Source organism: Balearica regulorum, chromosome 3 (assembly GCF_011004875.1).
Source record: "Balearica regulorum gibbericeps isolate bBalReg1 chromosome 3, bBalReg1.pri, whole genome shotgun sequence".
NCBI classification, from domain to species: Eukaryota; Metazoa; Chordata; class Aves; order Gruiformes; family Gruidae; genus Balearica; species Balearica regulorum.
The window spans coordinates 26,435,421-26,491,483 of NC_046186.1; the positions used below are offsets into that span (position 1 = coordinate 26,435,421).

Sequence of the window (56,063 nt, forward strand, 5' to 3'; positions counted from 1 at the left end):
ATTTCCCTGGTCTAGGTTTCTTGTTTTAAGAGCCTGCAAGTGAGAAGGCAGACAGCTATGTGAGTAGTTCTGTTTTTACTGAGCCCATCACCAAGCTATCTGCGCTTGTTGCAATGCACTGATTAAACAGAATTGGAGGGGGCTCAGAAATGATCACTTGAGGGCAAGGGGAGCTATAAAGAAATAGCAAAGATGCTCCCACTCTGGAGAGAGCTATTATTCCCATTTTATAGACAGGATAGCTGAGGCAGAAAGTCCCTCTCGGACATGCTAAGCTTTGTTCCTGGCATTCATCATCTCAGAGCCATTCGGGCTGCTCTGCATTCAGCGAGTCAGTAATCCCAGCAGGAGGTTTAATCCATCACACAGACGAGTATTTCTACAGCCAGGCAAGGGAACAGCATTTAGTAACAGCCGAAGATTTCTGTAAGGAATCTGTTACCAAATCTCTGGTACGCTCAATTTCTCTGAATATCTGCAGCTGTCCTTCCACCACAACGGCTCCTCCTTAGCCTGACACAGGATGGGGCAATGCATTATATCTGTACAAACCCACCAGAATTCAGGCAGAGATCATCAAAAGTGTTTTAATGATTAAACCATGTCAAACATTAACAACGTAGGTATATTCAGATGAGCCAAGGGTTTATTTCTAGCACATTTAGACAGCCTATTTTGAACATTATAGCTGCTGTACTGAGCTATGTAAAGACTCTGCAAACCAGTACCTAGAAATGAAGACACGCGCACAAGCTTTGATAATGTAAACATAACAACAGACACTGTCTCCTTCAAAACAAGGAATGAAAACCCACAAGGCTAGTAGGAGAACTTAATAATTCCCTAAGAAATGTGCAAAAATTTTTAAAAAGATTTAATTTAAAAAAAAAAAAAAAAGAAAAAAGAGAAACATGTTAAAACTGGCATTTATATAAATATCAAAAAACAGTTAAACTTGAGCAATGACCAGCAGAATGTCTTGCACTATTCATTTTTTCAGAGCTTAATGAATAAAATATTCATAAGCCAAACTCCACCACAACAGATACCAGAATACCAGCAATAGATACTGGCTTTGCAACTGACTCCTCGTATGTGCAAGGCAAGATTTTACAAGAAGGAGTAGCTTTAACAAGCACTCAAACCAAATCCTCAGATAACAAGCCAAAACATTACCAGTGATACACACAACTCACATTACAGAAACAGACATTTCCAGCACATTTCAGTAACACTTAAAAAACATTAGGTATGACTTAGACTGTTTAATTTTGCTTGTTTGGGAAAAAAACACGTTTGTGTTAGGCACATTTTAAAAATGAACATATGCTACAATAAGAACAGTACAGATACCAACTTAAATACAGACAGTTCTATCAGAAAAGCATCTTTCTGTCTTCGTTTTTAAATACGCTTTTGGATACATCACAGACTTAAACAGTAGCTCTTAAAATGTGGATATGGCTATGGTAATAACACTTGAAATTCTGCCAGTTTCCATATTAAAAACCATTCTTCATTTAGCATTTAAGAATTCTCAGAAATAAGGAAAACAAAAAAAAAAAAGAAAAAAAAAGAGAAAAGAAAAGATGGGTCCACCCTGTATATACTCTAAACCTTAGAGACAATATTTAAGTCTTACTGGACTGTGTAAGCGCCAATTAATTTTACATTAGTGACATACTTCAAATAAAAAAATAAGATCTATTAAAAAGGTAAAATAACTTTTCCATCTGGTTTGTGACTGTTTAGTCAGTTAAAGCCAAATATACAAAACTAAACGCGCCATTTCCAATTTCACTGTATCGCGTAAGAGATACGTAACAACATGTATCACATACAGAACAGTAAAATGATCAATGGATTCTTCTAAATGACTTTTTAATAAAAAGTCAGTTGACTGAAAAGTTGAATCATACCCTAATTTTTAAACCAGTAATAAGCTTTGGGCCCTGCTTTTTAATTTAAGGCATGTGTGTTTATCTACTGAAACCAGCATCGTACAAATTACCTCTACAATCACATGCATGATCTACAGTAAAAAAAATGGAGGTTTAGATTACAGTGTTTTCAAATTGTGAATCATAATTCAGCACCTATCATATTGACTAGTAAGGCAACAGCAGTGTCGGATACTACGATAATACTCCCTTCCACAGTCTATAGCGGGGTCAGTGACAGCCCAGAATTATTTTTAAACTTTAACCTACTTTTATGTTCTTTATACAGTTTCTAGGGTGTTTGCACTGGTTAAGTCCTACATAAATCACACTATTCTAGGCAGGAATAGTTACAGTAGCCGTTAGAGTATTAGTGCACAACTCTTATTGTGCTTACAATCAGATGATTTTGTTGTTGGGGTTATCAAAATGGTTTTTCAGTTTGGTCTTCAATCCTTCCTTTGTTTCCTTTGTTTCACATTGTTCTCAAGGGAAGAAAAGCTGTTTGTGTACCCGTTCACAGTGGCCGTAGAGCCGTTCTGATACTCTTTCCTCCTCGAGGATGCCTTCTTGTTGTAAGTCTAGAATACATGGAAAGACACATGGTTTTGCTTAAATAGATATAAATAACCGCTTCCTCACGGTAAACTCAAGAAACTCAAAAGTAAACTTGCAACCATCATTTTTAAAGACTTTGTGATGGTGGCAGGGTCTAACAAGCTCTACCATTTTTTGCATATGAAGCTATACTACGCCTTTCATTCATCACAGCAAGAGAATTAGTTCACTGGAAAAGAAAAAGGCTTGGTAGTATGATGGCAGCATTGGTAGTGTTCCGTTAACAGTAAATTAGAAACAAGGGAAGTGATTTTATGAGCAGACTGTGACAGAAGAATATACTTAAAATGACAAGTGAGGAAGGAGGTTTGATGCTCTGCAGGTCACTATCTCAAACGCAGGCAGAGAAGTGGGTAAACAAGAACAGTGAGAGAAGTTCAGAGACAAATGTGAAAGCAATTGGCACTGACCAATATGGGAAGCAAAAACTAACAGGATGAGAGGGGCTTGGGACCCCCCCCCCAAAAAAAATTACAATGAAAACATATACATGAATTAGTCTTTGTCAAAGGGGCTTAGTCGCCTGACAAAGGTGTGTTTCCCAAAATATGTGTGTGTGAAAAAAAGTTAAATGGTTAAAAGCTAAAATATGAGTAAAATTGATGAAGAAAGTCAAGTAATATTTGGAATATACTATCATGTTTAATTAGCACATTCATATGCAGCAAGCGATATGAACCACGGGACTGATTTAAAAAAGTTCCAGAAGATCACAGATAGGGAAGCCTGCTATATTTTCCCCCATGAATCACTCTTACCAGACCCAAAATGCTCAAATCTTTCAAGAGACGTTTAAAATATATAACAGAGTTTGCTTGTTTGGGGGCAGTAGGCTGTGTTGATTTTCTGAAGCTGCATACATCTTTTCACAGAGCCTGATTATGAACTACTCAGAATAACACGTCTGGATCTGTTCAGACATGAAATCAATTTTGTAGAAACACAATTCAAAACGCTAATTTTCCATATGGAAATACAAACAAATGCCTGCAAACGTAAGCCAAAATCAGATTTTGTATGTTGGGAGTTTGGGAAGGTTCCCTGGATATAAAACAAACATCTCCCCTTCTAAGAGCGGTAACGAACAATTCCTTTGGGTGCTTCACAGGTTCACAGGCTGCTGTTTTATTTCAGACTGGAAAGCTGTGTCTTACAATACAGCTCTTCCTCTCCCTTATCTGCAGTTAAAATTGCATTATTAAAATGCCTTTTGTGCCACTCAGCTTACTGAAATTAATAATTGTCCTGAATTACGGATACAAAACATCAGAAGATTCGAAACTGGAGGGCAGACCAACAAGTATAGTACTTCAAGAACGTATGCACTTTACTGGAAGATAGCAAAAGGATATTTCAAGCCTATCTTTCTGTAAACAGCTTTCCAATGAGATACAGCCAGCAGAATGCTACAAAGAGTCGATGAATATTACTTTTACCTGAATATAGAAATTTGTGAAGAGGATAATCAAAGAAATCATATAAGAAATCTGGAAATACAGCCACCCCTGAGGAAATGCACATGGCCAAACAACACCACAGCCGGTCTGGAAGATTGTCAGGACAAACTGAGTCTGGGGAGAGAGAAAAAAACAGAAATGGAGCACATTAATGCAAGGATGAAAAAAGCCATTAGTGACCAAAATCTCATTAGTTATTTCCAAAACAAATCAAAAATATGTAATAGCATGTGTTTGACAAGTTTATTTTCTCTGTCTTACTAAGTGTAAACCTGAGTTAACAGACAGTCAGGCCGTGGTGTTCTGTTGTTTCAGTGGTTTTAGTTGAAGAATATTGTTCCACTCCATTAGAGTAACTTACCTTGAATTGATTTACAAATATACTAAGAAACAAAGACCACCTTCTTCCTAGTGTGTGAGCTCATTGGGGTTTGACTCTACCATCCTCACAGAGTAGATTTGCATCTCACTGCTTCAGTTGCAAAAGGTTTGGGGTCCCTGGGTCTACAGTCAGATCCCGTGATCCTCTCCCACTGCCTGACATATGGCTCCAGCGTAAGAATTTTTGGGGTAAAGGCTGCAGGGAAGCTGAGGAGGCAGGGAGGAGGACTGGCGTTTAATTATCTTCAATTATCTCTTTTTGAAAAACAGAGTTTGGGCTTAAGTGCTGCAAAGGGCCTTAGGCAAAATTCATCCTTACATGAAGGCTACCAGATTAGGGAATGTTTATTTTAAAAGGGAAAGACTGTTGTGTTCTGCTCTGCTATTTTGCTGCCCTAACAGCTATGCAGGCAGGGAAGTGAAAGCAGCTATGACAATAGCCAGGGGAGCAACTGAAGCACCGAGACACTTGCACTCTGTAGGACTCAAACAACTAGGATGAAGAATACACCCTAAATCTGGAGGGAAAAAAACCCAACACACAAAGCAAACCTCCCCCAAGCAATGATATCCACTGCTACAATACTTAGCCATCCTCAGGAAGGAAGAGCGCTAAAAAAATAAAAGATTTTGAGAATCAACACTCCGAATTGCTGGCAGCAAATGCTATTAATCATCACCAGCAAAGGTTATTAAACCAATTCACAGCTCTGAGAGGGTGCTAAGGGAAGGTGTGGGGAAAAGATAACAAAAAAGTCTATCTCTAGGCTTCAGTTTCCCCACCTACAAAATGGGGAAGACAGAACACCCATGCATGTTTCCTTGTGGTGTTCTGACATGTTATACACATTGAAACCTGGTTCTCATGCAATATCACTACAGCATGTGCCATATTGCTTAATTTTGTTGCTCTTTTCACCTCCAACACAGAGCATTCGGGCTTCATCACTGTACACACAGGAAACAATACAAATGGATGCAAAGAGTCCAACACAGAGTTACAAGAGAAAAAAATCTGGCCATTTGAAGTGCAGAAGGAGACCAGAAATATTGAACAGTTTTTAATAAGCCAGTTGCAACTGCATGTAAAAGTGAGACAGAAAAGCCATTGTCCCACAGGACTAGAATGAAGGGTCTTGTTAGCTGTGGACTACGTTGCACTTGGTTTCTGGTCTGTCATCTCAACATCAGCCTGAGCAACCAAGCACAGAGAAGAACATGTTAGCTCAAGCAGGCTTCGAAGACAAGTTTCTCCCTCCTCCCTGGCTACTGAGCCCCAGAAAACCTAGTGCTGCGATTCCCAGATGTATCTGGCCACACAACATGGGGTGGTGGAGGAAGATCCCACTGATCTCAGCACTGATTTGTGTATGCCATCAGTCCCCAGCTCCCCATTGTCCCGAAAACAGAGCAAACGGAGGTGCAGAGGCTGGTTTTCTAAGGTGATTCAGGCACTTAAAACATGTAGAAGGTACTAGCCTTTGTTCTCCCTTCTTCTACTCCCTGCCAAAACTTTCTAACCTGGTAAAGACAAGAGGACCCCATCACTAATACAAGAGCCTGCTGAAGCACTGAAGAGCTAATCACTCACCAGCTGCCCCTGAGTGATGTACTTCTTCCACCACAGATAAGGACGCATTGCTGGAACAGCAGACAATCCGTAGTAGGAGTACATGAGGACGTGGATAAAGCTGTTCAGTGTGGCACCAAAGTAAGCTAAAAAAAGGGCAAAGGAAAAAGAAAAAAGAAAGTACACTGCATTACCAGGAACATGCTGTTTCATGGAAACTACAAAAATATCAAGTTCAAAATGTTACTATTTAACATACGATTTTTCTTAGAAGAAAGGCAAGAGATTTATATTTTTCCCCCTGATTTTTTTCCTGCTCACCCAATGGACTGGCTGAGTTGCTTTGCAGCTGTGCAGTTCTTACCAGCCTTCTGGTTTTGTTTCCTCGATTCTTTCTCACATCTACATTCTGGCTTCTCAAGGGAACGGAGGAAGCTGATAAAAACAGCTTCCCAACAATCGATCGCTTCACCCATCTAATTTTAGGCTTATTTCACTTCCTTCCAGGCAGGAGACTATTTTGTTGTTTATAACCAAAAGCAACCAAAGCAAGATTCTGAAGATACCTATCTTCAGAAATTGCAACTTAGCCGTTTTATTTGTCCTTGCTTACAGCACCTTTTGCCATTAAAGAAACTTTTAGCGTAACACCAAGCTGCATAGTACTGTGATGACCAAGCAGAACATAAAGCTTAGAAAGGAAGAAGAAAAACACATCACTAGAAATAGCACTAAAGTATTTTCAAGACCACACAAACACAAGATAGACTCCAAGTATCTGCACTTTTGACTGTTGTATAAACAGGGATCGACTTCCCTGGAGGAGAACGTGGCTCCAGATGCACACTTTTTATAAGTTCAGCATTACTCACTGTTGTGCTGACAACACGAAACAAATACGAGTTTCTATGTTGTTTGGCTCAGAAAGCAGACTCCTGAGCAACCCAGCCTCTCGGTCTGCACTGCCGGTAGTTCACATCCACTGGATTCGGAAAGGTTTCTCTTGGATGAGTGTTCAACAAAGCCAGTATCTATAAGCAGCACATCTGAACCACAACTAAGCCACGCTAATGCAGTTAGGAAACTAGATGCCAGCTAACAGCAATGAAATTAAAGAATCAAAGCAAGATAGCCAGAGCTTAGCAGGATTTAGACAAGAGAGACACGGAAATCTTCTACTTAAGATGTATTTGGTCAAGTTCACTAGCGCTCAGGGGACAAGATTTTAATTGAAATAATTTGTTATGGCTACTGGTATAATGAGATTAAATTAAGAAAGTAACATCTCAAGTGAACTTGACAGATACAAGGACAAGAGTCACTATTAGCCATCTTGCAGCCAAAACAAGCTTCTGGGCCTGACTTAGAAAAGGGTATTGTTTCATTAGAGGATCTGCAACCACCGCAAAAAAGAGAAAACAAGGTTGATGGGTATTAGACCTGGACTACTGCAGCTGATAAATGTCACACTGCCACGCAAATTCTGCAAACTACGTCGGCATGCCTCTTCTAGAGGCTCTGCAGGTGGCTTAATGACTGCAACTATCTGCAATAGTTGCAATTCAGCGAAGCAGCTTAATATGGGACAGAACAAATCCTGCAGCTGAAGGTACCAGAGATGTTTGGTTTGACCAAAAGAAAACCAAAACGAGGGCCTTGTTGCAAGCATTCCCCACCAAAACCCAGGACTTACAGTGACCACAAGGCACCCAGTTCATAACAAACCACCAAATGTTCAGCATCGTTGCATGGTGGTAGACATGCAGAACAGTGATCTGATGATTATTTTTCCGCAAAATGAAAAAGAAGGTATCCATGAACTCAATGAGTTTGGAGAAATAGTACCACCAGAGGACACGTATGATCTAGAAAGGAGGAAACAAGTTTTAGAAGCACTGCACATTTTGGGGGCTTTCAACTCTTTTTCTATCTAAGTAATTAAAATCCAGATTCTGTCCTGCACTACTTGGATTGAAGACACTGCTGAGATCTTCCGTAATGCTTCAGCTTCAGGTCTCTTCACAGGAGATCTAGGTACAAACCCATTGTTACAGCTGAAAACAGGATGACAAAGACTGTTTTATGAGGCTGTTGCTGTGCACCTTGGGTGTCCTGGAAAAAACAAGAAAATATTTAACAAGAGTTGGTCCCACAGTACTCTCTGTAAAGGAGAGGTCTGAACAGTGACCATAAGAAACCATCACCACATCTCAGAAAGAGAAGGGGAGTCACAACACACAGTGGGTGGATACAGTCTGAAGACCAAGTCCTTGTTTTTTGACCTGGGAACACTTGGAAAATTTACAGATAATCACTCACCAAAATACCAACCATGAATATATTGTAGATTAACTATTATGTTTGACAATGCATTGTCCTTTGTATTGTGAAAGGAGGGGGAAAAAAGTACATAGTTTGAACAAAATCCGCATAATCAATAGTGTTCTGCTCTCCACTTACGCACAAGAGGACAATTTGAAACATTATTAGCTATAAGTCTCGATTGCATTACCTTCATATCAGCTTCTCCTCCACTGTGAGTATCCTGACAGAAGAAATTGTATCCTCCTTCCCATACTCCCGTCACCAGCTGAGAAGATCAAAGAATAAAGTGTCATCTGGGGAGGAGGCTGCACCCCGCGGCACACGCAAACCTCGACACCGGCTCTGGTGTCAAGGGATTCATGGGCACCCAAGTGGGGCATTAGGTTGAAATCAAGCTCCAAGCAGTGACTGAATCATAGAGGAGGGTGAATTAACAAATTCTTCCAGTCAGGGTATACCAGAATAAAAATAAGAGGTAGCATCTCATCCCCACTTGTCCCCCATAGCGTGTGTGTGTTTTGCACAGTCATATTCCAGACAGATTCTTAAGAAACGTCTTTCCCTCTTGGCTGATGATCTCATTGTTGGAGAAAGCGAACAACTAACGTAAAGTAGATATATTTTTGATTATTTTTGGAATGAAAAAGTTATAAAGAAATTTTTTACGCAGAGATCGGACTACAATTTTTTCAACTGCATGACAGAGTAAATCTTCATCTTTGCTGTCCTTAATAGCTAAAACCTGATGTTTTACTGTATTGTGCTTCTTCAAGATCTTTTAAAGCAATTCACGCATCCTGAGTACATTACATCCTTCCCAGCACAAGTGACTTCCCCCACAGGATACGCTGTTGCCTGCCCAACTTCCTGGCATAACAAATAATACCTCAAACGTGACGGAATTACTTTCAAGAGTTAATGACCAGTTATTAGTCATGAGAGGATGATGGGGAGCCCGTTGCCTGAAAAGGCTGGCTGAAACCTCCGGAGAACCAAGGGCCAAGCTGGATGTTTACATCCCACCCTTCCACGGGTGGGAGATGGAGGGGCAGGTTGGGGGTGGGATGGGAGGGGCGAGCGGGTGCAAGGACAGGAGCAAGCCCTCCTTTAATATCACAACAGAAGGGATCACTGGATGTTGTTTATAAAGATGTTTTTCCTCTTGGGAATAGCATGAGGAGACGAGTAACAAATTTAGACGATTCCCAAGTGAAAAAAAGAATTGCTAGGTATCCACCCCCCCCCCCAAAAAAAAAACATTTTAAAGGCTGAGACAGATATCCTGCACAAGCAAGTTGTCTGGTTTTGGCTTCATCTATGCTCGTGCAGAATAAAAAAAAGCTTTGCAAAGCCACAGTGGAAAATTCTTTGTACCATAAGTCAGTTAAAATGATCACTTCATTAAAGGACTGCAATAACCGGTACGATTAAATGCTGCTCAGAACTGTGAATGGGAAGCTAATTCTAAACGGTACAATAAAGATTATCACTTAAATGGTCTACCTTTCCCTCATGTTATTTCTTTCATGCCTCATTTTCCCCTAAATTAGCTTTTAAAATACCCAGTCAGCCTAAGTAATTATTTTTGACCTTCTGAGATAGAATTATTACCACTATTTAGGGGGAAAAAAAAATAAGACATCTAGTTATATCATAACATATAGACCCGGAATTATCTCGTGTATTAGAGATAAATCACTACCACCCTGCCACAGTGAGAGCAGGGCAGCCATGCACATCAGCGGCAGATCCCAAGCAATTTTTCTGTCCAAGCAGGAAAGGGAATGCAGCCCTGGGAGGACTCCTCTCCCGGCCGTAAGGCAGGCACAGCTCTGCACAGCACACCAGTTTAAAAGCGGTACTCTGCTAAAGGACCAGCTGCGTCCTGGAGCAAGCCCTGCACCAAACCGCTCTTAGGGCACTGAGGGAAAGCCTGTGCGGCTTCACGAGTGCCCGCCCGTCCCTGAGACAGAAGACCACATTGTGCTGTGATCACGTTGTTAAGTGCTTACAGATGTTTTCATACAGTTCTCATACTTCAAGGAAGTGTTAGGAATAGAGGGATAATCACAATGTTTATATTGTAATTAATCCAAATAGCATCCATCACTAACGCTGCGGTCCATAAACTTCTCCCAAGTAAAAGCAAGCATAGTGAAACCCAAAGAGCTTTCCCTCCAAGCGATACAGGTCCAATACCTAAAGCGTAACACAACCAAAGGTGTCTGGATGGATCCCACCACTCCGGAGGGCAAAGGCTATAGGCAGGTTCAGCTAAACCCAAGTATTCCCTTGTTTCCAGAAGAGCATATAATAATACGCTAGGAGCTGTAATACTCTCATAGCCACAGGGGCTTAAATGATAGAAGCAAAGCAACATTTGTAGGAAGTGGTAACATCTTTTATCATATAAATAGTTAGCAATGTTACAAAAGTAATTTAATTCCTCCCTTTCCAGAAGGAACTAAATGGTGAAAAACTGCTACTGCTGCCCACAAACTGCTGCTGCTGCCCACAAACCTTGCGTGGTGCAACATACAACACGAAGATAATCCTCTTCCGAGTTAGCCAGCTGCTCCTTTGCCTGACACTGCTATTTCTTGCACCCACAATACTTTCAGCACATGCTGGAAGACTTCAGAAAACAAAAGCAATGGGCCACTCTGAGACCCGACCATGAACGGTTCCCAAGTGGCTCTGTTACGCACGGGGCTGGGCGTACAGCACCGGGGAGCCGCTTACGTGCCACCTAGAAAGCAATAAACAGAAGTGCCATAAATTGGTAGTGCATTTAAGTCATTGCTCATGTTCATTGTGGTCTGCTTCGAGGATGGCCAGAGTTTCTAACCCCTCCTTACAGCTACTGCACAGCAGGTCTCAACTTGCCCAGCAACGGGCTGGTGGCTCCTCAGCCATCCCAGGCTGGAGACAACCTTTCCCTGCCCTAGGAAGTCCTTCATCTTCAGGCTGGCAGGAGCCCAGGCTTGCTAATGGCATTGCTGATGTACAACCACAGGCATATCTTCTCTCGAGAAATTAACCTGTCCAGAAAAGGCTGACTATAATCATTTTCACCAGAGTATGTGATTTTTAAATGACACAAAAAGAGACAGCTCCTTCATAAGCCAATTAAAATGGTGCTCAAAGTTAATGTTAAGTCCCTCAGCTCAAGGGAAAACCCTGCAGCTCAAAGTTGCTTTTGTGCTCAAGCAACTTGTACTTCCTTCCCCTGCATGAAAATTTTCTTTTTTTATATTGCTTTCATTTTGAAATTCCATTGCTGAATTCTTTAAAATGCTGTGGCATGTGGGTTTTTTTTATCAACTCTGCTACCAAAATAACCCAGCACACTAACAGCAGTCTGACTGGGCTGTAGGAGAGGTGTTACTGGGGAGGATTTTGTTTTCTTGTGATAAAACCAAAGCCTGAGACTTGCTGGAGAGGGGCAGATAAGGGACCCAGCTCTGCATCACGCTGTCAAGGTGTGATGGGTTCACGAGCTTCCAAACAGAGCTACCTTAGAAGGAAAAGAAGCAGATGTTCACATGTCTGACCAAAGAAAGCAAATGCCTGCAGAGACAGGAAATTTTATCTTTACACGAACGCCGCCACCTCAGGACAGAGATAAAGGCTTCGGGACCTGTAGAGAAGAAAGGGGAGAGGGCAGCGAGCTGCCACCTGCGGCTCACGTGCCACAGCACCGCTTCTCCGAGTCCCCTCCTTCCTACCACAGGGTGTGGCTGTGGGGTGCACTTCCCACAGCATCTACAACACCTCCCCCATCGGGAAAGTCTGAGGCTTTTCTCAGGCAGATTCAGCAGGGAATTATTTTTTCAGATGAAATAAAGACAGTAAAGAGATTGCTTAAGAAAGCGAGCCTTCATCACTGACCAGTTTTCTCAAATGTAAGTCCGGGTGTCCAGATCACTTGGCTAGTTTTTCAAACAAACACCCCCAAAATAAAACAGGTCTGCGTGCTGAATAACTGGGTACCCGGCACTCTCCTTGCTTTGCCAAATCACCCAGCTGGGACTCGAGTAGAAGGCACAGGCCCTGCCCACAGCGTGGCAAGACAACGCGGCTCGTGGTCGTGGTGCAGAGCAGCAGCACGGGGAGCGGTGCCGCCTCCGCTGCTCTAACCACTGCTTCAGCTCTTCCAGACACAGCCATGCCAGCCAGCGGGCCACTAACCCGCATGCTACAGCCCCTCTGCCAGCCGCCCGGCCACGCACCTCCTGCACTGCGCAGGAGGCCGCCCCCCGCTGCCCCTGCGCAAGTCAGGAGTGCTATTTCCCCTCAAACTCCAACCTCTGCAGATTTATACAGAGGAAAACATCGTCGTTTGCCCCTAATGGGGCATTGTGGGCATTAATGAGCATCTCCTCTTCCTGAAGTATGGGAGCGACAGGTCAGCCTGGAGAAACCTCTCCCACTCCCCGAGGTCTGCCTTGCCTTTTGTGTCATCCGGGACAAGCGTAGTCCACTACTCTGTTCTGCTAGTATCAGAACCCAGCCCGGCTATTAAATGCCCAAATCAATAATTTATAGCAGGTACACTCAAAAACTACCGTCTTAGGAATTCCAAATAAGAGGTATAAGATTTCCAGTGATTTTAAAATAAGGTTAGATTATATTACATCAGTAGACCACATGGTGCAAGTACACAATAACTAGAATTATACAAATCCTACAATGCAAAAAGTTTTCCCCCACGTTATTGCATACATTCAGATGTAAAGGTCAGAAAACCAAGTAGGTCATCTTTCTCATCCTAGTTGGGAGGATGCCTCACTTTAATATCTTGTTTTGGTCATATAATATTGAAACTGAGCTGTGATGTAATGAATCATGACCTGAACCACCTCAGCTACAACTCAGGAAAAACTCCAAAGCAGTGCTTCAGGTGTATCATACACAAACTATTAAAGAAGCTTATTTTCAGACAGGCTACTAAACGAGTTTGTAAGCGGTGATGACTTTCCTCAAACTAGGACTGAAAAAAAAGTTTAATCCAGCTGAAACTCAAAGTGACAACAAGGAAGAGAACAGAGAGTTACATCCCTTTTTGTAACGCTGCTCTTCACCACTTTATCTTAAAACTGAGTACATGTACTATAAAGTGCTACTGACATATGGATAACCCTTCAAAGCCAGATTTCCACAACTGACATGATCCAAGCAAGGGTATCGCCTGCATTGCACTGCCACAGGTAATTGCGGAGGCACTACAGCTAGAGAACGTACCTGGAGGTGCAGGAAGCTGATTTTTTCCCTATCACCTGGCCCTTCAGCTCTCTCCCTGCAAACATCAAGCAGCGCAGTGTTATGTCAGCACGGCTCTCTGCTTGGCGGCATTTTTATGGGATCAGTCCCCTGTTGCAGAACATCGCTTGCCCTCACGTCTAGCTTGCAAGTGCTGTCAAACACATTTCGTTGCAACCATCATGAGTTTAATAGTCTTCATAACGCTGTAGCTTCGTGTATTCCCATTTATAAAGGGAAGATAAATTTAAAACAATATCAATGAACACTTCCATATAGATGACGTTATATTAAGAGCAATATTCACTTTGATGTAAAGCGTTTCATTATGTAGGAAGGAGGAACCTTAATAGTCACGGTATTTTAGTTGTCTCATTCCTTCACAATACGAAAGCTATTCAGCTGGTTACAAGTATGAGGATGTCTTCAGCATACAACAAACAGTCCTTTCTTGGTAACCAGTTCATTGTTAGCAAGAAAAAGGCATTTGTAAGATCAACAGTTCAGATCTTTTCTATTGTTTAAATTTATCAGCAGGTTTTGTAACATGGCAGAATGTTACAGTAATTTTCATTTGGAAACTATGAGTATTATCCCAAGTATTCAAGGATAAAAGATTGGCTATCCTGAGAGTTTTATCCACACTGCACAAAATAATGCAGATGATGTACATGAAGTCCACAGCAACACTACTTTTAGACAAATTAAATAGATCAACACACAAATTTTTCTGGATTGTAACATCCTGACAGGGAGGTTAGAAATGTAAGCACATCAAGAAGACAAGTTGTTCCAAGTACATACTGAATCCAAAACTGCTCCCCCCGAAGAATTAAGTATCAAAGTACTTAACAACCCAACTCAGTAATTTTTGACTAGACAATTCACTACACAAGACAACTTTAAATTTTAATCACTTCCTTTCTAAACACTCACCTTGTAAAACACTATAGAATTAACTACAAACTTAAAGGAGAACTACAGCCTGCATATGCTTCTAAGCAAATGCCAAGGGGAAAAAAAAAAGAAAGAAAAAAAAAAAAAAGAGATTAGTAGTTTTAGCTATAGCTTGTAATGACATGTTGAAAATGAAATCTCTCCATACAGAAAGGAGAAATGCTTTTGGTTAAAAGCAAGCCAGAGTATTCTGTACATTAAAGCCACACACTCAATCATTTTCTGACCACATTCTTATTTACGCTGCCATAGTTCTTCATTTTCACTTTAATAAAAAACATACAACTTTGAGTAAAAGCAGCTAAAGTGCTCTCTGGGAAGTGGAAAACTTTATACTGTCTAAATCTTTGTTTTGTTAGGAAAGAAAATAAGTCCACAGAAAGTCCAATTCAGTTTGAAATATATTTGTATGTTCAGATTTTAACTTCCAAGAAACAGATGAATCACAATGGCGTTGATGTAATTGTCTCAGCAAAACTAAGAGGACACAAAGCTTTTGCAAGCTCACAGAAATAGATACGAAGAGTGCGTGCATGATTAAACACATTTAAAGAAAACACGTTTTGCACTCCGAATCAAGCCGTAGTTTTGCTATGGAGTACTTTGTACAATCCACCAGCACAATCATGTTGAGCATGACTTCTAGGCAAGGAGGAGATTGATGCTGAAAGATCAGGCCTTCGCTTGCACTGAGACAAGCGTTTGAAACATTGCTAACCAAGGTCAGCACAGATGTTTAAGCCAAGGTTTGTTTCACACCATCCTTAGAAGTAACATTACAACTACGGTTTTCTCCCCTGAGAAGTGACATTGAAGAATGGTCGTAACATTTCTGCAGATGTTTCCCCCGGTTTAGGAGGACTGTCCTCAGAAATAATTTTCAACATAAGGCAATATAATTAAAAGACACTGCAAAGTAACCCCAACCCAACCACTTTTCTCCTACCTCATAAAACATATACAGAGAAAGCAGTGTAAGTCCAAGGTTGTAGACCACTAGAATACCCCTGCATGAGAATGGTTGCTTATTCCGCATGTACTTTGGTCCTAGCCATACGATTAGTAAGTACAAGACTGAGAAGATAAAGGTAGGTGTATAGTTCTCCAGAAGAAGCCATCCTTTTACTCTGGGGTCTGAAACAACAAACAAAAACATAGAAACACTAAGATTTTGTAGGGGGAGAAGTTCAATACATCCAGAAAAAGCTTTACTCAGAGTGTTTCTAGCGCTGGAATTACCAGAGAAAGACGAAGGAAGAGCAGCAAGCCCTTTCATTAAGGGCCACATTGCTCATTACAAAAAAAACTTTCACAAATGACAAGATTTCAGTCATACCGTTGTTAAACAGTCCTCTTCCTAAGGCAAAAATAGTCCTAAATTATTACCACTATTATTTTTAAATACTCATTACAATTAAGAATCGTCTTCCATCCTGAATACCACAGATGAGTTTAAATTTAAAGAAAAGTTTCAATGGCCCTCTCCCCATTATTGTCTCAAACCAACGTTTCCCAGTAGTACACGTCTTATTTTCCCACAGAGCCAGCAAAGCTAAGAGTAAAGCAAATACCTTTGTGGTTATCAGTGGATGATCCTGGTAATTATTTTCTAATCAATACTAACCCAATTAGACTTAGGTATGTCCTACTCAAGAGGATTAGATTTTGGAGTCCTTGTATGAGCAATGAAACACAAAGCAGTCAGTCCAGTCTGACTAACCAGTCCGGTTGGCAACATGTCAACTGCTCAAGAAAAGCACATAAACCATCCCGAACGAGAGGATTTCAGGGGAACACTTGGGACAAGCGCATGATCCTTTTGAACCACAACTGGGTTCCGTACCCAGCAACAGCACGGTATTTCGCTCTTCTCACCGAAGTCCTGCCCAAAGGACTGAAACCAAGTTTACCAAACCATGAAAGAACAATTCAAGTATTGCTGGCATTCGCAGCCCTGACTTAGTTTTAAAGGAGTCAAATCTGGATCCTGAATGTACGAAATGAGGCCTTAAAGTGTAGGTTGGGAAGTAGTTCAGAAGGCTGGAGAATCGTTTGGATTTGCCAGCTTTATGATTCATTATTTTTAAGACATGGCAAATATAGACCATATGCCAGCACATGCAGTAAGTTATATCAGAACATCCAGACTAATTAAACGGGCTTAGGATGAAGAGAGGGGGCAACAAGGGCACCAAGCTACTAAAAGCAAACAGAAGACAGGCTTTGAAGGATCAGAGGCTTGTTCTACCTCCTGTGGACTTTGTCCTACGAATGAGTGGCACCACCACCACCGGAGTTTCACTGGGACAAATAAAGAGTTAGGAAAGACACTACAGAAGCAATCAGGGGAAGAAAGCACATGCCACTGGGCAGCATTGCTGTGCACACTCCGTACGGACGTTTAATCCCCCCTGGTCAGGACTAGGTGGAAAAGGGCAATCTCCAACTTTGCTGGAAGCCCTCGCCATGAGGCCACCGCCTGTCCCGGTCCTTCTGCCTCTCCCTTCCTTGTGCTGACCAGGATTGCTGTTCTCCACCTGTAGACTTTTTTCTGGTGAAAAACCTACCAAAACTGTTGTTTCTTTAAAAAGAATGGTTTCAAAGAAGCAATGCTTTCCAAAAAATACAGATTTTTCCACTGAAAAAATTCTGTAGAAGCTCTAGTTGAGGTCAACAGTATTTATATTTCATCAAATGCAAATTAAAAAAAAGATTTTTTTAAAAATAAAAGCTATTATTAAATTCTAAAAAAAAATATGCAGCAAAGATCTGAGTGAGATAAGTTGTTCGCTAACAACAGAAGCTTAACTGATAGTAAGAAGACTAGCGCCCATGATTGTCATAGGCTCTAGTCATTAGGTGCTCTTCAGGTCAAAAGATCAGAAGCATTAAACTGACTTTTTTTTTTGTTACAGAATCACACATTTTGATGCTTTGCAGATACTAAAGAAAACAGTCACCTGTCAAAGTCAGGATGCTAATGGGAAGTTGTTTCTTATGCTCCAATATCTGCACTTTAATATCAGTTTTATTTACGTATTTATTTTTTAACAAATCTTACCTCTGGGTCCAAGCCAAATATCAAGGTAGCTATTGATTGTTTTATCCAGAAGTTCCATTCTACAACCTATGGAAATGGAAAGAAGAGGAGGAAGTTAGTTCTTCAGCTCATGGAAATAGTTTTATCACCTTAATACCAGCTGTTAGGGTTAACAAAGAAAATACTAATATGCAAAAATTGCAGCAGACGTACTGGAAATTACCAGCATATATAAAACACATAAAGCTTATTCTAGTCTCAGAGAGCCACTGGTGAAAGAGCAGTATTTCCCACTGAAGTATTTAATCATGGATCTAGAGACACATAGGCTTAAAATAACGGGTTCAGATTAACCTGAAGTTCTTTTTAATTCTGTATTTTCTAAGTGCAAATACAGGATGACATCTTGCAAGATCCCTCTGCAAGGAGGAGGAGGAGGAGGAGGACTGGATCTTGAAAAAAGCCAGCAACATTGAAATTCTCAAATAAATACAATTTCAACAAAGAGCCTTGAATGGCTGGCAAGGCTAGCTGGGGAGGAGGAGGGGAAGGAAAAAAGTGAAAACTGGCTCTGCTATGGCTTTTGCAGATAGGTGACTGATTACAGCTCTGATTAACAGCCCATAAAACCAGGAGATCAACAGTCACCGAATGACAGAGAGGGCTGCAGAGGCAAGGGAGGAAAACATTGCCATTTGTGGCATGAGCATCTCCAGTTCCAAAAACTGCTTACTACTAAGATGTTACCAGATAAAACTCATCCAACATCAGTACAGGAGAGCGATTCAAATGCCATCTGTCAGCTCCTCACACAGGCAGTATTTATGGGTAGCGCCTGGCATATATATTGTGGTACATAGGCCGCTGTACCTCCCGAAGGTTAAAACAGGAAAGAAGTAGCAACACTTTCTGTGAGCAGAGACAACTGTACATAAATCCGTCCTCAAGAGAAGAGGAAGTAATTTTCTTCTTGATGAAAAAACCAACCAAGCAAAGCAAAAAACCCCCTCCCTTCCAATTTCCCCTTTTTTTATCCAGAACTGTACTGAACTTTCACTAAAATAATTTTATACATTTATAGTAGGATAGTTTTCACTTCTTGATGTGTTGTGTCCACCTCCCCAAAGCAGTAATATTAACAGCAATTTTTAGTTACAGGAAAATAATGCAAGCAACACATAAGCTGTCAACATACCCACAGCTCAAACCAAAAGTCCATCTCTATTTTTTTTGGTTGTAGCTAAAGAAACATCTCTCTTCCACCTGTGAAAATCCAGCCTCTATAGGATTTCTGGTTTATGTAAGTAAAACGAACAGTAGGTCCTCTGGTTTTAATCAGCTGGAACTGACACCTCCATTTCTTTTGAGTCCAGCAAGAAAAGCCAAGTAGGATGCAAACAACATCCTTTCCCCAGTCCAAAGCGGGACCGGGAGCTGCCTGGCCCACAGTGGGGGCTTTGACTTCCTATGAGACTGAGAAAATACAACGGGCTTGGATATGGACATTTACATCGCATGGTCTTCTACCCTTCCGCCCTCATCCCATCCACCGCAGGGCTCCAGGCAGGAGGCTGATGCGCTCGCCGAGGATTTCTGGCGGCACCTCCAAACCATCGTTTGCTGTGAGGCTCTCGAGGACACGAGGACTTTATCCTCCATGTGCATCAAGTCTTTCCACCACTTTGGACTACACAAAGGCACAGAAGCTTCCCTGGAATCTGGTCACCAGGCACAAACAAAAGAGCTTGATTAAAATAAACAGGAGTTTTTTGCAGTCCTGATTCATACCGGTTTTATTTTCTGACTGAAGAAGCCCAGCCCAGATAAGTACACACTTCACAAGAAGGTGCATTTTTGGGATTACATCCAGCTACGACACACAAACTGCAAGTGCTTGCATGAATGGCCACAGCACTGGCATGCTGGTATCCTAGGAATAAGGAAATTTAACCGAGAAGTCTATGCTGTGCTACCAGAAGCATGAACATCAGGTAGACCGTGAGAAATGAGTATATAATTTTCAAGGAGAAGAAATAAAATTATCCAGAGTAAGCTTCCCCCCCCCACACCTCTTTTTTTTTAATCTGTCAGCTATTAAATATTGCCAGGAAAAGCACTCCCCAGGGGATAATTCATTTTGTTGCTTGAAATCCCCACTTACTAAATTAGTCTGTCACTCCTTTGATCCAGTAGCGACTGATTTAGTTATGCAGCACTGCATCATCCGATAACCCAGCATCTGTGTCTGACTTCAACTCCCCTCTTTGCAGAGGAAGACTTCAGATGGCAGAGTTTGTTTCAAAAAGAAAGGTTTGTTATACAAAAATATACCAAAAAGATCTTGATTCAGAACTGATTTGCTATATACTCTTGTTTGCTGGACACTGTGAAAATGCAGATATGTAAATGAAACAACTAAGGAAGCAGAAACAAACTATGCCTAGCTAGAGCAAAGACAGCAAGAAATGAAATTCCATGTTCAACCCTGCCATAAAACTGGAAGACAAACTCATTCCCCAAGAGGAAGAGGTTTTCTGCAGAGGTCTCAGCTTTTCTGGGCTGCTACCCCAAAGCAGCTTTACGTGCTGCTACCCCAAAGCAGCTTTTTGTGCCAGCATTATCAGACAGCAGATTGTAAAAGCCAGAGCAAAGGAAGAACTACTCCTGGTGTCGATTTCCAGAATTTGCAGAAAAAGAAATTGTTTCAAAAGGAACTCATTTGTGTAACAGAAAAACAGAGGGAAACAATCTGCTTTTGTTCCAGAGGGGGTCATGCGAAAATGCATCAAGTCTCCTGCCAGCAGCCACACAACATTAAACACTGCTTCAACAGCAGCAACTACAAGGGTTCTTTTTTAATTAGAATAGTTTCCCAATTCAGAGGAACATCAACTTCCAGAAAAATTAAACCAGTTGCCATTTGAAACACTGTAACCTGCATGCTTCCTAACACTGACAGTAAGCAAATTCCACAGCTGACCGCACACCCGAGCGGATCACTAGCAACGCTCCTTTGCCTGGAAGTCACCCCACAGCAAGGCATGCTGTTCGGTACCTATGATCAGAAAAAAAAAATAAAATGATGCAATTATGCCACATGCTGCTTTCTAAAACAGGTATATCTCTATATACTATTTTTTCCTAGCCTGCCTTTCTACAATGGACAGGAAAGAAACCATCCTCTCTGCTCCCGAATTCTACCAGGGCAGTAAGGCCCCTGAACACCAGAGCAAGCGGGATCAGAGTCTGGAAGTGCTCAGGCTCACAACCTGAAAGAGGCTTTACTCCTTCAAGTCCAAATATTTAATCCAGAAAAATGCATATCTGGTGTTTTAAACAAAACAAAACCCTGCTGATTTTTACAGATACTAGAGAGTGTTCCATACAGGTACGTGGAAGACTTCTCAGGGTTTCCAGGTATTCACATGAATGGATGTAAACCAGACCTCCAATACAGTTTGAAAAATGCATTGTGCTTTTCGTGCTCTCCTGGTACACACAAAGATCATGGTAGTGGACCCACATACACCACATCATGGTCAAAAGGACTGCATTCTCCTTATTAACAGAAGGTAACACTAATTATGTTCCGTAGCATGAAACCAGCTCCTACTTTGTCTTCCCCTACAATTTTTACAATGGTAAGTAAGTAGAGTTTGGAAATTTAACAAAAAAAGGCACAAAGGCTACTAACAAAATAAAGTTTGTAATGTGTCTGGTCACAAAACCAAGTGCTGAGCTGTAGTCAAGCCAACTGCATGAATTTGAATTCAGAAGTCTACCCATGGACAGGTGACCACCCAACCTACCAAATGCCACAGTTCAGCGGACCATGAAAACCTGAACTGAGCTGACAGCATCGGAGGGAAGCCACTGGCACACAAGAAGGCTGAGAGACACCAATCCATGTTCGGACACAAAAATCCAGCAGAAGTCCAAAAGGGAGCTGCTACTCGCAAGCTGGGAGAGATGGAAGGGTGAAGGTCTCATCAGCCTGCAGAAAGCAGCTACATCGTTGTAGGATGGAGGAAAAATGTTCCTCCCTGTCAAAATAACAAGAACCTTTCCACTCTCAGGAAAAAGCCCAACACATTGCTGGTTTGCTCTTACTGGGCAGAGATGTGTCATTATATCAGACTGATACTTTAACAGTACCAGCTGTCTCAGCTTCTTTGGGGTTACATCCAACTTCTTCATCTAGAATTTGCACCCTATAGACAGAGACACAGCACTGTTGGGCTGCATGTACCCATTACAGATGACAGGTTACAAGAATACTTCATAAAGCAATCAAAACCCCAGACAACCATTAACTTCTCAAAGCGAGATGAAGTTTAAAGATGGGCTGAGAGGCAAGGGGCTGCAGTCTCAGTGGCTGGCACAACATCCCCTGCCATGGGGGTAACAGTGCTGGAGTGAGCACACCAAGCTGGAGGCTCTGGGGGATGAAGGGTTTGGAGAAAAGATACTAAAATACAGGTTTTTTCAGAGATTGTTTGCTTTGATATTGATCTTAGGTGTGATGCTCCATCATGCAGAAGAGGGAAAATTCACGCTGCCTGTGTGGTAGGTAGCATGGACACATCCATGTTATTTGGATGACACAGCTCAAGAGGGGGAAAAAATACTCAATTTTTAAATTGGAACAGAAGGTAGAGCACAAAGCTGCTCCTAAGAGAGCTGAATATATTAATAGGAAACTTAGAGCAGAGCTGACTTTAACCAGGCCTTTGCCTTCATGTAGTATAAAGCACTACTCCAAAGAAGTGACAGACACATTGAGAGATCATATCCTTGGCTCTCTTCATATTTTTAAAGCTATTAGGCATCTTTGGGCAGTATTGATTTTCATAAAACCATTCCAAGGTCCTTTTAATCACTGGGCTTCCAATTCTGCAACACAAACATAAGGAAGGCTAGAGTTTCACCTTGCTCCAACAAGACTGAGCCCCATCATTAAAATACTACTTTTTAAAAAACCTCTGGATTTAGATAGGACAGGATTTTTTGGACATCTACAGAACATTTTGCATCCTCAGTCTACTTTTGGGGCTATGACCCAGGACACGCACGGCGCTCCAGTAGCCACCCACATGTCCAGGAGATGTGAGCACTGCCCCGTTGCTTGGTCCTGGCATGGATGGCCCCACCGAGGCAACCAAAAATACAGACCAAAGGCTACACAGAGATATGCTTTTCTTGCAGGACTTCCTAAAAAAATTATTTGTACAAGTTTTTCATAGGGGCTACCAGCAGTGATAACTCACTCTTCTAACACACATCACTGCTCTCTGAGGAAAGGTCTACTCCTATGCTATCCATAGAAAACAGATTCTGGGGGGGGTTAATGCCAAAAAGTGATTTAAGAATTCTCAGTCGCAATTTAATGTTGTTTCTTGAGTTTCTTCTTGGAGTAACTTCAGTTTCCAGGTACAAAGACTAGGCATGAAAACCTAAAGGTTCCCCCCCCCGCAATCCCATGCCACCCTTTTGAAGTAAACCAAATAGCAGCAACAAAACATTTTGGGCTGAAAACTCAAAGCATTGGGAGCCTTTCAGCAGGTTCCTCCAGCTCTCACCCTGCTGCCTGAGAACTCCCTCAAACAACAGATCCCAGTTTTCACATTTAAATGCCTGAACTTGAGTTCCAAAAAAAATCCCCAAAATAGGCATCTAAATAATCGTGCTGGCTTCTGAGAGCAATGCACCGTCAGGCCTGGCTGCTCAGCCTTTTTGGAAACCAGCCACTTTCTCTGTTCTTAAATTAGGACTTCGAAACCTAATTTTAGGCACTTGATTTTGGAAATCTTGAATTGTGTTTTCTCGTTAAAGTGATGTTGCCCAATCTTTGCCACTGGAGAGGTGACTCCTCTCTTCCTCCCTTCAAAATTACAAACTATCCCTCCTCCAAAAACACAACCATCACGCTGCTGTTTGCTTTTGTAAATGTACTGGAACTGAAAACGCTCAGCTGCTTGAGAACTGGAAGACAGCACTGATAATCAAAGCCGTCAACCATTTTCTGTCTGTTTTCCAAACCTGCCCAGTTTCTCCTTTCTATTCTCAAAGCCTTAACTGCCCCTTGCATGTATTCCCTTTGCCTTTCAGCTTGCTGCCAACCCCAGATTCCCTTTTTTTGCCCTTCTTGAATACCCTTAGGTCCCAAGCATGCTTAATGTTAGCAATGAAAAGGAGTTTAGAATAAATCACAGTCCATATTGATCTGAAAGTGCAAGTACATTTATTTTATGGGAAACCAGCTGAAGCATGAGTGCTGTGGATTTTGCACTTTAGTTTTGTAAAATGCAAGAAATTATTTTTAATCTTTATTTTGCAACTGTATCTCTAGCAAAGCAATGCAGATTTTTGGCCCACCTTGCATTAGTGACAAATCCTCTAGCCTGCTGCTGACTCATTGGGACCCAGGATGCTGAGCTTTCATGCTCACTGGCAGGACCAGAGTAAGGAAGGTTTGAAATAAATTATTTGTATAAAACTCAGGAAAGTGTAAAAAATGCAGGACAAAGGAGAGAAGCTAGTCTCAAACAGTTTAACCTACATGGTATTTCAAAATATTGAAAATGCAGGGGGTAAAGGAAGACTTTGGCTAGCTAACTAGGGAGATCATTTCATGCCATTAGTTCCCTTGTCCTTCCACCCTCCCAAATCCTTCGTAGTGATTACCTTCATAAATAAACACAATTGTGGCAACCAAAACGTTTTACAGAACAAATACAAGAAAGGATGCTGCAAAATGGAATAATTGTGCTTAATACCCAATACCTCATTAAACTAGAATCTAATCATCTTCAGATAGGTGAGTTTAGACAAATTATAGATCCTCCTTGCAGTTTCAGTCACACTTTCAGCAGATCTAAACTAGCACAAATTAGGATCTGAGCATCCTAGGATTAGGACATTCAGGTGCATTTTATCCCCTTGCAGTCAACAGCTCTTGCTGCACCAGAGGATAACTTCAGCCAGAGGGAGAACATGCAGGATGATGGCCAAGGGGGAAGAACAAGTTGGAAGCAACCACACAAATGCACCCATGGAAGTGCCATGAGTACCACCTCTCCATCCTAGAAGGACACATTCAGCTAGAAATAAGGGTTTCTCATGCTGCAAAGCCCCCATTAGCAGCAGCAGACCTGGCATCCCTCAGTGCTACGGTAAAATGCTTTTTGCAACAGCATGCATTTTCCTGGAATAAAATGTTCGAGGGGGTATCCTGTGCCCGGCCACTGTGCACATACCCCAGCACTGCGATACTGGAAACTTCCTTGCCGCTGCCAGCTTATATATAGCATTATGCTGTTAAAAGTGCAGTTTGTAAAAGCATTTACAGAAATAAAACGAGGAAGAAAAGGCAAAGCATGCAGGTTTATTCAACTGCTGTGTTTGTAATAGCACACAACCAAAAAATGTGCAAGGACACTGCACAGACAGCTCCCACCTGGGATTTTGTTCTGTTGTGGGTTGGGTTTTTTTTTTGTTTTAAATGGTAAAGAAACAGAAGAGAGGATCTGTAGCAAACTAAGTTAGATGGAAACAATATGTATGTGGCCCAAGAGCTAGAAGTTGACTTGTTTGGAAGGAAAGCCAAAGCACAGCACTTGCTATATAGCTTTGCTCCAAAGCCCTCCTCCCCAGGCAGTACGTGAGTGTTTATTAACAGCTACTGTTTTAATCTGAAGCTCCCTCTTTTTCCAAAAGCTGTGCTGGTATTGCAATTGGAAAAACGTTGCTAGCTGTAGCTCGCAATGGCAAATTAGCCACAGGAAGCCTGAGAAACTAAAGAGAGATTGCTGAGAAGATGAAGGAGTCAAAAGTGAAGTGCAGAAGGCCATTAGGACCTCAGCTTTCATTTGGGTCTCCTTTCTCTTATTCAAGTGCCATCTGCAAGGTGGTCTGAAAAACAACTTTTCCCCTTTAAAAAAGGGGAAATCTAATCTCCATTTGTGCACTTCACTCAAACCAACTTTTTACTTTCATAAGAGAAAAATAAAGGTATGGTTCCCAAAGCCTATTTTAATGAGTCTTCTTGGTCAAAAGGCTGCATTTTCTAATAACGGAGCTGACGAGACCACAGCCAACAGGTCCAAAGAACGGAGAAGCCCCATCTTGCATGACCATGGCTAGCAGCAGAGTTCGAGTACTGTGTAGCTTCAGGTCAATAAACTTTTTTTAAAAAATATATCTCATAATTGCATATTAAAATTTAAAAAGCAACAAATAGCAATAAAAAGTTACAAGTGGGGCTGTCCTCCCACGTGAACCCTCATTTCCTCCAGCAGCAGCAGCACCGTGTCTAAGCACCGAGAGGGCATCCGCCACCAGCCTGTCCCTTCCTCCTGCCAGAACACAGCTGTGCTGAGGTCTAAACCCAGGGGACATCTCAAAAAAACCTGAAAGTATAGGACAGGTCTATAATTCTTGATTATCATCTTTGCCTTTATTAGCTTGACATAGGAAAGCTTGCTGTCTGAACCATAAAAGCATCCGCAATTCTCCTGCATGTGTGAGACACCGTACGAAGCAAGAAAAGGCTGTGTGCAGTTATCCAGTAAACAAGGTTTAGCTATAAAAAGGTTATCTGGGGTTCACACGCTGACTAGATACGGTGATCCAATAAAAAGCTGAGAAATTAGAGGAAGGCTATGAAAGCTGAAGGTGAAAGTAATGCTACACCATGCAAATCTGACTAGTTCAAGGATAACAGCGCACAAAATCGGGATTGAGGTGCCCTGCTAAGATGACTAGCTACAACCCCTGGGTTCAGAAGGGTAAACGATGGCTTTTGGAGGATCACTCAAGTTTGGGAAATGGATAACACTGAAAAAGCAGACGCACAGGCCACCCTTCTGCAAGTTACAGTATTTTAAGTATTTATTTATGTGCTTACTTTTACTTCCAGTGAGCATGGGGTAGTACCTGGAATGCTGTGGGAGAAGTGAAATTCCCTGGTGGGCTATAACACACAAAAAAACCCCCAACCATCTAATACACTAGTTACATTCCTCAATAAAAGTGAATTTCTACACTTTTACCTAAAGGAAGAAAAGACACGTACTGACACTGTGAATGCACACCACAGCTTGCCTTGCTGCTGTTTCTTCACATGGCCAGCCACTCTACAAGAAGTCAATCTTAAAACTTTTCTGTTTTCCTGCTGTACACCCGTGAGACATGAGTTAACCCTGTACGGCTGCAGCTGCACCAATATTGGTGCAATAAGACGCTAACAGACAATACAACCATACGCAGTGAACAGTACTAACAAAAAAAAAGTCAGGCAAGTACAAATGACAGCTAGCTTTAAATAGCAGGAACAAAAGGAATAAAAATATTCCTTTTCCCACCGTTCTGAGAATTAAGAAAAAAGAAGGAAAAAAAAATAAATTACTCCAGGTACAACTGTTATGCCACGGCATCGTGCTGCTCAGGACAAAACCCTGCCGCTCTGTTAAACCCTCTGCGTCCCAAACAGTACAAAAATAATACGCTCATCATTCAGAAAAGCAAGTGTCTTTGAAGATTTGATCTCCTTTCCAAAGGATAATGGAGTTAACACTATGTAAGGCAAGATTTTGACTTTGTTTTCCTCCTGCCCAGGACTGACAAGGAGTATTGAGAGTGAAGACAACTTGTCCTAGTAAAGGGGCAGAAGAAGAGAGACATTGAGATTTCTTGCAGATGCATCAGTTCCCCCATTTTCCCTTCTTGTTCAACACTTAGCACATCTCTAAACAAAGTGTCACCAAAACCACGCAGCCAGCTGTTGTCATGTCTGTTACAGAAGCTCAGGGCTGAAAAGCCTGGTGGGTCCTGAGGAGCTGAACATCCTTACCTGCACCAGACCTGTGCCAAACCAACCACTGCCGAGAATCAGCAAGTTTCAGGGTACCAAATCATTGCTGTAACAAGGGCCCCTGAAAACGATGACTGACTCGCAGAGTGATTAGAAAATAAAGCATTTCTACCTGCACATTTCCTTGGTTTGATGTTGGCAGCACTTTCCTAAATGTTATGTCATCAGAAGACCCTGCCCCAGGAAGCAAGCACTGCAGTTTCTTGTATTTTATTCTTCGTTTTAAGAGGAGAAAGACCAACCAACTAATTAAAAGGATATACTGTAATGGTAAGCTTGGCGTGAGCTTACCACTGACTCTTTCTATGAACTTTAAATAGACTACTGGAGGGAAAAAAAATTCAAAACACGCTGTCCGCACATCTGGCAACTGCCAAGCTGTGTTCTACAAGCTCATAATATAAAAAATTCAGGTACCTGCAGAAATCAGGCAGGGAATTCCAGCAAAAAAAGTCTGTTTCCTCCAAAATTTATCCACTCTTTTCTTTCAATAAGCAGCAACAAATTCCTGGTGCAGTGGAAACCCCACTGCCATTAAAATCTGTTTCAATGATGAACCCAGCTAGATTGAACCCCCAGCTCTAGTGCCAAGGTGCAGAAGGTTTTCCTACGTTTGCTTCATACTTTCGAAAGTACCGGAGCAAAGGCTGGGTCAGTACTCTAACTTGCTGTAATATATCCGCTTTAAACACAGGAACAAACCAATACCCACACAAGCAGCAGGCAAGAAGATTCCTCCACCACCCTGCAGCTATCCTGTGCTCCACAGCGCAGCAGTCCCCTGGAGAAGGGGGTACCAGATACACCTCCTCTGCCTCACCGCTTGTGCAAAGTCTCTCTCAAACAATGTCTTCGGCAACTTACTCGTTCCTAAAGATAAGCAGCCACCTCCACACACGCATTTTTCCTGCTCATGCCTGTGATGGTGCCAGCTCATGCCCACCTGTAACCCTCAGACTGACAGCCATCACATCACCTCATCCTTGCTCTAACTTCTCCATTCAGTCAGGTCCTCAGCTATCAAACCATACCCAGGATGTGTGGGGTGACCAGGAGCAACCAAGAACAGATTTGACACTGCTGCAAGGGGTGTCCCCACACCTGCCCAGGTGGAGGCAAGCAGGGAAAAATTGAGGTAGCCCCAAAAAAACCCAACCAAGCAAGATCAGCTTTCAGCCAGGTCCATCCCATCACCTGACCTACTGCAGGAGAAGGCACGTGGGGGTGACCAAGAGGTCTTACCTGACTGAAGCAGCAAGAAGCCAAGACTGCAGCAAAAATAAAGGTAAATAAAACAGAAGGACAAAAAGAAAGATGCAGAATTTTTAAAGTAGAATTCTAAAACGCTATTAAGAGAAGGCCAAAATAAAATGCATTGCACACACATCATTTTACATATAGGAATGGTTCTAGTGAAAAGTGCAAGAATTGCAGAAAAAAGAAAACATGAAATAACAAAAGGTCACATGGGATATCTTAATGTCATGCAGAGCTAACTTACAGAGGGTTTTAAATATAATCGTAACAGCATGAACTGACAGATTATTGGAATGTAAAAAGCAAACAACATCTTCCCCCCCGCCCCCAAATGTTCAGACTCCAAAAGTGATGTATTTTAAGATGCGTTACTATGTTTCTGTCTTGAAAACTGCAGGACTGAGGATGGTCTCAAGGCAGGTCAGATGTGGAGGTCTCAAGGGGAAGGGGGAGAACGTTAACCATCGAGGGACCCAACAGACGGAGACCAACGACTGATTTCTTCCAAGAAAAGGCAGCTTGAATGTTTGATTCAAGCTAAACACAGCAGAAGTATTCCAACAGAAACAGAAGCAGTGAAGAGAAATATATGGAAAAAGACTGGAATAAAAAGCTAACCAGACGGTGAATATGACCTAAAACTCTTACTACACGCTGGTCAGCCAGCAGCTGAGGACCTTGAAGACAGAGGGGAATTATCCCCTTCAATTCTCAGCCTTAAAGCACATTATAGGGTAAGAAACGATAACCCACAACCTTACTAGTGATTTCAGATACACCTTGAATGCAGTAGCCTAAGATTAAATTTCAATGGGAAGTTTGATTTTCTAATAAAACCAAACATTTTTTACTTGATGCCCAGAGCTTAAAATTAAATTCATTGTATGAGAAAAAACACATTGCTAGATAATTAGAAAGTGACTTACACATCGAAAATAAAACTTTCTCCTTTACTATGCTGCTTGCAGCAAAGTGACAACTTAACTTACGGTGTATTTTATAAGCGCTCATATTTTGCCAGGAGTGAAAGATAGGAAAGAATTACGTTGCATTTCGTCAGCCACACTTGTAAAGCAACTCTTTAAACTCTGGCCAAAAAACAAGCTCTTTAGTATAGTATATAGTAGTATAGTAAATCTCTGTGCACATCTAGTATACAGATGGCAATATATTAAAAGCTGCTCAGCAGGCAAACCCAAACCTTTACATTCTGAGCGCACCTAATTCATGTATGTTTTGTACAGACTGTGTAGGATACAGAACGATGCTTCAGGCAATGCAATTGCTTATTCATGTTGGCAGCTCTCTGAAAGTTTCACCCTCCAGTATCTCACCACCACAGCTCTATTTTTGCTGCAAGCTAAAAGCAAAACATGCTTTTGTGCAAAAATCTTTTTCATGAACCAATTTTTCAAATATCAAAAGACAGTTCCAGTGGTTGGAAGTTATTTTTCCACAATGTTTTTATCTCCCTGGAATACAAGTCCTCCACACAGATGTGTCATCTCTACAATGAACAGCAGCAAAAGGACTCTTCGTTTAAATAGATCTGTTATTCTGGGCCAGGGAAGCTAAATGCTCAAGTTCACAGCTTCACACAGGAACTGGTATGTGGTGGAGGAATAGAGGAAGGAAAAAAACCCCGGAAAACAAAAAAAACCCAGATTTGGTTAACATTCTGCTCTCACTTAATGATGGACAGCTTAGGTGGGAATTCGGTCGGGGTCTCAGCAGAGCGATGCTGCTGTAAGGAGGGATGCATCAGAGCTGCCAATGGACGATAAGGGCTCCTTCATCAGTTCAGCCAAAAACCCAACTCTGCTCCTCTGTTCCACAAAATAACCTCCCAGGGCGTTGGGTGAATAAGCTTTTAAAAGGCAAAGCCTGAAAAATAGATACAGACAGAAATATGAAAGTAAGAAAAGGAGCAGCAAGGAAAAATGAAGAGGGGAGAGGGCTGGAAAACCCCTTCACTTCATTGCTAAGTTCCTTCACGCGTGCGACTGGCAATTCACTTGCAGCCACTGCAGGTTCAGATACAGTCATCCCCTCCCATACATACAGCCATACATCTCTCCTTCAAGAGGCAACACAGCACTAAAGGGTGTAAAGCACTCACCTCAACACGATCATTTTTCATACATTGTAAACGGTGGTTAAAACCTGGCAACGTCCCCGTGTTCTCACAAAGACTGTCCTTCAGGACTCAAATCTGTATTTTAACAGCTTCTTAAATTTGTATTTTAAGACACAAAGTCAATCCCCACGAAGGCTGAGAAAACTGAACTGTGCTGTATGCAACTGATACCCGTGTTGGTGCATCATTTGAGCCTGACGTGTTTCGTGAAACCAAGAAGTATTCAGTCTGCACTACTGGAAATTCACGATAGCTCTGCAATTGCTCAGCTAGGGTTTAGATTTGAGTATCTTATCCAAATGAGCTCTGTACTGAATTTCCAAGGAATGAGACAATTAGATGGACTTCAAAAAAATGAGAGAAAAACCTTTGAAAACAACATTAGTGGTCACTTCCTGTACCTTAATGCACTCACTCAGCAGTGGTGATAGAACAAGAAATCAATATAAAGAAGTACTGAAGGATGTTATTTTTGCTCCGCGATGCATGGTCAGACCGGCAGCCTGCTTTTGCTTGCTTCAAAAACAGATGACAATGGTTTTGAAAGGGCAGAAGAAAGGGTAGGGAAGTCAGAGGTTCCGGGAACTCGTCAAGGAAAAGCGGAGGACCCGAGTACGGCCTCAAAGACCACCAGAGGTTTCAGAATTACTTGGGAACATGATAGATGCTGCAAACCCAGAGGACAGAGATACAGCCATTTAAACTCTCACGGCAAGTGGTCCGACACTTGAGGCTCGAAAAACGCCTCACGCCCATGCACAATTTATACCTATAAGCAAGCAGAAGCAGCAGCGGCTAATGCACTACTAGGGCAGGGACCGACACTGAAACATCATGGCCTTTCTGTGACTACCTGTATTTTTTATTTTTCCTGTATTTTTTATTATCCCCCATTTTTAACAGAACAGACAAGGCTTCTCAAACGCAGTACTCCTTACTGACTTGCTCAGTGCCGTCTCTCTCCATCTTTACGTAATGGGTCTGCCACCCTATATATCACTGGTGTTCCCTCACACTTGAGTTTACCTCTAGCCCTCACACTACATTTTAACCTCTTGCAGAAAGTGATGGGGACACCCATCTAAAATTTCCCAGCCTGTGGTTGATCTTGGCAAGCACTGCCACCTCAGCTGTAGCCACAGCAAATGAGAGGCTGCAAAGGCGACCGTGGCATAGGCTGTGCCTTCTGCGGGGTGTAGAAGTCAGAATTCAATAAAATACAAACAAACCTACTCAAATCTTTTGCAAGAGGCTTTTCTGCTTATGCTTGGTAAGGAGGCAGAGAAAAATCGGTAAGTAACCAGCTGAACTAGCTTATTTTCCCTCACTATATCACATCATTAAAAAAAAGAAAATTCTGAACTGCAACACAAGTGCAGATATTTTCCCCATCAATGAGCCTTCATGCATGCAGTAAGTCAAACTTACAAGACTAACGTAAAGCTTAACAACACACCAAAAAGCCACTGTACACGAGTGAACTGAGGGATAAATATATGACACAAAGGACCATAATTTAGGACAAATAGCTGACAGCTTGTACCAGATCACAGGGTCGGTGATCAGCTAAGAGTGACCTCTCAATGCCAGTACTGCAAAAGAGAAATGAACCTCTAAACCAGAATGAGACATTCACCGTAAGCATCTGCTACCCTGCAATCCACATGAGCACATACATAAAAATGCAAGCACAACTAACTACCATTGTGTCCTTCAAAGCCAAATCCAGATTCCTGTGCCTCTACCAACATTGTCCTGCAGCTACCACGTGAGGTCTTGCTCAAAAGCATGCGAGCAGCCACGTGAATGAACTGAACACGTACATGCTTTTCGGTAAGCACACATGCCATGCGCCCAAACTAGCGTGCCATTTGAACTTCAGCATGCAAAAAGGTTTCTCAAATTTCTTTTTCTAAAGGGCAGGGTCATGTTAAACATTGGGGAATGTCATCCTCCTAACCGGTTAAAGGTTTAATTATTGTTACTTAAGTCAAAGGTTCTCCCTACTGTTTGGCTAGGAGATGATTCTCAAAATGCTGATTCAAAACATCAGCATTTTTAAAAGCCACCGGGGACCAGGAGATAATCCTTCAGGAAAAGGTTAACAGAAGCTTTCTGATTAAATTATGTGCATAGAAATAGCACATGTAAGGGGAAGTCTACAGAGGTTAAGGTATAAAGGTCTATAGTTTCCCAAGTCTTCATCATCTCAAGTGAAACCAAACCTGAGGACACAGGACCAGCTCAAGGACTAGACCTCTATGTTCAGACCCCTATACTGACAATTGATAAAGTAGTGGCAAATGTACAAATAGATTTCTTTCGTTCATTTCTAAGAGCTTCAAGACCTGATTTGATCTTCAGGACCTCTATCTGAATAGGGATGCCATGGTTTTAACTCAGCAGAGGCAGAGGAGCTCCTCCACCAAACTGCAGTCTGCTCCAAACCCGCAACCCTATGGCATCTAAGGGAAGAAGGCATTTTCCTGTAACCAGCACTTGCTAGGGGCTCCTTAGCTAACAAGGGTACAGCAGAAACACTGCCTTAATCCAAAATGCTTCCCAGCAAGTTTGTAACAGCACCAAGTAATGGGAGGGAAAGAAAAAAAGAAAAGAGCAGCAAAACATGCAGCAATGCAAATTTGCATGCTTATGAATTAATTAGCTAAACATATGGCCTAAAACTGTAAGATACTTTGAGGTGTATTCGGTTTAATAAGCTAAACCACATATTATTCTGCAAATTAATACTTGTTAGTTTTTGCCTAACACTGGTAACATCCTTAAGAACTATGACACCAACTGAAACGTCCATCAGCACGCTTATGCCCTAAAAGCTGGCGTGTTACTTAAAATCAAGACTACGTTTTACAGCAGAGAGTCTGAATTTGTGCATAGGAAGAAAGCAATTACCCTCCAGTCACGGCAAAGACAGCCAGCAAGAGGAGAAACAGTTTTCTCGAGGTCACGGAGGGAGAGGGAGTGCTTCCAAGCGATAACGGAAGAGGAATAGTCACTTTATTCAAATAGCTGACCCAGTGTCTCAAAGGATAGGGTTGTGTAGGCATCAAAGAGCAGTGCAGAATTTGAAAATGCAGGAAAAAAAGGTTTATTACATGTTTGTTGTAGCTTTGCACAAGGAAGTTTTGTCTCCTGTAAATATTATAGTGCAACTCAGCGTATTTAGTTATTGCCCAAAGCACCTCACTTGGCAGGCAAATGTTCAGTATGAAGCTTTGACATGGAGGTCAATTAAATCCAGACAACTTTATTTAGCATAAATACAAGTTCGTGGAAGGTTTTTATATTTCTACCTGCTCAGTATGCCATTGGTCATCAGCAAAGCTATCATTAATGAAGCACAACATCTACAGCTAATAATGCTTTAATAAGGACATGCAAAATACCCAGATGCAATGGGACACTAAGACCAACTCTTAATTTGCAGCACTGAGTTCAGCATAAGTAGCACAATTCAGTTATTCTTGGAGAAGTGACAATTACACTTAGGAGCATGCATCTGTGAAATCTCTATACCTGGTAAGATAATTTATTAGACTGCCATTGTGCTTTCTAAATGCTTGACACTTTGTGTTTCACGTGAGTCAACCATTTCATTGAGGAAATTAAATAATTCTCCGATGCATCGAACACAGTAGGAAAGCATTTACCGACCACATACTTTTGGACAAGTTTGTTCTTGTGCTCTTATTTACCCAGTAAGATACTGTGTCCTAAACGCCAAAACACAAAGAGAAACCAAGGCAATAAATGAGATGATTAATTTCATTAAACAGATCTAGGGAGAGCCACTGCGTACACAGTCCACAGCAACTCTACAAGTTATCTCCATAGTAAGATTGGAAGCAGCATTTATTTGATTTGTCAATCAAAAAATCAATCCAGGTCACTGTTTGCAATACCTTTATCAAACAGAGATATAACTGCTGTTCTGTCGGACACAGGGAACAGGCTTCAGTGCCCTCAGGAACCCAGATATAAACCACTTTTACCAATCAGCACTTAGGAACTTCAGGGATATCAGCCTAAGCAATGCCCTCTTAACCGTATTGTTGCAATACCAAATTTAAACAGCCTTAGGAAAGGCCATAGCAAAGCAATTTGAACTGGAAATATGTTTTTAAACAGACTAACTTCTGTGTAATTCATTGATTAACCTTTTCATTTGTCCTTGTGTGTGATTTTTCATCTAATGGAAAGATGTTTCCAAAGCTAGCGTGCATAAACCGCTTGGATTGCAGGAATCTTCTGCATTTTTAACACATTTAAGAATCACAAAACAAATTAGTGACTATATTGCATATGACAAAACACCTACAGATTACAAGGATTGTTGTTGGGTTTGTGAAGTGTTTAGATGAACACAGAGAAGAGTGCTCTGACTGGCATGCAGTAAGCATCAATTTCTTAAGTCTATTATTATAGTCAAACAGCTTTCAAAAGCATATGTCGCATCCTGGAAGAACGTCACTTGCACATTGTAAAAACAGGAAAACAGAAGAATCGCCGCAAAGAGCTGAGGCCAACAGCCCCAAAAGTATTCCTATGTTTAAATAGTTTTATAGATCTTACCCCTATACAACTAATTTCAGACACAGAAATGAAAGAAGGTAATGAGAGAGGACTGAGATTAAGAGAACAAAATGAGCAAGTCATTCAGTAATGCAAGGGAGGCTATAGCAAACAGCACCATCACCTATACATGCCTTCATGACCTATATGAAGAGCTGCCAAATCTAAGTGGAGCTTTAGTAGCTTTGAAGAGGCAACAGAGTTTGCTTGTGACCCATCTCAAGACAGCATGCCACTCATGGGAGTAAAAAAACTGCCAAGAAATAATAGGTAGAGGCATTTGTGGCTCTGTTCCTCACCAGTGGAAGAGCATCCCTGCCTCTGCTCAGAGAACAATGTCTGGAATAAAAAACCCCACGTCACCAAGAGGCCATTTTCTCCAAAAGGCTTTCCCAGTCCGAAGGACCCTTTCGAGCACATCCCATCCCAGGAGACAACTCTGCGCACGGCACGGGAGCTCTGGCTTCTTGCCACCGTGGCAGGAACCCCTGGGCAGGCAGCAAGCAGAGTGCTGCCTGAGACATCTCCTGTGCCGGCGGCAAGGTGACACCCAAAGTGACATCGAGCCCACCCTCCCACCCGATCCCTGCCTCACACCACCATACCGCTCCTGCCCTGCCTGTTGGGTGACATCCTTTTAGTGCTAGCTCCAAGAGGGACAGAGAGGACAACAGGACACAGAGGCACAATGCTGTTTTAACATGGGGCCATATGCAATTGCCATTTCTCTCCAAGATTTGTCTCAGATGGGACGCAGACTGGCTTAATTGGGAGACTCGCTTCGTCCACCTCGGAGCAAGGACTGCTGAGACCACTAGAAGACAGGCAGAAGATGAGTATTTTAACCTTGTAAGCACCACCACCTTGCTCTGTACGGGTGGTTTTTTTTCCGGAGCTCAGCAGAAACAGAAGCTTTTGATGTTGCAATGTTTGCTGCCCCAAAAAAGAGGAAGGTAATGGAATGAGGTCAGCTCAGTACTTGAGAGCTGATAATTTAACCAATTATCAACTGAATGTCACTTACAAGGAATAAGCTCTGGATCACTCTCAGCACCGGGCTTTCCACCTGCGGCTGCCGGACTTGAGCACCAGGTCAGCCTGAAATCCTAAAATAATGTCAGTTCCACCATCGTTCCAAAAATCTGAATCTTCAAGCAAATTTCCAAAAATCTGCTCCTAGCAAGTCGCAAAAGAACAAGTAATTAAAGGTGATGCCCAGAGGCCCGACAGGTTTAGGGTATTATTTCCAATTTACATTTTTTTTGTTCTGTTAATCGTATATTCTCTAAGTTAATTCCTCCTGGAAACAACACAAAATGAAGGTCAGCAGAGAAAGAAGAGATTAGACTAGAGAATTCAAAATATTTTATTTCAACTCTGGCTGTACTACAGGAAAGGAATGCAACAAGAGGAATTCTTGCTGAGAAATGTAAAGACAACATCGACTTTCTAAAAATACTGCAATAAGTATACCCAGAGACTGGTCAGACAGCACATAAACTAAGTATCCTTTGACACTTCATTTGATCAGCTGCTGGTATGTAAAAGATACTAAACCATACAAAATGCAATTGCTTTTTAAAAAGCACAGTGAGGCAACCAGATCAACAGCCAGACTTCCCCAGCTTGCAAGACAAAGCTCCATAGCATAGTAATTTCACTGCTGCTCTCTCTGGTTGCATTTGAATACTAAAATACAGGAGACAACTTAGATCAGTTACAATAAATTCACTCAGCTTCTTATGGATAAAAAACACAAAGAAATCCATTACATATATAATGTGTACCTTGTAAGAAATTCAGTAAAATCCAGCAAAATTCTGGCATGTCTTTTAGTGTCCTTGACCCATGTCAGTTGGCAACAGCGTCTTCCGAGGGCAAACCCACTCTTAACTTCAGCAAACTCAGCACAGTGGTCCCTTTCATCTGCTCCTCAGTTCATGTAAAGCTGGAAAGGGATCTCTACCCAGCTGACCTCAGCCATCCCCAGGCACCACAAGTTTTCAAGGGAAATCCTCACTCTGTGCGTGCAAAAACAGCTCCCCCCAAGCAGAGTACATGCCTTGGCTACGCTCTGCTCTGAAAACAGATTATGCCTAGTGCACCCCAAATATATGAATGCTTTTATAAGAAACTCCAGCTTTTGTTGTTAAACAGCTCCAGATAATCACGCGTGCCCACAGGCTTAATCTCCCTGACGCAGCTTCAACTTCTGTTAGCAGGGGTGAGGGTACACCAGTATTTATCTCTAGCTATGGAGTTTTCTAACAGCAGAGAAAAATATCAGTCTGCGAGCGCACCAAAGGAATGAGGAGGGCTTAGAGTGAAATATTAGTATTATATCGCAAAACTCTTCAGCGTTATTCACAAGTTCATATTAAAACCAAATAAACCTCCTCCCTCTATGCTAGCAGCTTAATACTGATGGAGCAACACCGTTAGCCCGCATCTGCAAAACTTCACAGCTGCAAAACCCTCCATCCAGCTGGGGCCACCGGCGATAACTTAAGCCGACCGCTTACGGCAGGCCCGCAGCTGCCAGGTCCTGGGGGAGAGCTGCTCACGCAGAGATAACCTCACTCTGGAAGCAACCTGGCCCAAAACGCTGGCGAAAGGCTACGCGGCCGCCGGAGATGCCTGCACGCTTGCACTCCTCTGGTTTCAGCTGCAGGGCGTGTTTCCATTTACCAAAGCGGGTTTCAGAGACTTCCTGATCAGAAGCATCCTAACTGCAGCCATGCCCTGCCTTGTTTTCCCTCACCATCGCTAGCAGCCGGCTGAGCTCTTTGCTTGCATTTTTTGTCGCGGTCCCGAATCCCACAGCACCAGAGATCGCCCAAAGCACTGAGAATACAAATTAGCTGTACGGGGGGCACTGCCGTTCAGCCGTGGCTGGGACACCGAGCAGGCAGTACACCCAGCTGACGGAGGGAGAAACGCCTCTTGTCATCTGCCAAGAGCCCTTCTTGCTGAGCAAACCAAGGTGTTACTATTCCTGCCCAGGTCTGCAGAACTGGCCTTTTGTCTGCAGATTTGGAGCATGGATCGGTGCCGGAAAGCTCTCCAGAGTCAGATCCTCGGCTGCTGCGTCTCTGGGAAGTGGGGGATGGCGGGGGGGGGGGGGGGGGGGGGGGGAATGAGAGCAGAAAAGCAGCCAGCGCAGGCAGGGAAGGAGAAAACACTTAAATTGCCCAAGACAATACTCCACATAACCCCAAGCGTTGCCAGCTTCTAATGCTGCTGATGCCCAAGGTTTTCCAGGAGATGGAAGAAATAAAAGCAAGTCATAAAGTTTTTAAGAAAGTCCCTGCAATACACATCTGACATACTGACACAATTCTATCGCATATGCCCTTTTCCAGTGATTTCCTAATGATGTACTCTTTAAACATTCAGATTTTAAAACGGGTAGGCACTTTTCAGAAGCACTGCACATCTCCATGGTGCTGGCTCAATGTGCCCCGTCCCACACACAAACCCGGGAATTACCGTACCAGCGGCTCCATTTCTAAACCAGTTTACGCGGTCAGAGGCGATGAGCAAGACTATGGGCTCGGGGAAGAAGGAAAAGCAGGAGCAGTCTTCCCTTCGAGCCTGACAAGACCTTCCGCTGACACCGGCCCGTCTCTTTGAGGCGGTTCACACCCAGCATCTCGCCGGGCGCCCAGCGTGCTCATCGAGCTCGCGTGATGCACACGCACACCGCGGGGCGAAAAACGGGTCGGGGGGTTTTTGTTTGGAGCCGGAGCGGCGTTCAGCCCTCCCCGAGCTCCCCGGAGAGGCAGCGTAGGACCGAGGGCCGTTTCCTCGCCGTTAAACGCAGCCGGGGGGTGGTGGGGGTGGTGTTCCCCCTTCCTGCCCGTATTATTTCTCCCGGCTCTGTGCCCCGCCACGGCGGAAGGCGCCACCGCCGCCGCCCGAGGATGCAGTAGCCATGGCAATGCGAGATTGCATCATGCTCCTGACTAACTGCACTGGTGAAAGACGCTCCCGGCGAAAATCCCGTCCCTTCCGCCGCCCCGTCCCCTCCCTCCCCCGGCCCGCCCGCCCGCCCGCCCGCCGCTGCCGACCGCGGCCCCGCCGGGCGCCGAGCCCGCCATCCGCCCCGCGCCCCGCCGCTGCAGCCGCACTTGTTGCGCGCCCCGCGGAGCGGCGCCCCCCGCGCCCCCCATCCGGTACCGGTACCCTCCCCCGTCCCCGTTCTTCTTCTCCTCCTACTCCTCCTCCGCGCCCGGGCGGCCGCGCCGCATCCCGCCGCCGAGCGGGGAGCCCCGGCCCTGCCCTCCCGCCCGGGGGACGCGGCCCTACCTGGCGGCGGCGGCGCTGGGGGCGGCGGGCGGGCGGGCGTGAGGGCACCGGCCGGCTCTGTCACGCTGCGGCGCCGCGAGGGCGGGGCCGGGGGCGGGCACGGGGCGGGGGGCCCCGCCCCCAGCCGGCCGTGGGCTGACTGTGACGTAAGAGTGGTGCGGGGGGTAACGGGCGACGGAGGGAGGGGGGTGCTATGACGTCACGCCCGCCGAGGGCCAATCCGGCGGCCGCGGAAGGTTCGAGAGCGGTGTGGGAGGACTGAGGTGGGTGCACGGGGGACTCAGGCTCGCCAGGAGCCCGGCGGCCGCGGGAGGAGGGCCTGAGCCCCATCCAACAGGTCAAGCGCCTGTGTCCACTCGAGAGATTCAACGAAATACCGAGCGGCTCTTCGTTCAGTGAAAAACAATATGGGATCATGTAATTAAAGACTATCGTAATGAGTTGAGCTGCAGGCCTAAATTAAAGGTCACAGGCAAACGTAGTTGATCTGTTTCCTGTGTTTCGAGTAGTGGACTTTGCAACATCATAGCATTTTTGAATGTAAGCTCCGGGTGCAATGCGATTTTAACTCAGCCTGTGTTTGTTGTGTAATTTAGATGCACGTACTGAGCCCATCCCCGCAGTGTCGGATGTCCGAGGAAGGAATCTCAAAGCATCCTCTTTGGCTCCTCTCCAACGGCCGGGATGCTCAACAGAGGAAGAAAAGTCTCCTCTATGCGCTCCAGATGCTTCATTACCTCCATGAGGTCCTAACGGGGCAATAGCAAGGGAGCTTTGGGGTTAGTATGGCCAACAGGGAGAAAGCAGTTTGTTTCTTTCCCTCTCTCACGTACTCCCTCGTGCTGGAAGATGACCTTTTAATTGCTTCCCACCCCCCCAGCCCCGAAGAGTTTGTTCCGTCTCTTTGCTAATTAAATGAAAATGTTACATAAATAAAGAGCAGCTTTGCGTTGCAAAGGAGAGGAGTCAAGCAGCAATTTGCATGGGTTTTATTCAAGATCAAATATCTGCACTCAGTGGGAAGCAGTCAGCAATTTTGGAAAGCTGGAGGAAGAGCTTCCCCTGTGGCAGTAGAAGGCAGCCATAGAGGTGGAGCCATCAAGGCCAACCATGCCAGCCCAGCGGCCAGTAGCTTCTCCTGGGTAGTAATACACTGGTCCCACGTCCATGGTCATTTAGGTGAAGCGGGCTGTTGCAACCTCACCTAACCGGGTTGAAGTTCAGTGTGCAAACGGTCCCCGGAGGTGATGCTGGGCTGTAAACAGGCAACGCGATAACGCAGCGTGTTTGCCCAGTCGGATCAGACATTATCTTCCTTAAGCTCTTACTGGGACGAGAAAGACATCTCCCTCCAAAGTAGATATTGAGGCTATGCCACAGTTTTTTATTTCATCTTATTTCTTATCATAGTAAGGTGTTATTAGGAATGGTTTTTAGTTTGGGTTGGGTTTTTTTTTTTTCCTTTTTGTTTTAAAGGCCAAGTCTCCATTTCCCTTTCTCTTCGAAGGAGCAAACCCCAGCATGATTTTTGTGTGTGTGATCTGAGGCTTTGTTGCTACGCTTCTCAGTGAGGTATGAGCACTCACAACTGTCCTTGCCTATCTGTTTTAACACTTTGAAAAAAAACCCCAAGGAAAGCCAGCACAACTCTCGAGCGAGTCTACCCTTCTGAAGGCTCTTTGCCCAAGTTTGTGTTGTAGATGTTTCCGAGGCACCCCTTCTCGTTTGAGGGGAGTCAAGCAATCTTGCTGCTAACAAAATTAATGGAATAAGGCACGATTCCCATTTTTTTCTCACTTGACCTAAAATGTCCTGAGCTCATAGAATCATTGAAGCTTTAAGGTTGGAAAAGACCTCTAAGATCATCAAGTCCAACCGTCATTGAAATGTCACCGGTATTAGGTCTCAAACTGAAGATCTGAACTTGACTTTTCAATGTGCTTTAAATAAAGTTGCTTCCCAACGGGTGTACATATTTGTTTCCGTGGTTTGTTGATGAGAGATGATTACACCGAGTGTTACTTTCACAGTCAAAACAGCTTTCTAAATCTAGAAGATGCTTAAATAATTAAGACTCAATCTGGCAGTTTAAAAATAAAAAATAAGAACCATTTTCAACTTTCAATGCAAAAAGGGATGGAGTGGGGCATAGGGAGTGTAGGCAGAGAGGCAGATGGTAGCTGGGAAGCGAGCGGCACCCCATGCGGGAGAGGGATGTGGGGCTGCCCGGTACCCGTGCGTGTCCCACCCTGCCCGCGCAGGCAGGGGAGCGGTGCCCCGAGCCCGCCAGAGGCTGGCACGGACCCGCTCCGGCTCCTGCCGCCACGGACCTCACTCTTCTGGCTTGGCAGTGGGGTTTTAATGAGGTGCTGTATGCCCAGGGTGTTGGGTAGCTGGCACTGGAGAGGGGGGGACACAGCTGCTGATGGGAGGAAGGATGAAGCTGGTGGGGGGACTTTGGCTTTGCCAGCCTGGCTCCAGCGTGAGACTCCCTGCGGTTCTTCCCTCTCCTGGCCTCCCCAAAGTGCTCATGATGTTACCAGCCAGAGAACAAGGGCAAGGTCACGGCATGGAAAATGTAATTTCAGAAGTACCCATTCGGGAGAACGAGGCAAACAATGCCAAATGTTTTGGCACTAAACATGTGGCATTTCATGAGGGGTGGGGGCTGGCCACCGTCATTCTGAGCTGCAGATGTACTGAGTCCTGGTGGTGTACCTGTCCTCTGAGTTGGAGCATCTGCAAGTTTGGCAGGAGCGAAGACATCGCCATTGACCTCTCCGCTGAGCGCTGATGAAATTGCTGATGGTCTGTTTGCTCAGGATGGGCTTCAGAGACCTCATTATCAGAGTGGGATCAATGAGGCTGGACTTCAGAGAAGGGCCAATTAAACATTATTAGGGATTTAGGCAGGTTTAAAATAAGTTATACCTTAATTTTTCCCTGTGTCTCATGACTATCGTAATCCTGCTTTTCTAGAGAGAAGAGGCAGAACCTGAGCACTGCAGAAAGCCGAGTCCTAAGTGACCCAGCCTAGGTAGTAGCAGCAGAGGTGACAAAAGGCCTCAGCAGATACGGTTATCCTCACTAAAACAGTGGTAAGCAAAAGGTTAAGTAGATGCTACCATTTGAGAGTACAGGTAGAAGGAGAACAGGTGGAACAACTGAAAGTAGAGTGAAGGGTCAGCGGGGGCTGCAGCACTGGGGAGATAAGAGTTTGGAGCAGAAGGTCCATCAATGTGGTGTTTGGGATTAGCCTGGATAAAGCACGGAAGTGCGCATTGCAGGGAAACGAGCCTGAATGGTCTTCTGGGGGAGTGAGCTACCAAATCTGTCTTGTTTTTAAAAAAGTCTATTAGAAATCCTAGCTATGCCTGTTTAGTAGTGGTTCATCATACACACTGTAATGAATAGGTCCTTGTTTCGATTAGAAACAAATTAATCCAATTTTTCCAGAAATAAATTAACAAATTGCTGAGAATAAATAATCAGTCATCTTAACGGGAATTTTCAGTTCTGCCTGGGTTTGCCTTGGCTTCCCTCCAGGCTGACTGCGGCAGCTCCATGTTCTTTATCAGCAAGATAAGTAGGATGCGATTACTGTTCTCTTTAAATCAAACACTGGACTAAAGTATCAGGCTTGAAATTTCAGCATCTATTTCTTCTGAATGCGGCGTTTTCTTCTGTTGTGCAAACCACAAATGCTTCATACTGTTTGTACAACTTTGTGTAACTTTTAAGTACTTGATCTTCATAGAAAAAGCTTCCAACCGAGGTTTTCTTCCCAGTTTCATACTCCGCAGGTCTCATAAGCAAGTGGCTGGATGAAGCTGCTACTTTGAGGTTCCAACACAAAACTGGTGTGAACATACTAAGTCTCTGTTCTGAGGTATGATCGCGTTACAAACTGCTGTTAACTTTTGAGGGTGCTTTTTGCTCTCTGCCATCGAGGGCAAAATTCTCACAAGCTAGAGTGGAGGCAGGTTTTTGGCCCTGACTACGTTTCTAGTCCTATTTCATGCGGTTTACATTAACAGCAGTTACTTTTCTGCATTTCCTCTTCTTCTTACATGTCCCTGCAGTGTGCAGTGTTGTAGGCAAATGATTACTTTCTAAGACTGAAGACCTGCACTGACTCACCAAACTTGCAGTGCATTTTAAGAGCCAGGTTTACCCCAGAGGCAGAACAGATGGTGTCCCACGATAGCAAAATATTTTGTTTCTTGCCAAATAGAATCCAGGTCAAATAATTAGAAAGTTTTCTCTGCCATTGGTGTTAGTATGGTTTTCCTTCTCACCTTGCTGCTCATCATCTCAGAGAGAAAATTTCATTGAAATCAGCTCTTGTCCATGCCGCTTACCTTAGTTACTTGGGATATGTGCATTTTTGTTTGATGTCATCAATTGACTGCTAAAGCTTTGATTGCCCCGAGCTGAGAAAATAACGAGCTCCGTGAATCTTGCCACTGTACACTAGCTGGTTTTCCCCTATGGCACTGCTAGACAGCTGTCACTGGCAGCTGCTGGGGCTGCTAATAGGACACACACGGAGAATTAAAAGGTGAGCAAGTGATAAAGGAGCAGGTAGTTTCCAAATAGGCATGAATAAAGCAGTCACTTAACCCAGAGGCACAGACACTCAGCTAACCCACGTGGGTGGTGCCCATGGGTTCTCCTCAGTCTGGCTCCTCTTTGTCAGTGCCTACAGTAGAAGTGGCAATCAATCAGGAGCATCTTGTTTACAACCCTGTGCTCAAGCCATGCCTCTGTCTCTGGGGCAAACCCAGTCTCTGGTAAGGCACGACTCACCTTAGCCCATACGGGGCCTTTGCTGATGGCTGCAGGGTGCAAGGGAGGGAGCAGGATGTAAGGACGGCCTCACCCAGAGGCAAGGACCTTGCCTGGATCTCGTCCTGGTACTCCTCTGTCCTCCTGGCTCTGCTGAGACCCCAGAGAGCCCTGGGAGCCCGGCCCCACTCTCTCTCCCTGCCTGCTTTTGGGTATTCCCCTCACGATTTGGGCACATCTGCAGTTAAGATTAGAAGCTCTTTAAAGGGAAAAGCAGCTTCTGCTGCCGTAGAGTGATTTTATAAGAGCAAACGGTAATCACAGTAGGGTGAATAAAGTATAAACTGTATTATTTTGCATTAGTAATTGATGCCTGCTCCTTGCCTGTTCCTTTTATGGTGCCTTTTTGTTGACTTATGGATTACAACATCTAATCCTTCAAAACAACGTTCGATCTTCCAAAACAACATCGTAAACCGTCATTGTCCACTGCAGCCTGTCACCGATTTTCTGCTTTATCTCAAAACTAGTGGGGCCGGGATTTGGACCTGTCATGTTACTCAGCATAATGGAGCTGGTGGAAGTACAACACTATTTCCATTAAGGGTATTAGATGTTCTGGTTTGGAGGAGCAGCATTTGGGATCCCTCTTCATGTGCCATGCTCCTATCCCTTTTTCTTTAATCACAGCCAGTGTAAACTGTTTGAGATAATCCTGTTGCTTAGAGCAAACAGTAAATCGTGCTGTCTTAATGCAAAAGAAGAGATGGGGGAAAGTATTTTTGTAAATGTTCTGATTTATCTCAAAACATCTACATGAATCTGAATGGTTGTCATTTCTCATTGGAATTTTTCAAGTATTAAATGCATTCAGATTGCCTTGTTGCTGAACTTTGTGGCACCGACTCTTACCTGAATAGTCAGTGCAGTTATTAAGTCATTACTGCAGTCATGTTTTGGAGGAGGCTGTTTCCCTACAGAGCACTCAGATCCTGCTATAGCTCCTTTCCTCCATCAGACTTAGGTGTTCACGTAAGATCTTTTCTGCGTTTTGAGAAAACCATTATACCCGGGCATTTGTCCTGAGTTAAAACTATTGCATGCCATTTTAACAGTCTGTTTTATTGTGGGATCACTGTCTGTGCAGACCAGCCTGAAGCCTCCCTTCCTGGCCGCGAGATACTAAAGCCTCAGTACACAACACTGAGCCCTCCCTTGCCTGTCTTCTTCCCAGGAGATCTGTTCACTGCGAATCCAACGTGCTGCCTCTGTTGCTCGCTCAGCCCATGTCCTAAGGTGGGAGTAACTTTTTTGCCTGATATAAAGTGTTCAGATACCCTTTCCAACTTCTAAGGATTGTTTCAGTTCTCACCTAGGAAGGCAGGATATGCCTTTGCCCTGTGGTCTCTGCAACCTTCTTGGGACCTCCGCTTGTACAGCCTGGGAAGAACGAAGGCCGGGAATGTATTTTACTGGCAATTATTAAAAAATGGCAAGTTAAACCTTCAAAATAACTGGTGTTTTAGGGTTTTTCACTTTCTCACTGAGCATCTTCAGAGGGCCCTCTGAAGATGTGCAGCTGAAAAGTGAGCCCCCAAACCAGTGGCTGCTGGCGATGTTTCCAGCCCTGCTGCTGACCTCAGGAGAACTGCAAGGGGACCCCAGGTGGGATCCCCAGCTGTGAGGTACCAGCAGCACCCTGCCAGCTATTGGGAATAATCTCTGGTGAGGGATATAGCCACCAATCTAGGTCAGGTTTTGTGTAGGGGATATTTCAGCATAAGCTTGATTCTTGTTAGATGAAAAATAGTTTGGTTTTCCCTGGGAAGGAGGGGTGGTTTGGCTTTTATTTTCCTAGGAATGCATTTTTTTTCCCAGCTGTGAACAATACTGGACACTGAGATAAATAATGATGGATATTCATCTTTTCCTCCCTCACTCTGTGCCTGTTTTTAGCATTTACACTGTCAACTCCTCAGGGCAGGGACTCTTTCCTCCTATGTGCACGCAGAGTGGACCCCAAATATTTAGGAGATAGGAGAAGGGTATAGAAATGTTGCACCCCACTGGAGTCATTTTGATAATGACCCAAGGAGCTCTAAGGGAAGACTGGGTACAGTCCTGGTGGCTCTCCAGAGAGGCATCATGGGCTCATCACAAGGTCGTAAGTAAGCAAGGGTCTTAAAGGTGATCGAATCCTTTCCCTCACCCTTAGGCACTGTGAGATTTTCCTGAGAATAGCCAAAGATACTAAACTATCCCTGCCATGCAAGGTTAGCAGCCAAAATGAACACCCCTGGCCACACAGATCACCATGTCCCAAGTGTATAGGTAAAGATTGCGACTGCCAACCAAGGCCTTGTGTTAAAGTCCACAGGAGGTCGCGGTGGGGTCCTGGGAAGGAAGGAGTTCTCGCTTCGAGCGGAGGCTGCTGTCTCTGGGGACATGGTGCTGCCGTTGTTCAAAGAAACAAGCCTGATGCACGCTTTTGAAAATAAATGATATTAAAAACAACACCCTGGTCAGTCTCATTAATTTCTTCTTGAACCCATTGCCTCCCTCAGAAGTCTCTTAACCAAAGAAATACCAATAATAACAACAATCAAAAATAACAAGTGACTACTTACAACTTCAGCATGAAAGCAATATTTTAATATACTTGGGTTTGCTTCCAAAAGTATTTTTTCATGCTGCTGAGGTGACATTTCTCCAAAGACTCTTCTTTTGTGAACAAATGCATTTGAGTTTACAGTTCTGTCTTTTAATTTTATCATTTTTCATTAAGTGTTACACCTATTTTGATGACACCTAACATTTCTCCTGTGCCTCTGTTACAGAATTTGGTCTATAATCTTCATTCTAACTTCCTGCTTACATAGTTGTTTGCATTTATAACATTTCCAAGCTGCTAAAACCTGTTCATTTGCCTGCTGCAATCTTTGTTTCCAGTCCTTTGACATAAATCTTCACTTTAGTACTTGAACAGTCTCACTAACAATTATTAGGGTTTCTTGTATTTATCGGTTTATTTAAAAGGCTGTAGGAGGATGGCATGATTGCACTATTACCAGAAACAATGTACTAGCATCTCACATCAATATCCATCCTAGTTAGCTGCAGTGTGCTGATGATGTGATGTGGGTTGTGCTGACTGCTTCCTGGAGTAGAAGGCTGGTGCATCTACACCTGTTAGTAGCCACTTTTATGAAAATATCGGAATTATGAGACCCAGTCTGTGTTTTTTGTCTGTCCTTACTTCTCTTGCCTAACTCCATTTTAAATGAGGCAAGGCAAGTTCCTCTTTTTGAGTCCCATTAGTTTTGTCTCTTGCATTTAAGGTTAATCTTTTCAGTGATTGCTGTGATAAAAGATTCTGTTTCTGAACTTGATCTCATTTTCTGGTTTGGCTGTATCAATGTCTAATAGCTGTACTGTTATTATTTTATAACTTTAAATACCAAGTTTTTATCTGATCAAATTTAGAGGAATTCTATATTCTTGTAATTATCTTTTTCTCATTTAAAAGGAAGACATTTAGCATGGTTGAACTAGTATCTGGTTTTTATTTTATTGTTGGAGTAATTCTATACACTGAATTTTTCTAAAATTGCCAGTGGTAGCGACATATATCCAACCTCAGATTTTTCTTGTGTTTTCAAACAGAAAACAGAAGTGGGTTTTTTGTGCTCTGAAACATTGACCAAAGAACCCCAAATACATCAAAATTGGCAATTTATTTGAATTTTGCAGTAGTGCAAGGCAAATATTGTATTTAGTGTCATTATTTCCTGCAGTGTGACAAAGGTGAAGACTTACAGGAGTTTCTTTCTCTCTCATTCCAGGTTGTCTATTAAAATAAGAAGGATATTAAATATCTTAAGGTCTACCTCACTTCAGCTGGCTGATCCCAGACTTTCTGAACCTTCACCTCATGTCAACTTTGTAAAGTTCCTGTCTTAAGGGCCCCTTGGCATCACATATTTCATTAAAACACGGTAAGGACTAAAAACTTCCGAGCAGTTGCTGTGGTTCGTTCACTGCTGCCTCCAACCTCCATGTGGGAACAGCTGCTGTGGGATGTCCCCAGGCCCTTTCATCTCTGGGATGGCTTCTCTCTGGCTGGAAGAAACAGCTGGAATTCAGAAATGCCAACTTACTGCTGTTAAATGAGTTACCACATCACTTCAACCACAGAATTAAGTTGTTTGTGCTCTTACTTCCTGTTGGAAATGAGAAATGAAGTACATCAGCCTAAATCTTTGCAGATCGAAGCTAGCACGCTTTGTTTTTGCTGGGGACTCAGAGCTTTTAGCTGCTGCTCCTGCAAAGGGGCTTGTTCAGCTGCAGGGACCGCTTAGGTGTCTGAGCCCTTACATATATTTTAACAGGAACTAAATCGGCTCGGTATGTACTGGAGACACTTACCATTGCTAACAGCTCTCCTTGGCACCAGAAGTTCTTCCAGGCATATATATGAGAGTGTCTCTGTTCTCATAATTATAGTATCGCTACCAACATGCTATAATTAGACAAGTTAAAAATTGTCTGAGCTCCTACTTCTTGCTGAAATGCGCTAAATTCCGGATACAGTTGTCACTGAGAAAAGCTGCTTTGAAGCTTTAGCTCCAGCATAGGCGGTATCCTCACACCCTCCTCACCTTTCACTTCAATGGAGCTTTTTGTCTGAACTTAACACGCATGGATGGCCTTTGTAAACAGCTCTTCTTGTCCTTTTATTATATACCAGGAGAAACATTAGAGGGTCAATGGAGTGTATTTTTTAAAATAATTCCTTTATGCCACCTGCCAGTCTTAAGTGTCAAGGTTTTGTTATTTTATTATAGTAGTTTCTTTTCTGTTTCTTGTCTGTGTTGGGGCTGCATAGACCATCCTCTGAAACTTGGAAAGAATAATCAGTTCGCTCTTCTATTGCCTGCTCCTCATCCCTTACCCCTTGCAGATAGCAGGTGTGAGCGCTGTACAGCATGGACAAGAGGTTCTAGCTTTGAACTGCTGCCAAATTTAATAAACTGTCATCTTCAATGTATCTTGGGTTCTTCAACCTACTTTTATGATGGGGGAAAAAAAAAAAAGCATCGCCAAGGCGTATTTACTTTTTGCTATAATTGCTCCTCCTCATATCATTTTGACAAGGTAGTTGCCTTGTTACATCCCTTGCATGGATCATTGATCATGTCGCTTTTTATAACCATCACATTTTTGCTCCAACCCTGCAGTGAGAGCGCTGACGGCAGAGGAAAGGCAGCTCAGATCTGAGACTTCTGGCCCTGTTCTCACGAGCATAGTAGCAGGGGATTTATCATCAGAGGCTCTCATCAGAAATCCCCATTCTTCGCATAGTTTCTTATTTGTCTCCTAGCTCTTGGCAGGCTTTCTGCTTCCACTCACATGGTAAAGGCTTGTCTAATAACAGCAACAGCATGAAGCCCATTAAGATCAGAACTGCAGACCAACTGAGCCTAACTCCCCCTTTTGATAGTGGAGAGTTGTCTTCTTTAAAGGAAAGCGGGAAAGTGTGTTTCAGTTAATAATAGGTGGCTGGATTCTGACACTGAGGCAGTAATGCATGTTGGCCCTGTGAGTGCCTGAACACTAAGGCGGGCTGACGCGGCACGTCTCTTCGTCAGCCGTGTTTGCACTGTGCCTGCTGCAGTGAGGTCCTGCCCCATCACCGAGGAGCTCCCATCAGCCGTGACCTGGGTCAGGATTACTAACTGCCCCTCCTGCTTCCAACAGATAGCTTTGTTACGCTTGGATCCTGCGTTTTATTTCAAGGTACAGTGCTTGCCTTTCCCCTGCCCTTTCCTCAACCCTCGCCTCTGCCAGACCGACTCAAAAGCCGCAGTCATCTGATTTCATCTGGAGCATCGCTCTGACGAGGAGACCTGGTACACAGCACCTGGGCCTTAAAGGGTGGCTGTCCCCAGGGGCTGCAGGATGGGCCACACAGGCATGGAAAAGCTTTGAACTCTGCTCTGTGTGTATTAGCACCATAGACTAGTTCCTGTGTTTAATACGTACATTAATCAGTGTTTCTTACTGCACCGTTATACTCTACAATATGTAGTGTGCATATCTGCAGGGGAAGCTTACACTCCCCAAATTAATTATGTGCATAACATTAGCTTTACAAAATATGCATCCCTACTTCCTGATCGCAGTACAGCATCCCACATCTAATAGCATGTGTGCAGAACTGTGCCAGCAACCTGCCCAGGTACGGCACAGTAAGGACGTTGTCCAAATCCTATTTTATCTTAAACAGGGGGTACAGGCTTCTAGGAAAATTAAGCTTGGCTATTTAAACTCAGTTTTCACCTGATGGACTATATGTGTACAATTTTCATTCCTGGTAAGCCCCAGAACGCATCAAGCAGATCACAGGTCAGTAAAATGGGTCCCTGCCCTTGAAAACTAACAACTTACATGGATGTCCTGGTAACTGGAAGACTAAGGAAGAGCTGGAATAAGTGACTGTAGGCTTCTAGCTGTGGAGTAGCTCCCTGCAATATCTTGGCCTATCTGATCTCTCTGCATTTCTCTTTCCCTTTCCACTGAGCCCTTTCTCCCCAAGAAGATGGGCTGTTCTTTGGAGAGCCTTGCACTTATTCCCCTCAATAGTGGCTGTGACATCTTTTTTTGGGCTATAGTGCCACAGTTAGCTTAGCCTGGCTGCCATCAAAGGCCTGGTCCGCTGCTTCACCCATCACTTTCTGCAACCACTTGTTCCAGATGTCCCTCGTTGACTGTTCACTTGGTCTCAGGGTTGAACCCTGGCTGGAATCTAACCCAGCACAAGCAAGGAAGATTTGCAGAACGCTATGCCAACATGAGGAAATCAAACTTGTCCCAGGCTGTTCTCTGGCACTGAGGATGCCTGCGCCCACACTGTCAGACTCACTGTAGAGTGACCACCTGCAGCAGGGTGTCCACATCCAGCCTCTCAGTTGAGAGTGGTGCCTCGTTGTGCTAACCTCTGATCATGCCCAGGAACTCGGGAACTTGGCTGGGAGAGGGCCAGAAGGCATTGCTCTTCTTATTTAAGCATGGATGCCTGAGCTCCAGTGCCTGGCCATATTTTCTGTTATGCTTAATTAAATGACTAGGCGTGGTCCATATGGCTGTGTGGCCAATCAATGAACCCCTGCTGTGGGAAAAGGCTCACAGGAGGTTGGAAAGGATGGCCATGAAGCTCAGGAAAGAATGTAGGAAGTGGCCACAGCTGTCATAAAGGAAGCTGAACTTACCTCAATGCCAAGGGGACTAGAAAGTGACCTTTGTTGTAGATAGACCACTAAATCAATTGAGTGGGTCAATTGGTTGTGTAATTGGCCTGACCTAAAATAATCAGTAGAAATTGTCTTCCTGAGCTAGCCAGACCGGCATGGGGGAAGTGTATATATGTCTCAGCCCAACATGGAATATAAATTCAAAGAACCAGCAAAATTAACCATGAAGAGGACAGTGGCCTTGAGCTGGCTTCAACCCACCTGTTTCTTCTGGCGACAGGAGATGTCCAGCACCGTGATGGGGAGCATATAGAGAATGGTAATAGGATTCATGTTTGTACTGTGATTCAGCTGTGTATTGCAATTGCTATATTATGCTTGTGTTGTGATTTCAGTATATTGCTGTATTGATCTGCTAAATCAAAGTCCTATGTAACATCAATTATCTTCAAATAAGTAATTTAGTATTAAAACATTAAACCCTGCTCATATGGGATATCAGAAAGAACCTATTCAGAGAGTATTAGGGTCTGGCAGGCTGCATGACTATTGGTGTGGGTGCAAGGGTGGGGGTGGGAATGGCTGCAGGGAGCAAGGGGAAGACAGGACCACCCCTCCCTACTTGAGTGAGCACTTGCGCTGGATTAAGGGATCATGGAGCTACGGTGTCAGTCGTCACTGCAGATGCAAGTGTGGGTCCTATGTGCTTACTGCAATTTGCTCCTGCTGACTGTCTCCTTTTCTAGAAGGTACCTAGGATTAGACCTCTCATTTCTACCTCTTGTTTCAAACAAACAGGCTTTTGAAAATATTGACTTCTATTTCTGCTTTAATTTCTTGCAATCTCTCTAAAACAGATGTGTAATATATTTTCTGATTTATTCTTTTGTATTGTCTCCCCCCACTCCAAGGTTTATTTCCCTGCATTAGCTCCTCTTTCTTTAGCTGAATTTGCAAGGAGGAAGAAAACCATGCTGTCAGATCTCATACAACTAAAACCGAAAGAAAGCAGCTCTACAATAGCATGTATTGACTAGACCTCTCTCAGTTCAATCATTTTTGCTATTTGTCAGTGAAGCCTTTGAGCAAATTAGTGCCGTGACTGGCCCCTGCAAACTGCAGCATGTCCACAGGTGGTGGGAGCAATGGCTCTGCTTCCCAGGGTCTCAGGAATGTCCCTGAGGCTTGTTAGGATGTGCAGGGTAAGAGCCCTCAAAGTCACAGAGCTATGAAAACCCATCACCTACATGGAAGCTATGTACTTTGGGAAATTCACATGCAGTTGCTGAAATGACACTGATCCATCTTTATGGATAATATGATATGAAGGAAACATTTCAATCAAAAGAGTGAAATATTTTTTTAAACCTCTGTAGAAACATATATTTAGAAGAGAGGGAAACTTAACATGGTGTAGGTTTGCTGGGTTTCTTTTTTAAAAGAGCAAGGCCAAGAGGGAAAGATCTGGTTTACATTTTCACAGAATCAAGGCCCAGCTTCTTCTTAAACTTAAATTGCCATTGATTTTAACAGCAGAAGGAATGAGTCTTGCATTGATTTAGACAACAACTAAAAATCGGATTTCATGTGGCAAACCATTCTTGGATCATGACTAATTACATCACTTTGGGTAAAAGCTATTAAACCCCCTATATTTATCATGTTCCCCTTTTAAATGCCATGTTATCTGAAAAACATCTCTTCTGAAGGAAAAAGACCGAGTAAGTTCTATATTCAGTTCAGTTTTATCTACCAGACAACACTTCTGCATTCTGTAAACACCGTAAGTAGGGGAGTGAAATTACAGATACCAGAAAGGATGGCTGGAGAGCAGGGTCAGCCTGTCTTTATAAGCCAGTGCTCACCAGCTGAATGGCGACTCAGGGACCAGTGCTCCCATTGTGGTGCTCTCATCACAGTGCCCGCTTGGAGGGCAGCCGCAGCATCTCAGGTGTGGGTGTTTGGCCCAGCCCTTGCCGGGAAGCTCCTGTTTTGTTTTCCATGGCCTTAGTCAGCGCTGCCTCTTGGCCTCTTGCCTCAGGATGTGCTGTTGTGGGACTCTCCCTGAGGTACTTCAAGGCATGTTTTTTGCCAGCGAGGCCAAGAGGTTTTGGTTAAATCCAGGAACAAGCTGGGCTTGACTTGGTTCAAGCTCTCTCCTCTCCTGGGAGCAGCTGGGGAGGTGCCCGGGGAGGTGCCTGGGGCACCTCTCGAGCTGCTGATAATATCCCGGGTGGAAATAACATCAGATCTGTAGTGACTAATTATTTGTGTCATGCCCTCTTTACATTGCTTTAGCCTTAGTCGAGGTGCAAACACGCCCTGCCCTGCCTCAGGGCGAGTGGTACCAGGCACCAGACATCTCTCTGGGGTGCGCGGCAGAGGCAGGACGTGGGAAGGAAGCCGAGGGTTCCCAGAACGAACAGGAGGGATGAGGTCCTGGCCACAGCTTTTGCAAAGGAAAAAAAGGACCGGAAAGGAGTATCTTATGAGGCTTCTGCTGCAAACCATGCACCTTAAGGAAGGAAATCAATTGGCATTATTCAGAGCCCACCCATCTGCTGAGCACAGAATTTGTACAGCAGGCATCATTAACAGAAGCTTTGGTTGGTGGAAGAGCTACAAGTCTCTTACTGTATTCAAACAGTCCAGGTTTTATTAAAAAATAAATTTAATTATTTAAATTCTAGCAGCCAGTGCTAGACATGTCTGTCCTGATGCCACACCTGAGGATGTACCCTGGTGCAACATCGCAGCCTGCATCATTACGGAGACTTGCTCTTACCTCTCAGGAAGGGTAGCAGGCTGAGGCTGAATGGACGTGAGCTAACCAGGAGTTTGGGACCCAAATTGCCTCCATCCTTGTCTAGTATCTAATCTGTCGGTCTCACCCATTTGCAGGGCAGCTTTGTGTTAGTAACATGAGCCTCCACTTAAGATTTTCTACCCCCACCAACTGTCCGAGTGACTAATGTTTCTTCCAGGTTGTCAGTCTGTGATTTTCTAACCACGGCTGTTGAGTGCAGCCTTACAGCCCAGCATGGCTGGACCTCGTTCACCCGAGGAACACAGAAGTCTCTTTCTTCACGCTAAATTTGGGTGGTCATGTTGTCATCTTAAATTAAGAACAGACTGATCCCTGTGGTCAGGACCAAAGTTCCTCCATCAGGCCAGGATTCATCCCCCAGATAAATCCAGATCATAAAAGCATTCATCCGTTGCCTACGCAATTTTTTCAACACCATTACTAACAGTGCTAGCCTCTCTCTGCAGGTACTTTCAGAACATCCTCTTTTTCTTCTAAAAATATGTACTTCCTTCCTGTGCCTCCCTCCTTTTTACATTATATAGTACCACTCAAATCACAAAGATTTATGATGTTGGCTGTTCATTTTAGTTAGCTGAGAAAAAGGATCAAAAAAGAAGCTCAGAAAGTAAAACTGAAAGCTGGTGGAAATGATGCAGAACACTGGAAAGAAAACAAAGGGAAGTTATCTGAAGGATGTAGGTGAGGAGCAGAAAGAAATCAGATAAGGTCTGAAGAGATGATAACAAGGAAATACTGCCTGGAAAAGAACGTGACATTTTGAACAGGCTAACTAAACTGTAAAACTGTAAAGAATACAGCCATTCATATCAAATCTATTTTAACTTTCTCTTTTTGAAGTACCAGTGGCAAAACCCAGAACTATAAATATCCTATTTAAAAACAGCAATAGAAGCTGCAAGCTTAGCTTTCTCGGAAACATTTACTAGCAGCAGCAGTCCAGCCAGCTCAAAGCAAACGGTCTCCCCAGCTTCACCAAGCACCCGAATCATCCTCCTCCTCCCAAAGAACAAAAGACCAGAAGCAAAAGATGCCGGGGACTGTCACGGCTTCTGCTCAGCTCTCTGGCTGGTCATGGTGCAAAGGGCAGATGGTGGGAGAGCTGCTGAGCATGGTGGGAAACACAGTGCCCCGCACTCAGGGCCCTCATCATTGCTGATCCCCGGTGACTTTTTTTGTAGGGTGCTAATAAGCGTCTTGGCTCTTTTCCAGCCCGCGTGATTGCATTCCGCCTGCTGAAATAATTACCTTCAGCAGTTTGAACCAAATTTGGTATCATTCTGCATGTCCTGGCCTAAACTGCTAGGGAGACATGTTCATGCCACGTCATGACTGCAGCTCCCGACTGACAGAGTGCGGGAGATGCTCTCCTTCCTCTGCCTCTGTCATTTCTTTCTTGTCTTAGTGCCAGGTGGTTAATAATTTTGCAATGGTTTCAGGTCACACGACTGGAAATTGCTCTCAAGGTCCAAAATATGGTCC

The 56,063-nt window shown here is 43.6% G+C and overlaps 1 protein-coding gene across 4 annotated transcripts; it reads right to left on the reverse strand.

Annotated features, from left to right (window-relative positions):
* Positions 1-573: 573 nt before the first annotated feature.
* Positions 574-39,809, reverse strand: ELOVL5 (ELOVL fatty acid elongase 5). Of its 4 annotated transcripts, none has more exons than XM_075747349.1 (8): positions 39,717-39,809; positions 17,572-17,637; positions 15,457-15,644; positions 8,479-8,556; positions 7,660-7,831; positions 5,988-6,112; positions 3,995-4,129; positions 574-2,521 (listed from the first exon to the last, which is right to left on the reverse strand). In XM_075747349.1, the coding sequence occupies exons 2-8, from the start codon at positions 17,627-17,629 to the stop codon at positions 2,390-2,392; spliced, it is 888 nt and encodes a 295-aa protein (XP_075603464.1). In that variant the 5' UTR covers positions 17,630-17,637; positions 39,717-39,809; the 3' UTR covers positions 574-2,389. The 4 variants fall into 4 exon arrangements, with proteins under 4 accessions (XP_075603464.1, XP_075603466.1, XP_075603465.1 ...); XM_075747351.1 differs by having other exon boundaries at positions 17,572-17,630; positions 39,707-39,753; XM_075747350.1 differs by lacking the exon at positions 39,717-39,809 and adding an exon at positions 38,903-39,130.
* Positions 39,810-56,063: the final 16,254 nt, after the last annotated feature.

What these genes read in the sequence shown, in the direction of transcription:
- ELOVL5 (XM_075747348.1), bottom strand. Translation starts at nt 37,235, where the DNA reads ATGCCAGAATTTTGCTGGATTTTACTGAATTTCTTACAAG. An exon ending in TATTTGGCTTGGACCCAGAG is followed by an intron (nt 15,645 to 17,571) that starts GTAAGATTTGTT and finishes TTGTTGTTTCAG; the next exon opens with ACCCCAGAGTAAAAGGATGG. An exon ending in ACATCACTCAGGGGCAGCTG is followed by an intron (nt 4,130 to 5,987) that starts GTGAGTGATTAG and finishes CTCTCTCCCCAG; the next exon opens with ACTCAGTTTGTCCTGACAAT.